Genomic DNA, 72,089 nt, shown 5'->3' on the forward strand with positions numbered 1-72,089 from the left:
AGAAAATTAGATTAGAATTTAAAAAATGCCAATGTGTAGTTTGACATTTTAGGAAATACGCTTATTTGCTTTCTTGCTGATAGTTAAATGTGAAGAGCCACCTGCTTATCTACATGGTACTGTAAATACTGTATGTAGCTGAAGCCAACAGCTGATTAGCTTAGCTTAGCACAAAGACTGGAAACAGGTAGTCTGTTTTTTGCCAGGCAACCAGCGGAGGCTCCAGCAAGTTATTGCTCCTGGCCAAGAAATTGTCAGGACCAAAACCCCCCCATTAAACTGTGAACTATCATTTGTACGTTTCATTTTTTGTACAGATATAACATGTTATTTAGTGAGCTTTTGTTAATGTTGGATAGAGCAAGGCTAGCTGTTTTTTCTCAGTTTCCAGTCTTTGTGCTAGGCCAAGCTAACTGACTGCTAGCTGTATATTTAACAGACACTAAATATGACAGAAGTACTGATCTTCATCTATCTTTCTACATTTTCTGTTTACTTTCTGGACATGTTTTCTGAGCTGTTCTGTTGCCATCAGTTTCTTTTTGTAGCTTGAACTCATCAACTTTGGATGCATTGGGACAAAATTTGAAAAGTTTTAATTGGTCTTTTTAAAGAAATGTGGGTATTTTTTTATGAAAAGTGGTAAAAAACCAAAAACGACGAGCCATATGACATAGTGCATATACATGACGGTGTCAAATGTGATATCTTTTTTCAGGTAAGCCTCTCCTTTCATTAGGTTACTCTGCCTCTATATGCTACAGTTCATGGGGTTTCTTACCAACAGGCCACGGACTATAAGAAGGACTAGTGTGTTTTTCAACCTGGAACACTCCGCACACAGAGCTCCACTGTGTCAGCCTGACTAGTGTGATGGATGCATTCAGTTAAAAAGTAGCCGTGTTGATGCTAACCACCTCAACACAGATAGCCATTCACACGGCGCTGAGCTTAACGGTTGTTCGTGAAACGTTCTAAAGACTTCCACTGTCCAGCGCAGGGCTCCAGAGAGCTCTAGGGTTGGTGAATGTAAATGCTCCGCCGAAGCAACGTGAACAAATTGCTTTTTCTTGGTGGATCTGTGTTCCTGACTTGGAGCTTTGAACAGAGTCCAGTAAAGGGGGATTTTGTGTTCTGGCATTTGTAGGATGCATCTTTTTGCTTTCAAAATGAAAAACACAATTTAAATTGAAGTGAGATATTTAAACTCCCTAATCTAATGAATCATCATGGTAAAGTTATTGGTTTAAAAGTCATGAACAGCAAGATCCTGTGGGCAGGAAGCATTAAGAAAATTTATCAAGCCTCTGAGGCAAAAAAAAAAACAGAACTCAGAGTACACAATTGTGTATGTGTATATTACTGAATGTGTACAATGCGCGTCTCTCCAACATAATAACACAGCTGGACTTTTGGGAGTGGGTGGCAGGTTTAAAAAAGACTCCTCACTGTTTCCTGTGTCACAAAAGTACAAGACTGGTTTGTGATAAACCTTGATAAACAGAAGAGCGAGGCGGAGTGTATATAATCAGTTGTCAGAGTGCCTTGCAGATGTGCTGCATTCCTGTGATAATGGCCCTGTCCACTTGTTCAGAAGGTCCTCTTACCGGGGAAAATAAGAAGTACACAATATATCATTCTTACTAAACCAAGAGAGAGTATTATCCACTCCTGATTTTAAAGAGCCTTCTTGATTAAAAATTTGATGGTTTCTGTTCACATGACAACATCCAACCTTAAGAAACTACCAGAAATGCTGAAGTCTTTTTTTATATATAGCAGGGCGGGCTCCGTGACTCTTTTTGTTTGACTGAAATAATGTGCAGATGGAGTGACAGTGTGTTAGCCTTACATCAAATTTACCACAAACTCAGTGCTCGACCAGTATTACTGAAACAGTTTAGAAAAACTTCTTTCAATTTAGTCACTCCCTAAAATCTGTGATGTTGGTAGGTATTTGGTTTTATTGTGTTTTTCTTTGATAAGTTTAAGATGCATATAACGTGTTTCAGGAATAAGCTAAACATGTTTTTAGGACTAACATAAAGACAAAACTAAAATCTTAATCATCTGCTCCAGGCTCTCGTTGGAAAGCCATGACCAACCAGGAGAAACAGCCGTATTATGAGGAGCAGGCTCGCTTAAGCAAGATCCATTTGGAGAAGTATCCCAACTACAAGTACAAGCCGCGGCCCAAGAGAACCTGCATCATTGACGGCAAGAAGCTGCGCATCGGGGAGTACAAGCAGATGATGCGGTCACGACGTCAGGAGATGAGGCAGTTCTTCGTGGGGTGAGTGCTTGTGCCAGCAGAGACGTTGCACCTCGGTGTTACAGTTAGCTTTCTTTATCTGGTTATTTTTAAAGCTGTGTAAAGCTACTTTGCATGTCAGCAGCTTTAAATGGTAGTGAAAGGTAAATGTAATTTAAAAACAGATTGTCAGATAGAGATTCAGCCATTGCTTCTGGCCCGAACATTTACTCAACTCTGTTCTGCAGATATGTTTGTATTTTTGAAGTTTAAAGAAGAATTGCTGAACGTAAGAGTTGCATGTGTAAATACCACATGAGTATACATTTTGTACATTTGTAGCCATGAGCTCTGGATCACACAAAAAGCTAAAGATACTTTGACAGACTGGCTGTTGTACCTGTGACCTGTGCAGTTATCTCTGTAATCAATGAGCCATACAACTATCTATCTAAGGATATTTCACCAAGTTGTGCCGTTTTCTTTTGCTCTTAGTGTGAGGTCTTTTTTCTTTTATGTGTCTCAGTATGAATATAAAGGAAACGTCCTTAACTACATCCATTTGTTAGAGGTTTGCGGAGGGACCATCAGGTTTTATGAACCTTTTATGCAGGGTTTCTTCTTGGAATCTCCTAAACTTGTATCTGCAAAACCCTTTAAACATTTGCTGAAAAGCATTATATTTTTGGTTGGACCGCAACAGCAGGGCCAGCCTTATAAACGTGAATATCTGTCACTGACTGACTGACTGACTTACTGACTGAGTGATTGACTGAGTGGTGAAATTACACCACTGGTCAGCTGACGTATCCCAGAATGCATTTTGCACCAAATAGCAGTGATGGCAAAAATTAAGCTGTTGTCATTTTTGCTGTAAGACTTAATATATCACTTAAATAAGTTTAAAAAATTTTTCAGACAAGAAAGTAACCATTTACATTCCAATATGTGGTCAGTTTATCCAAATACCGCCTATTTGGAAATTTGCTCCGATGTTTTTGGAGATGTGAGGAGCCGCCAGTTGAGACTGGCCAGTCATCTCAGCTGCTAGCAGCCCAACTGCTGAATGATTGGCCAGTCAACGTCTATTGTCATCCTGGGGAGAACATGATCCGATGAACTGATCCGTGCAGCTCTTTGATGATTTACAGCTGGCTCTAATGTACATATGATATAATTCCTTTTGGAAGATAAATGTTGGTCTCACCGATGAAATCTAACAATTGTAGCTGCCACATTAGTTTAAATGTAAAATGAAGCAGAACAACAGCGCTGCCTCTGGGGCTCTTTATGTACAGATATCACCACATTTACATAAATATAAATGTATTAAAATTAACAGATTAGTCTATATTAAATTTTGAACTTGCCAAGTCCGAACTAGCAAGTATGCAAGTCTGAACTTGGTGTATTTGGTATTGAGAAAAGCCCTATCTCAAATTGGCTTCAGTCAAAGCCCACCGCACTTCCTGCGGGCTTGGTCGCCACATGTCCCCACTTCCTGTATCTGTTTTCAAATTAAAAGCCCTCTTTTGTTTCATACACAATCCAGCCACATACTAGGTTTTGAGCTAGTCTTATTTAGAGTGAAGTCAGTGCAGCAAAAGGAAAAACAGTGGCATTGTCTTAATAGGAACCAGCCATGGATGTGTTTAAAGCCATCACAGTGGCCTGTGTTTCAGATGGATTTACCAGAGGCCACGGCTTTGAATAGGAGCGACTTTTAATAGCTTGTCATTTATTAAATTAGGACAATGCTGGGCGCTTGCGGGCAGTGAAATTGGACACAGACAGACATAGTGGAATATGAAATGTAAGCAGATGTTTGAGAGGGAATGAGAGCGGGGCAGACGTCACAGGCTGAATGCCACATTTACTGTGTGTGGTCAAGCAAATGCAGAAAGAAGCCTATGATTCCCCAGGCCTGGACTTTAAATCACAGCTAAGTCAAATAGCTACAGTACTAGGAGCCAGTCAATACAACCAGTTCCTGGCACATTCTGTATAACGAAACCAGTGTTGTTTTAAAGTGTTTAATGTGAAAATGAGTCTGTCAGAGTGTACAGCGGTAATTGTTTCAGGAGACAGAGGAGAGAAAACTGTTAGGTGAGAAAAGTGACAGCAATTTTCCTGCTTTATATGGCTCATTTGAGGAGCCAGAGGGCCTGTTTGAGTGATCTACGTTTACCCTCATTCCATCTATATCTTAACAGGTTATTAGGTGATTCTGCTGTGAGCTGGCAGGGAAAGCTGTGTGTTAGGACATGCCCGACCAGATGAGAAGCGTTGCTTTTTAACTTAAGTGGTCTCAGAATTAATGTTTTGTTCAAAGCAGTTTGTTCAAAGGAGATTATAATGAATACGTATCTGATCAAACACCAATCTGTCCACCCAGAACAGTAACCAGTAGTTATGTTAATTGTTACTGCAACCAAATTTTTCATCATTTAAAAAAAATTGTATTTTCATGCAGTTCATTGCTATTTTTATTTCTATATTCATTTCAATACTTTTAATAATCTTTTATTTATATTCATTCCATGTTATGTCACAGTGGTTTATTGTTTATAGATCCATTCAACTCCTCCCTTTCTTTCCTCGTTTCGTAGGCCTCAGCCGCCAATTCCTCTTGGCAACAGCGCAGGTGGTGTAGGAGTCTACCCGGGTGCCATAACCATGGCAACAACAGCCACACCGTCCCCACACCTGACCTCAGACTGCTCCAGCAACTCAGCCAGCCCTGAGCCAGCCATCCCCGTCATTCAGAGCACGTACGGGATGAAGTCTGAGCCTGGCGGCTGCGGAGGCAGCAATGGCGGTGGGGTCAGTGCCTTGGAACTGCCCAGCGACCCCACTAATGGAGACGACGACATGGACATGTACGAGGATTTTGAGGACGAGCCCAAGTCAGACTATAGCAGCGACCATGAGACACGGGAGGCCGTCAGTGCCAACTGAGTGTGCTCAGGGTGTCAGTTGTAAAAAATGAAAAATAAAAAAACCTCCCGTTATACTCAGAGACACTTTTTAAGAACACAGTTTATTACAGAGACCTTCAGGCATACTTTCTGGACATGTTGCGTCATGCATTGAGCATGCCCAGACAGGATTCAAACTCAGTGGACATGCTCAGAGAGAGGTTTTGAACTGTATGTTGACGGACGTCCATTTGAAGAAGAGGGCTGATGGGAAATTGTGACCCAAGAATGCAACCTGAACAGACATTTACAGAGGACATCCGGCCGACAATGAACTTCAGTTTCCGACACTTCGACAATCTTAACAGGAGCGAATAAGAGATAGACGAGAGAGAGAGAGAATGAGAGAATGGGACGAAGAACAAATGAGCGACGAACACATTGATGTGTGGTTTGTAAAGAGCATGCATGGATTTTGAAGCATCAGGAATTGGTCTTCAACAGCTATTTGGTCTTAAATGTTTAAGGAGTGATCTAGTTTTTATCATTATGTATTTACTTTTTGTGTTTTTTGTCTTTTTTTGTTTTTGTTCTATAGACTTTTTCTGACAGGTCACTGCCTGTACAAACTTTGGACTGTCAGAACTTGAAATTTGAGAAGTTTTAATATAAATCCTAGCTCTTGTAATCTTATAGTCTTACTTTCGTTTCTCACGAATACAGTGCATCTACATCTTTTTTTTCTGACAAACTGCTTACATTACATTACTGTTAGATTTTTTTTTTTAAATATCCCAGCTCAGGTATGATGTGCCAGCTTGTGAATGTGTTTTTTTTTTTGTTTTGTTTGTTTTCATACACAAAGAGTGGTAGGACTTTTCAGACTGTCAATGAAATAAAGGGAGGTATATCCCTTATATCACATTATTATTATTATTATTATTATTATTATTATTATTATTATTATTATTATTATTATCATTATTACAGATTTACTTCAAATGTGCCAAACCTACATTCACATTCACTTGGGATGTTGTAGTCTTAACTTCCAATGCTGCAAAAAAGTCTTATACAATCAGCTTTTTCTATCTGATGAGATGAGTTCCTACTCGCTAACTGCAGGCTTCCCACCTGGCCCAATCACAGGCAGAGCTCAGAGAGGATGTGTTTTCATTACACTAGCTCACTCACTCACTCACTCACTCACTCACACACACACACACACACACACACACAAACACACACACACTTTGTTTCACTCTCTGGCAGCCCCTCCGGCATTGAGACGTAGTTACAATAGCAGCAACGAAGGTGTCTGCTCTTCAATTCCACTGCACTGGTGCTTTCATGAACCACATTGCCCATAGTTCCTTAAGGCCAAACACTCTGAAGTCTGCACATATTGTGCCGTAAGTGCGGTGCAGTATGATGTACCAAACTGCAACATTTAGCATTTAAGTTTAAAATAGACATTTTTCTGGCTTAATATCTCCTCAGACACTTTAAGAATTCATAAGTCTTAAAAGTGTATCTTATGCTCTGTTCATTTAACGTCATAGGAAAGGGGATGGAGAAACCCCGGGATGACCCTACTGTAGGATAAGAGTTTCTAATATTCTGGATCCCTTCACTGTATTTTGCATTGTGTTTTGAATTGGTACAAAAAATGTACAAATGTTACTATTTTTATTAGCTTGTTGATATTTTTAAATGTCTTCTCAGCATCACTTGGGAAAGAGACACCAAACTTGTGTTTCAAAAAGAATTTATATAGTTGCAAAAAAAACATGGGTTTAATAGGTCTGTTATTTCAAAAAGGGTACCTTTTTCTACGTTGCATGTATATTTTGAAGACGAGTAAATTATTAACAGAAGAATGGAGGGAGAAAAAAAAAAAAGGCGTATAATTCTTAATCAGTTTCTTAGTCAACCACCCCAGTCAGAGCACAGTTTTTCCACAGTCTGAAGCGAGATGTTCCTCTTTTGGTGCAGGCCGGTGGTCAGCATCACGCTGGGTGTACACGCTTTTTCCTCTGTTTCACTCAAATGTCACATTCTTTTTCTGAAGACACATTATATTTTTTTCTTTGTCTCTTTTCACCACACTCTCTGTTTTCCATTTTCAACACCTGTGACCTCAGGTGATATCTGGGTGCTCTGTTTCGCTGTTTCACATGTCTTTTTACTCCATAGTTCTTTTCATGAACATATCGGGCAGTTTGTACTTGGAAAAGCTTCACAAGCTGGGACTGAACATTGGTTTTTGCTTGCATCACAGTAAAAAAAAGAGCCACTGCTCGCCTCATGCATAGATATTTCTGTTAGTGTCATACACATCCTAAGCACTGGATATAAATTCTATGTTTTGTTTTTTTTGTTTTTTTAGTATTGACTAATGTGAAGTTGTTGTTTGATTTTCAACATGATAAATTAGAACAGTCAAAAGTCACATGTTTGGACTCTGGAGGAAGCCTCGCACTTGCCAGGCACGAGTAAATTGCCATTTCTTTAGAAGCATTTCATTTATTTAAGCAAATTTTGTTGCCGCAGCTCTAGTGCCGCCTAAAGGGGTCACATCACCTCTGATCTCTTTAAAAAGGTAACCTCATGATCTTGTCAGTTGTGACCTGCAGAAGCAAAACACAAGTTTCCTGGTCACACACATTTTGTGATGAGTATTGTATTTGAAATTCAATTGTGCGTTTTAACATTTCATTGTATTTATTAGCCAGCTTTGGCTCTAAAAAGTGTCAGTACAACTTGGTGAGAAAGACAATCAAAAAAATAATAAATAAATAAAAAGTAAAGACTTGAGATTTTCCTTACAAATCTGTCACTTCATCATTGCTTTTCAAGTGAGTTTTTCTTGTGTAAAGATAAGACTTTGTGAAACTGATTTCCCCACTCAGACCTATTGTGTCCTGCATGTGAAAGCGTAGTGCACAAGTTACAGGTAGTACTGCATGTGAATTTTTATTTCCATTACTCTGAATAGTGCTCCTACTTTCCAGAGATCTAATAATTTCCAACACAAGGCTCTCTGTTTCCAAAGTTGAGCTATTCCACTTGGTCTTTATATTTTGGTGGCCCATTACAGTAAATGTGGCCTATTGTTCCATTGTGTATGTGTGTGTGTGTGTGTGCACATGTGTGTGTGTGTGTGTGTGTGTGTGTGTGTATGTGTGTGTGTGAGGTAACGCCACACATTCTGACTGTGCTGTGGTGTATACGCCACGGCGCCGGTGCTCACTGCAGCCAATCCCAGCATTTCAGAGAGGGAAACAGAGAACTCAGCCATATGCAGCCACATCATAAATCTAATTGTAATTCCCAAATCAACTGTAGCGTCACCCTGCGAGGGGCGCCGCAAAGTTTGTCACACACTCCTTTGTGTGTGCTTGTGTGTGTGCTGTGCTATTACTTTCAGTTGGGAGGGGAGTTTGAAATCATACTTGCGCTGTTGCCATGCTAATCTCGTTAAATAAGTCATCATAATTTACATTTCCTTTTTCCTTTCTGCAGGATGAACATTCAGCTGTTTGCAAGTTGACAGATTGTTTCTGTGTGTGCACGGCAGCACGAGTGTATGCAAAGCTTTCAGCACCTTAGCAAAGGATAGTGTAGTTCATTACAGTACACACATAGTTTCATAGCTAGATACATATACTCATATATACAAGCTGTATTTATCCCAGAAGGAAACTGACGTAATGCCCAGGTTTCCATTCGGTTTGTATGTTTTCTTGGTTGTTAAAGCTAGCTGAATGTGAAGACATTAGTGCTGAATAAAATGACAAAAATCTAGTGGACTCAAGTCAAATTTGTCAATAATTCTTAGAATGTGTGGTGTATAAGAGCTGGGCGAGGCTTGCTACAACTGTAAATTGTGTCATAAAAAATACAAATTGAAACTGTAGTTTTCTCTTCACTGGTAATTCATATGAAGCACTCATGAATTAAGTGTGGTAAAAACAAAACCAAAAACAAATATGTACTTATTACAATGGAAAATCCCTTATAGTGATCATGTCTGTCCGGCTGCAATTGATAATAATATTAATAACTTTATTTGTGTAGCACCTTTCATACAAGAAATGCAGCTCAAAGTGCTTTACAACAAAATAAATTACATGGACCAAGTGCTTCACATGAAAAGGACATTAAAAAGAACATAAAAAAACCATGTAAAAACATGTAGAAAAAACATTAATGTAACATAATTGATCACTATACAGTAAGTTGATGATTATTATAACTATAACTCTTTTTCTTTATTTCTCATGCAGATTACCATCTAATTGACATTTGTACATTTATTACATGGATATAAAGTAATGAAACAGACAGCTGAATGTTCAATTCTTCTAATTTTTCCCTGACCAAAGGCCTGCTCAAGGGGGCATTACGTGACTGGGCATTACCAACCACAACCACAGGTGCTTTCCCTGTGCACATTTGTTTTCTGTCTCCATGACTAGCAGCCACGACTGTTTCTCGTTGTTTGAGTAGACTTCACGAGGTAGCCTGAGGAACGCCAAGTTTTGCTGCTGCATCTTGTTGGCTCCTTTTGGTAGTTTTTTCATAGGCTCTGAGCAGACGATGTTTTTCACTGAGAGAAAATGACTTTGTTTTTCCCGTCATGATTTCAATATGCACGCAGCACCAGCCTCAGGTAGCCAGCCAGAAGCAGAGGAGTTTACAGCAAAGCAATAATGGTGCCACAGCTGCTAAATATCATGGAAGTAAAAAAAAAATAGTTAAAAAAAAAATTTCCATATGTTGTCATGTATGAAAAGACCCAAAATGAACACTGTAAGCTGACTACTTGATTACTACAAGCAAATTATTTAAACAGCATTTGTATAGGAATGATTCTGTCCCAACCTTTGTGATCCATATAAGCGATTGATCACTGTAACTGCGATCACTATACATGGTTTCTACTGTTTTACTGCCCCAGCTTTCATATTTTACAAGCTGGCTTTGCAGCAGCACTTTGTTGTAAAATGGATCAGTTGCTCTGATTATTATCTAGGAAATAGTTGAGCTTTTTAGGAAACCTGCAGTTACTGAACACACCTGATCGTCCCTTAGACCAGACAAACAAGCTTAACAGGTTACCCAGTTACTGTATTAATGGTAGTTATTCACTATGTCAGACATTGACATAGTGATCAACTGAGCAGTGATTACACAGGCTTTAAATTTACCTTTCTTTTCTCGTGGGTTTGGTGTGTTTGGATGATGAGGTATAATAGGGGTGTGCCCAAATACAAATACATTATTCGGCAAAGCACAAATAATGGGTTTTATACGAATACTTGTTTGATACAAATATTTTAAAAATTATTTGTTTTTGGGAAGAAAAAAAAAAACATGTCAAATACCAGCTTGCAGGTCGGTTATCTCAGTCTCTCTCCTCTGCTCTATCAGCAGGTCTCAACGAAGGGAGTCACATCCACCTGCTGCATGACGCACATTTCCTAATTTTGACATCACTCTCGGAGTTCGCCAGAGATAAAGCTGAGCTACCGACACACATGAAGTGCTCCCAAAGGGACTCTCCATAACCTGTCGTTCCCCTTCTCCTCTCCACAAAGTTAGGTTGTAAAAAATAGGCACTAAATGAAAAGTGCAAAGCAAGAACGAGTAAAGTTTGAGCTCAGTAGTCAGCGCAGTCGTCTGTGATCTAGGAGACTCCAGTTTGAGACCCGGTGTGGGGACCTCCTTCGTAAGGTAGCTTATTCATGAAAGCTTATAGTAACACTTTAAATTTCTAAAATTAAAAGCGTAATAATAACAAAAACAGGATTTTTGAGCCTCTTTCCACTTTTATTCAAATACAAATACAAATACAAATAATTTTGCTTCCTAAACAAATACAGATACAAATACAAATACTTGGCTCTCTGCACACCCCTAGTATAATGATACACTTTCTTCATGAAAGCCTGGTCTCGGCCAGGCCCTCTAGGCAAATTCACTTTTTGATTTTTAAAAACCATCTTGAAGAGTAGAAAGAACAAAATCCTTTCTTTTTTTTCTCCTCGCCAATCAAGCCTTCAGATCAAGAGAATTATAAATTGTTATTACAAAGGAGGAGCCCCCTTCAGACGTGTTGGAGAGGCTCTTTCAATGAGGCATCAAAGCCACCCTGTTTATGATCATGGAGGCTCCACTACTCATTAAAGCGCACAGAATGGCCACGGTGCTGCAACACGCTACCGTCCTCTTTGAGCTAAGAGTTTATGATGCTTAATCATTCAAATGATTTTGATTCAAAAGGGGAATAATTGACCCTCACACTTCCGTAGAGCTGATCATGTTTCACGATGAGCACAGGTTGTATGATTTTGCAGATGAGAAGTCATCCAGATGTCTGTATTTGTTTTAAGAGTGAGGGTTTTTTTTTTTAGATAATCAGAATACACATAACTTGCTTTAATTGGCTGAATTTCAGCATGAGGCAGGTTTAATCATGGACCTGCTTCATGAAATCAACACTCAGTTCATTGAAAGGTTTGGGTCAACTGGGGTCAGACACACTGTGGCTTTTAAAAAAATCTAATTATATACATATATATATATGAATTAATGCATGTTGATTTAAAACACTGGATTCATACTGTACCAAACATCTTCTCTCTGGTAAGTCTATGCTGAGAAAAATCCTCTGACATGCTTGAAGTGAGGCAGATTCAGAATAAAGACAAGTAGAAGAAGAACAGGGTAGTTAGAAATTGCTCCAAACATTTTTCAAGGAAAATGTTTTTTTGGTATTTTGCCATTATTTCAGTCACAGTGTAGAGAGACAAAAAAAAAGAGAAAAGAGGGCTATGACATGCAAACAAATGTACTCTGGACAGAGTCGCACTGTGCATATCAGGCTTACTGGGTGCTAAAGTTGCTCAAAATATTCTGAATAAATAACATCAGCACTGGCCATGATTAGATGTAAAGAAAAAAGAAAAGCTTTCAGGTTATCACAAATCAAAGGGTGAGTACAACTACACAATAGAAGAATAAACAGGATGTGTTTTAATAGGGTTTTCAATGAATCTGTGAAACAAATAAATAAAATTCTCTTACTTGTCTACTTCTCTCACTATACTTGTATTGACAAAACTAATAAATCTAATCTTAGAATATGCTGTGCATTAGTGCATTTTAAGACCTTTCCTTGAATATATTGTTGGACAGTTTTCATCAAATGAAAATTGATAACAACTGTAATTTGGAGGGGGGGTGGAGGGGGGAGGGGGGGTGTATATTAGAATTCCAAGGGTCAGCAGCCTTGGGAGGCCTTCAACAATAACTAGAAATCTAAATGCAATACCTGAATAACAGAAAATCATACAAAAAAGAGACATCCCTTTGAAAGGAGTTGCTTTAGCTGTGTCTGTATTTCAATGTCTTTGAAACATTGCATAAAGGCCTATACTTCGTTTTTAATGCAATTAGAAGTGAAAGAAAAAAATCTACAGCATTTTTTCAGAAAAATGGGCAATGGACAGAAGACCAATTTTTTCCTTTTTGAGGCAGAGTCCTTGAGTCTTTTTAAGTGCGTTAGTCCGCTAATTAAATATTATATGTTTAACGAAAAATGCCACTTTGAAAGAAGCTGGATTGTTTGACTCAAAGACATGGCTGCAGCCTTGATGAGTGGAACTGTGTGTGACCATGAGGAGGTAAAAAACGTCATTGTTACCAGAACTCCCCTCATTTGACCTGCCATAATCCTTTCAACTGAATGTACAATTACATTCCCTTTTGTGCTTCCCTCACAGATGAAGACACTAGAATACAGTTATGCAGAGAGGGGAGTAATGAGTGACATTTCCAAACATGTTGCATGCACAGTCTGATGTTTGTTTCATTGACTACACACAAACTTATCGTTCACTATTCAAAGCAGCGTGAAGCACTACAGGCTAGCAGTGTGTTTACGAGACCAACTCAACAGCCTTGCTTTAGATTAGACAGCTTTTTTAATACCCAATGGGGAAATTAATTTGCCACCAAATCAACTTATACAGACAACAAACAATATAGACATTGCATTCACAGTACACAACAACTATACAACACTATAAAAAAGCCATTTGAGACATGATTAACAGCTAAAATGTGCTATGATCTAGACCACATCTAAAAGTGTTAAAACAACAGCAGTTTTAACACTGGGGTTAAAACAACAGAGAGCGAATAATGTTAAATCAAACAGTGTTTACTGACAAAGTTTCCCATTCGAACTTATCTCAACTGCATGAGAGTAACAAACAAATATAATGTAACATTTTAAAAAATATTACAATTTCAATTTATATATGTCAAGTTTTAGTCTCAGTAGAGGTATTCACTTCCTCCTTTTCATTTCCCCAGCCAGTTTAGATGGTTTTAACCTCTAATACAGCCTATTATCTCAAGGAATTATGTAAGAATTGGACAGTTCAGCACTTTATGATTTATGTCCAATGCAGGGAGAGGTTTGCCCTTTATGTATCAAGGCAGACTGTAAGAGAGTGGATGTCGGGGTGGTGGATAATCAAATGACTTAAACGCAGGAGACCAGATTTTGTATCCCGTCACAGATTTTCTATTATGGCTCACTTTTTATTTATTCTTTTTTATGAACAATAACCTCAATATTTCCCTAACCTCAACCAAGTGTTTTAGTTGCCTAAACTTAACTGTAGTTTATTTGGCATCACCGCAGTCTTTCCCTAACCGTAAGCATAATATAGTTTCCATGCGCAAATATTGTAAAATGTGAGAATTTGAATGGGGTTTTGCAGATTCTTCCAATACTGAAGTTCTTGACTGGTGATGGATTTGAGCATCAACAAATGGGCAACAAAGTTCTTCTGCTGATGAAGATCATGTCATATGATCAAAAGCTCCTGAACCGCTACAAAAGCTTGGACCATGTGGTGAGATTATTGTGTCCGCTCCGCTCCTTCCGAGGTCAAGCACGAACTCTGAAGTTCGACTTTAATCTGAAAGTTTTTGATTTGTTTTTCCTTACAGTATCCACTCCTGGCAACTGAAGCATGATTAAGAGTTTTATGATTATGTTTAGGCGACTCAAAGCACTTGGTTAAGGTTTTGGAAACATTGTAGTAATGGCAAATACATCATAAGTTTGGCCAACTGAAGCGCTTGGTTGAAACTTTGAGAAAGGTCGTGGTCTTGGTTGAATATTGAAAAAAGTCAATGCTGATTTGAGGGATTAGACAGTTAAACTAATGGGCTTTCTATGCTTTGCTGTTCACCACGCTTTCTCTTCCCACAGATTTTTGCTGCACTATGGTCACACTACATACTGCTCTGGAACAAAACATCACCAGTGAACATAATCCAGGTGGTATTACATTTCCTTACAAATGTATTAGGTCATGCAAATAAACACCATTCAAAAGAAGCAGGGTTATGTTGCCAGCTTCATACTACCTCAAGTGTTATGTTATTATATTAGTGCTTCACCTGTGCTGCTGTCCCCTGCAGTTATGCCTCATAATAAATGAGGCACACCAATAGATTCAAGGTTGGAGTAGCCACATGAGAAAGGATTGTAACACCTATGATCACTGTGAGTCCCTTTCAAACAGGAATACAAAGAAACCCTTAATTTTAAAGATCTCGCACCCTTAGATCACCCAGTAAAAAGTTTACTTTGATGTGTGGAATCTATTATTTACTCTGCTCATCTCCGCTTCTTACTGTAGTATTGTGTGACTGAAGAATAAAAATGTGAAACCCAGTGAACTCATTTATAAGAACATTTTTTTTTATTTATAGAGGAGTGAAATAAAGTTCTGTTGCAGCGTCCATTTTGTTATTGTTTCTTATGAGGAGCACTTGAATTTCATGACAGATCATATGTTTGACTTCCGGATTTAAAGTGGAGCTCATGAGCAGCACTTTAAGTTGACATATTAATCCCAAGAAGAAGAAAAAAACACATTTGTGCTCTACTCTCTGTTGGTTAGCCAAGTCATAAATCCAAATTGTTAGAAGAAGTCTGACACTAAAGTAAACCTTTTGTTTATTCTGTCAATACTTGGAAATGACTGTTCTCCATACTGCCCGGAGCAGCTGATAATTTCTTTAATTTTACATGGTACATTAACACGCTGTACTGATAGCAGAAATCTACTGTAAACAGACAAATGAGTGTAACAAAGCTTTGACATGTGAGTTCCTGTCAGGTTAGAAACAGACAATAGAAGGGATTCAGGGACACACACACACGGAGTCTGGCCTCTTCTGTCATAAATCAAAACGTGTAGCCATTTTATTCAAAAGATAAATGACTTAATCATTAGTAATTGCATTTCAGTAACAAATGAATCATTGTATACATTCATTCGATTCAACATGAGTCATATGATATTTACTATATATTGGCATCAGCTGAACAAAATGTTGGTGTGCATTAATTAACTAATGTAAATCATCCCAGAGCACATCAGTAAAAATAAAAATCTGCAAAAATAAAAACTGACAGGATCCATCATTAATGTTATTATTATTATTTATTTATTTATATTTTACCATGACAAGTCAAACATGTCTTCCTAGTTTAGTACATTATAATTTACATTACTGTGTTCTACATATACACAGTGTCCATTACTGCATGATACGTTAATTTAAATTACAACAGGTTACTGATTCAATGAACATCTGGGACATTGACAAGTTAACCGACTACATCACACTTCCAAGGAGGCACATGATAATAACATCTTAAAAGGTTGTAGGTTGTAGTGTAAAAAGTCAGAAGTCAGAATGAACACTAAACTGCACAAACATTTTGATAAAGTATGTAACAGTAGTTACATTTGCTCCTAAGTGGAAACTTTTTCATAGAGGTGTGATGATGTGAAAAAAAACAACCACAGCTAATGAAATGAATAATGAGCTCGTATAATTTAGATGTGAAAGCGGTATTGTTGTGATGCTGGCAAGACACAAATTACCAATTAACACAGATCAAACTTTGCCATTATTAATTATATAAGTTGTTGCTTTCTTTTCCTTGTTATGACAATAAACAGAGTCTGTTGCAGACTCTTTTTACAATGATTTCTAGGCAGTACACTGCAACAACAGAGACTAATGGCTGACTCCATTTGCAGTTCTGATTGACTTTTTTACAATGTGTAACATCACCAAATTAAAGAAAAATCCTGAAATAATATAAAGTGACTGATTCATGATTGTACAGTGCTTAAATTAAAATTTAAATTGACATAAAATTTAAAATTTACAGTTCACTGTATGGCTAGTGAACATCTTGCAAGGTATATACAAAGCAACATAGTCCTACAAAGGGGCAAAGAATTGAAATAATGCACTACTTGGTACAGTAAATGAGTTGAAATGGGGACTTGTTTTCCATCAGAACTGTGGTGCACACTGAATAAGCCTGCAAGTAACCCTCTTATGGGTTTTATGATCAAGCTCAGTTTTTGTGGCTTCATGCGACTCGGCTAAATGTGGGAACAATTAATGTGTTTCTGGCATGAACTTCATCTCAATTTGCCAAATACGCTTATCGGCATACTGACTGTGGTAAAACAAATATTTTAAAAATCACAGTGATAGCAAAACACATTAACTCACACTACAGCCTGAAATAACAAACAATGGGGAACACATTTATAAGCTCATTCTATGCCCTCATTTCCACAGTGGGTTTATGTAGTGTTGTAAGATGCGACAAAAAAAAAGGACATGGCTCACATCGCTCTTGGGCTCACAGAGCAGGGTATGGCTAGTTTTCTCCATTTCTAGCTCATTGTTAGTGCAAAATATTCCTCTTTCTTCTCAAAGTAGTAGTTGAGTCGTGCCGTGGCGTATCTAGGAAGGGAGCAGAGGATAGAAAACATCAGACAACATGAGATTTTTCTGCAAAGCACCCAATAAATACTGTAATTTTTATCTAGAGTACAACCCAAATTGCTGTTAAAGAGTGCACTGTTTGCTGCATCCTAGTGGCCTGAATGTTTAGGGGGCATGATCACAATGTACTGTAATGAGTTCAAATCTGTCCCAAGACATTTGTTGCATATAAAATAACTTTCCTAGTCCTTCCTATGTCTTTTCTATTGGGTTTTAGACAAACAAACAATTAAGTGAATGTATTTTTAAAGTGTAATTTTCTGTCTCTGTGACTTCCTTTGAGCAGAGGGACATTTAAGGTTACTTTCATAGACATCTGTCCTCAGAAAATCTATATTTTATTAGAGCAGCCTGTACTTTTGTCATTATGTTTGTTGTGTTAAAAATAGCACACAAATGTGATGTCCGCAGATGTTTTGAAAATGGCTTCTTTGTCAGGTTGTTGTGTACAGGAGACACGGGCACCTGTGGAAGACACAAAAGTAAAATTGTTCGATCTGAGGCATGCGACTATGTGTATTCATCATATAAGAAGTACACAACAATGAATGAAAATATGATGTAACTCAATTACCACTTAGCTTGACCAGGTTTGGGCAAAATAAATGTAATTTGAGCAAAAGAGTTTCAGTCTGATAATTCAATAACCTTTCATCTTCTCTTGTGCGAGATTTGATTTTCAGACTTCTGCAGTGTAATTTCATTATATAATGTTATGAAAATGAACTGAGAACTTCCTCTGCATTGAACTAAAAACCTGTCCATGAATGTATAGGTGCATGGTAAAGATGGTGAACTGATGTTTACTAGTCTTTGTAAATTGCATAATGTCACACTATGATAACCTTGCATGCAAAATACATAGAAATAAATATATATATATACATATATATATATATCTGGTCTGTATTTAATGTTTGTTGCAAATATTTAAATTACTAGAAGACATTTCTAGTCAAGTCTTGTCTTTCTTATCAAGAGCTTCAATAGTTTCCAAACTATTCACTCTATATCTCACACTCATTGTGCATAATATAAAAGATGAAAGGCACAAATACCTTGAAATGATCTTAGAGATATAGACTCATCAGATGGAAGTTAATATATTGTACAATATTGTGTTTTTCTAGTGTTCCCTATAGGTCACGCTGCAGGCCTCCTTATAGCTAAAGGTGAGCACTATATTTTTGTTTGCAAAACTTGCATAACAATATAGCATCAAGTCTCTATTCACTGAGTCTGGAAGCTGTGCCAAAGCTTGAATGCATTTCAGAAATTAACTGCAAGTAAAGTGGTTTTGTATTTGTTCAAACCATATTATCAAACACTTCAGTAAATCTGATGTCTGAGTACACCGTTGCCCTTGTCCATTATACGATATTTGAAATTAAGTGAAATTTCAAAAGCACAGAAAATGGAGGCACAGAGAAGAGTTTGTCCTTTAATCAATGCTTTCACTGAACTCCTCAATGCCAAATCAGTTTTCTCTCTCTTATTGCCCGGTGGGACAAAAAGATAATTCAAACACATGCCTTTTAGTTACTTGTATTGCATCACTCTGTTCCCCCACCTGTATCTCCGGGTAAAACTGCTCTCTAATTACTGTGTCAGAGTTTGGCTTCGGTCGTCTGATCTTTTGCAATTCTTCTTTTTAGTTGTTCCTTTGCTTCGCTAAAGGGGCACTTTTAGATACAGAAATACACACCTGTAGCTTATTGCTGCTGATAGTCAGGTGGTGCAGCTGCAAAATCATTAATAAAAATTTGGAGGGATAAATGGGTTTTGCGTTAGCTTGGCAGAGCCAGCGGACAATCTTCACATCTCTCATTGTGGTTTGGCGAGGCTCAACAGGCGTTTTCTCTGGGCGGACAGAATCCTTTTGAGTTGCATGCTACTGTTAATGATTGACAGTTCTCTCATTCATTCAGACAGCAACATGAAGCCTGATTGGATGAAAGCAAAACCTGGTGGTCACTGAATGAAATATTTGAGTCTGATTTTCAAACTGGAAAAATATAGTGGCTGTCCAGCTGCAAACATCAAATTTCTCTATGACAATCCTCCAATCCTGCATGTTTCATTCTAAACCTATGGTATAGTTTAAGTAGAAGTAGATTTGAACCCTGGAGTTTGTGAGATATGGTCTAGATTTGCGACAGATAAATGTATGTATTTTCTTGTGTGGTGCTGGCTTGCAGGTTAACATCAAGGTAAGGTTTTTATCCTTAAAGGATAAGTTCACAATTTTTCAAGTCTGTCTTAAAACAACAGTCAGGTGCCCAAACAAATATTGACACATATTTTTCTTGCTGTAATCATTCCTCCTATTCATACTGGATATTAAGAGATCCCCTCATAATCTACTTTCAATGTATGTGATGAGGGACAAAATCCACAGCCAATGTATTTGAACGTTTATTTGAAGCTAATAACGAGCTTCAGCTGTTCAAATTATTCAAATCAAGTAGTAGAAGAGTTAAAGCCTCTTTAGTCTCTTTTTGTTGCTATCCTCCCACTGCAGCTGAAATTGAAAACACTGTCTGTCAAGATGCGAAGACAGAAATGATTACTAAAATAAACTGTAACTCTGGATATCCACATTGTTTTACTAACGCAGACAGATGAAGTCTCACATTAACTTAAGATAAACTACATTTTAAAACGAGGACTGTGGATTTTGTCTCTCATCACTTACATTATAAGCACATTCGGAAGGGATCTTCTGATTATAATTTGTCAGTATGAACAGGAGGAATGATTCATAGTGGGCATGTTTCTGTGTTCATATGGGCACCTGATTATTGTTTTAAGACAGACTTGAAAAACTGTGAAGGAGCTTAAGAAAGCAGAATGATCCCAAATGTTGATCCATAACATTTACAGTAAAAGATCACACTTTTAAAAATATAGATATACTTTTAAGCAGTATTGTACTATCAATGACATGCCTTCACACACAGTAAGTATAATGACACAAACACTACTTCTCAAAGCTCAAAGTATTTAAATGGACAATCAGTTTGTTAAAGTAATAAGTGAAAAGAGCTTCAGTGTCAAAAAACAAGAAACAATCAGTGGTTATTCCATTTTGTTCTGCTAATCTAATTATCCTTCACACCACACACACACACACACACACACAAACACCCTTCATGAGTAGAATTATATTTGAGTATACCCATTTAAAGGAACAGTAACCTTTACAGACGATCCCATTCATCCCTATTTTTATTAAGGCCGACACCTAAAACTAGCGTGCTTAACATTTATCATCATCAGAGATGAAACTGAGACGTTTTTCTATTTAGCAGAAGTAGGGGAAAATGAACTCCCTCCAAAGCAGGTATTCCATTTCACAATGTGCTTTTGTGCACAATTCCCTCAATTTTGCAGTCAGGCTATTCCAAACAGTGGGCCTCCTCCTTGTTCATTTCCTCATAATAATGTCTTTGTCAAATAATGGCTCGCCTTGCCAACACGTCCACAAATCTAAACCGCTGACTCGCAGACACTTTCAACACATGAATAAAATCATATAAGGAAAGTAAATATGGACGGTAGAGGGAGGGCGGGTTTGCATTCCCCTTGTGGCTCCCTATTGTCACATCTACATCTGGCCTTGGTTAAAGCACAAGGCCTGGGCGACGCCTGTCACTCGTTGGGAAGTCGGTGGAGATTTGGCTCAGGAGGATAACAGTGGGAGGAAACATACACACACACACACGCACACCCACACACACACCCACACACACACACATACACACATACACACTTTCTCTCTGGGTTTCACTGTAACTTCCTATCTCTTTCCTTAACAGAACTTGTTTATCATAAAGCAGCAGCGCGCTGTGTGTTTTTCTCTCATGTTTATGCAACTGAACCGGTTTTGTTAAGCTTAGGAAAAAGTTGGGTCATGATAAGTAAATTATGGTTAAAGCTGTGTTACTCATTATTTCTTAAATTAAAAGACTGTGTTTAATGTGAAAAGGTCTTGCGCCATGATTAAGCCACAGAGAATTATAAACCAGCTTTTTTAGTGTCTTTAAGATGATTTTTTGGGTTTTACAGTTCATTAACTATGTTTCAGTCTCACCGCTCTCAACCCAGTTTTCCAGCAGTAGCAAGCAGTTGTTTTTATTTTTTTATTTTAGCAGTTAGGCTTTGACAATCCCACCACGTGCTACCTGCCCAACAACAAATTGAAGACAGAAAACTGGCTAGATGAAGAAAGTTGAGTAGCTACTGTATCTGCCAGAGAGCCAGATATTTGTGTCCGGAGTTGTTGGGAAACCAAACAGAGAGTGAGTATTGGACTATGAGTAAGTAGGCAATTGTTTGCTAACACATTAGCTGCCACAATACCACCGTAGTGTTGTAATATCAGATGGCTTAACACACACCAGACATCAGATTACTATTAGGGATAGTTAGTGAACTACTGTTAGCACACTTGCTGAGACATGCTAGAACTAGTCAGTCACAATAGCTCCTCAAGCCATTTTCTAATTCCTCTGCACTGCTCCATTCACTCATCCTTGACATTTTGTTCTCAGCATTGAACATCATTTCACCTAACAATCAATTCCATTGAAGAGGGAAAAAGGTGTCCAACACCAACAAGCTTGCTAACTGCCATTTATCAATTTTCAATGCTGTTGTGAGGCCTTTATACATCCAATGCAACTTCCTCTGTGAGACCTTTCACAGCAAAATCAAAATATCACATTATTGCTTTACTATTGAATCTAAATGTTGGTTGCTTTAAGCTATTTAATGTCAAGGACAGCCTCATAAGGTTATCTGCTGTTACTGCTGCATGTGTTCGGTGTATTTAACTTAACAGATGAAAGCAAAGACAAGCTTGACCATCACCATCGACTCCTTCTTTATAGCATGGACAATCAAGAATCCTGAAAATAGTGGTGGCAGGGAGATTAAGGATATCTATGTGTGTGTCAAAGTGTGCATGTTGGGGCGACAGAGGTTAGCAAGGTAGCGATGCCTTCAAACATTAGACCTGGTTCCTCATCGTTACTGTTGCTCTCTGAGCTCATTCCAGTTCAACCCTCCAGTTAAAGAAAGGTAACCCGACCCTCATCATGCACTTTAGGACAACCTCAGCCGGCGGCTTAGAAGAGCAGACGTCTAGCAGGCGCATGTGGCCCAGCCAGGGATGAGAGACATATATGTAAGGGAGGACCGACGGCACTGGAACAATAGTGCCTCTGTGCCTCAGCACCCCTCTGGATCACATTTCCTCCGAGGTCCAGATCGAAATGAGGCGGGGGCCCTGTAGCTGATCTAGCAAGCGGGCACAGAAAGCCACACAGAGGGGAGGGTGCCGTATGTCAATAGTGATTAGGATCACGATCACAACTGTGGCGGGTGTGGGGCACACAGAGAAGGGAGAAAGGAGGAAAAAGTGGGGGTGGAGGGAAACATTTTGCCCTCCTGAACTTTATTGTCTGGTTGCTGGTAGTGAGGAATGTCTCCTGGACTTGTTTAAAGATAACTAGTCCTTACGTGGATCATAATACACTTAAAATGGAAAGAAATTACTTTTGAGCTTTTGGAGAGTCTTTGTGAAAGCTTTCATCTTTTCATGATGTGTGGTTTAAAAGTGAAGAAAGGCAAAGAATTTCATGTGTAAATATTTTGTCTGAGTTTAGAAGTGACAAGAGGAGTAGAAGAAGTGTCCCACCCATTTTATGCCAGATTCTGGATACACAAAGTCTTGAAGTACCGGTGGAAAAAAATGAAATATTTCCACACATTGGGTTCAACTTCACGGTCCTCTATTGCAGTTTCTTTGCCAACAAATTCTTTGTCAGGCAATCCTAATGAAGCTCCTGTTTGTCTAAACATTGCAATAAAATACTGAGTGCCTGAATTCAATGTGCTGAATATACTTTTCCATTTGTGTATATTGAAGTGATGTATGATGATGTTAAGTAATAAGGTGGTCCCATGAAAGTACACTGAAGTCATAATTTTCTTTGTGGTTTTCATGTGTTTTTACATTAAACAGCCCTTAAGATGTTGTTAATGTTAAGGCGGTGCTTAATGTCAGGAGCACGTCGATTTGAACCTCGAAAATTTTCAACCTGGCCAATTTTGTGTGGCATTCGACGGACAAAAAGTCACAACCACAGCGCTATGAGAAACTGAAACACTGTTTATACAAAGTGACACCCAGACACACACTTCCAACTGCGGACACAAGGTAATCACATGGAAAAGCCATTTTTCTTTCTTTTTTTCCTGGGACCTTTAAGTTGCCCTCATCAGAAACACAAACCTTTGGAAGTCAAAGTCAATCGAGGAGTATCGTGACTGCAGGATGGCCCAGAGACCCCAGAAGAAGTTTGAAGCCTGGCGGAGGAGGAGAAAAAAAAAAAAATAAGGAACATAACAGAAGTAATTTACTGCTGAATAGTTTTCAAAGCATGTTGTAGAATCTCAGATTTGACTATTTATTAGTTTCCAACCCTCCAGGCAGCCATTCATTTCCATCAATTTCGTTACGAAAGGAAAACTCTTGACCTTGAACGGACTTCAAACTTGCATGGGGTAATCCATAACAGTGGATGTCACGGCTGCTTTTATCGTAGTCAGAGTTGCAGACTAACGCGCTTACATAAGTAATAAATTTGAAAAACAAATTGAATTCTGCAGAACAATGGCGTAAAAGAAAACAACAGTGGACTTCATATCTGATGAATTGGATTACCTAACTCTAGTTACTCAAGTTCATTTCAACACGATGCGGTAAAGTACTGAAAACAGATGGAAAAACTGTTAGCAGTAATATAAACTCTTAGATTTGCAGAATGTAGTATGCATTTTATTGTGTATCTGTCTATATTTGGTTCTTTAAAACTACAGCAGTGTAACGTTATGGGCCTGCACGGTCAGTTCAATACTTAATGTTTTCTGTAGTTCAATTCAATTAAAAATTCTTAATTTATCCCTGAAGCACAATTCCTGGGGCAAGCATAGTAAAAAGAACATACAAACAGGACATATAAGACAATACATGATAGACAAACAGTGACGATGTGGCAGAGACGGTACAGTACGAAACAGTGACAAACAAACAAAACAAACAAACAAAAACAGCAGTCACCACGAAGCAGAGTCAACTGGTCAAATGTCAAGCAATAATAAAGTCAAGGATTGGCAGCAAGAATGTGTGACTACCGTGCAATACTATCTCATAATCTCAGACAGGCTTTTGATGATCCAACTAAAGCTTCAAAAGCACACTTCTCTTCTGGCCCCCCTGCAAGGAGGTCACAGCTGGGTCAGATGTCAGCATCTTGCTCAAGAACTCTACAGCAGGGCAGATGCTTGTTGACAGCGTCTGAATCGGAGCCATCCAATTGAATGACAGACTCATTAACTGCCTGCAGCCAGTACATGACACTCCTATGGGACCGGGATATGTTTTTTAAAAGCATAAGTATAAAAATCTGGATCATATTTGTGGTGTTTGTAAACTTGCTGATTTTTTTTTTCAATGAAATATCACAGGTGCTGTATGTTTTCACCAACTTTTTTTTAAAATGTTTTGCTACATTTCCCCATGGCATAGAGCAGAACTGTAAAAACACACTTCAGTGACCTCCAGTTGTCGTGTTATAACTGCTCCCATAACTGCTGCTGCTGCTGCTGCTGCTGCTGCTGCTGCTGCATGCCAGTTGCACGCTGCTCAGTCAGAATGACAAACCTCTGTATTGAATGGTTCCCTCCTTAATGGCTTTGCTCACTTAGGCTTGCAGACTTCCATGCCTCCATAAATTTCTGTTGTTCTCCACCCTTATTGTAAATCTTCATGGTAGGACCACTAATAGCAAGTCCTAATAAGATCCAGACAGGCCTCTGTTCTGTGGCCCAGTGATATAATCACATTTTTATTTGATAATCAAATAAAGGGTGGAATGAAATACTTGAAGAGCAATGTGCGGTTTTCTCTTGGCTTTTTCCCCCTCCCTGGTGGATTTTCATCTCTAATCTCTGTCTTTAGTTGGAGAGAGATTGAGCACATTTCCATTATGATTAATAATGGCTCTCCATTAAGAGAGCATTAGTTTAACACTAAGCAGAGACCCTCAGTGACAGGGAGCCATTGAGAAAAACGGAGATGAGAGACGTGTGGGGAGAGTGACATCACAGAGCCGCAGGCTTTAGCCTCGACATCACGGGGGATCCCTACGGAGGAGGGGACGAGTCGTAAAGACCCCACTGCGTCTTGGCACACTTTGCCAAGGATTAAGATTCAAAAGAGGCAGCTTCACGCCACAGAGCTCTGGCAACCGGCCAGACTTTGTCGATGCCACACAGCGGAGCCGCACAGCTTCCTTCAAGCGCAGACTGGTTTCCTCGCTTCCTGAGTTTCAACTATTCATCTGTATTCTTAAGTATAGTGTGAATTCAATGTAATTTGATTATTCCAAGCAATTACCAAGTGATACAAAAGGATCAAATTCAATTTCATTCCAATTCATAGAAATGAAAAAAAAAACTAAAATACACAAATATATTAATAGTGAAAAGGCACAGACTGAATTGATAATTATCATTTTGAAAATTTTCCAAAGCCAGTTGCACATAATCAACTATAACATCTGGTTTTAACAGATGTGATGTATGACAATTTACTTACTTTTACTTACTTATCGTCTTCATCCGACTGGAACATACATTTATATAATATCTTTAAATGGTCAGAAATTGTGCAGATCTTTCATTGTGCCAGTTCTGGTAGAACAGATAATAAATCGTTTGGTCTATAAAATTTCAGCCTATCAAAATTCAAGCAAATTGTTAGTTTTCTCCATCAAACGATTAACTTTCTGTCGATCGACTGATCAATTAATCGACTAACTGTTTCAGCGTAGAAGAGCGTAGAAGATCAACAAATAGGACAATCTTATTTTTTTGACTTTCTTGTCCCAGGGCTCCCACACATGACGGATGACAAGTAATGAAAATTGTCAGTATTAATTGGTGAATTGGGGGTTTTAATAGAAGATACAACTTAATTAAGTAAGTGAGATTAACACGTCATATAGTGGGCAAAATGTTTCTACTTGTGAATATTTTTAAACAGAAATGTGCTGGCTAACTTTCTCTGAATTAAGGGAAAGTAGACCCATTTCTGTGTGATTTTCTCAATTAACAGGCCCAGTATCCTTCAGTCCGACACACAGCTCGTCAAAATGAGTCGAGTTGGAAACTTGGCTTGTTAAGCGTCAGTGATCAATTTCTCCCACTTCCCTCGTGTCAAGAATCCTCCTCAGTTTGTCATAGAAAATCTGATTTCAATCAACATGATGTTATCACTTCTCTCACTCCATTCCAGGCTGTATTTCTTTTTCCCCCTCCGCTTCTCCCCCTCCGTTTTTTTGGCCCAGACACAAGTTATTTTAAAAAGTAATATGCTTCCTCATCATTTCTGGGCTATTTCAAGAGACATTCACACCAACCCCCAAAATTGGTAGGACAATTCTGCATATTGTGTTGAGCTATGAAAGCACTTTTAGACAGATAGCCCAGCACCACTTGAGCCACCAAAGAATGAAAATTGTGGTCATAAGAAAAATAATTTTGGCTGCTGTCTCTCATTTTTCTCTGCGGCAGTTTCTAATCAACTCAGATGGAGTCCATCAAACTTTGAACAGTGGTGGGTCAGCTGTGGATCGGGTTTGGTTTTCTTTGGGGAGAGGGTTCTTTTTTTTTTTTTCAGGGTGCTGGAAAAGTAAATTGTTAAAATGTGATGGTGAGGTGTTGCCTCCCTGCCATTTTAGAGGTCTGCACACATATGGATATTGTTGCAATGCCCACACTAATCTCATAATATTGAGATATTTGAGTCCTTCCAAGAGCAGAACTTAAAAAAAAGGAAATAACTGATGAGAGATTTGTCACTTTGTAGAGTCTTTCCAAAGTGTTGAGGCAGTACATAATGACATATTTCAACATTTCAACAAAGTCGGTGGGAGCAGACACTTACCAGTGAGAATTTGCAGACTTGTATGTAGAGTTGTGAAACTTCTGCCTCTGTAACAGTGACCTCACGTCCAGTGCTGTGCTTGTAACTCTCCAGATAGGCTGTCAGCCAGTCTCTCTGCAGCTCACGGCTGGGGTAGAGGCTGTAGTCAACATCATTCACACCTTGAACACACAATACACACACGCATGTGAGTCTACTGTCAACTAAATTGACTAGCTGACTAACTGTTAGTATTGAACAATTGCCTCAGAGCCACATCTGTTGTGAGTGGAGAAACAACTCTTTAGTCAAATCTCCTGCACTCAAAAATGTGTTTTGCTTATTGTTACTTCACTTGGATGTTTGAGCTTTCACAGTTTGACACTAGAATTACGTTTTCACATTCATCTGCTTAAGAAGGAAAAGTTTCTCTGTGCTCACCCTGAAGGATAAGTTCACAATTTTCCAAGTCTGTCTTAAAACAATTATCAGGTCTCCATATGAGCACTGACAGAGGTTTTGCTCACTGTAATCATTCTTCCTGTTCGTTCTGGCTACTATAAGATTAATTCCCGTTGTGCTTTCAATGTAAGTGATGGCAGACGAAATCCACAGTCCTCGTTTTGACTTTGATTGGTCAATGTTTATCTTCCAAGTTTATGTCTTTTTAGTACAAAATTCCCTCATTGTGTTTCCCTGTTGAGCTGCGGTGAAAGGATAGCAACAAAAGGAGGGAAAATTGTACTAAAAAGGCTGTAACCATATATCCACTTTATTTGAACCATTTTGACAGCTGAAGCCTTATATTTGCCTCAGATTAATTTTGGAACACATTTTCACACAGAACGAGGACTCTGCATTTTGTCCCCCATCACTTATATTGAAAGCACAATAGGAAGGGGCCTTTTAATGGTCAGTATGAAAAGGAGGAATGATTACAGCGAGCGAAAACCTCTTTTGGCGTTCACATGGGCACCTGTCAATTACTTAAAGACAGACTTGAAAAATTGTGAACCTATCCTTTAAATCTGAGTTTAACATGTGTATGTGTGACTAGTTTGGAAGCCAATCGTTGTCCAGTGTGCAACTTGCACAAGTGTGATGTGGAAACTTGAAACATCCAGTGCACATATATTGAGAATGGACTTTTCAGTGTCCAGCAGTTAAACTTAATAGTTAAATTTTTCAATGAGGGAGAATGAGTGGATGTCATCTGAAGAATTCTTAATTAGTTAAATTTACCTTTTTTGTGGAAAAAACATATCAGACACAAATTATTATTTCACACAGATTTTTTTTTTAAATGTTTGACTGGAAGGAATATTTAATTGTTTCCCCCTGTATGATGTTGCAAACAGATATATTCAAACACTCACAATAAGAGATGCAAGAAGCATGCAAAAGGATGACAGTGTGAAGTGCACACATGTCAAAATTCTAATTAGCTTTGAAGCTCACAGCTTAATTTGAATTTTTAAAAAAATCCAAAGCGTACAGTCTTTTGCTTCAGAGCAAAATGAGAAAATGGAACAAGAGATTAAAATCTTGTCACTCAGAAAAAAGTTAACACATAAACATTTTTGTTCATGACATTTAGGCTCATTCCAGCCATAATTTGGCATCATGATCAATTTTCTGGGGTTGGACCAGATTTGCACAACATAGCTAATTTTTACAGATTACTTCTGTTACAATCGTTTGGTGTTGCCACGTTTTGACTTGAAAGCTGACATGATATGGTTCTTCAAAACAATCTGAAAGTGTTAAATTGATGATTGTTCCACAAATGCTCAAATTAACCCTGTCAGGCCTTGCTGTGACACAGCTGGTACATCAAAGGCACTTTTATTACCGAGCAGAATACTGTATACAGCAATTTGTCTTGGCAGCATCAGTAGAAGTACATAGTTTCATGGTACATAATGGCAGAAAGATAAAACAATATCATAGTCAAAGAGACAGCACAAAACTGGACAATGATTCTGCATATCACATGCTGTATTGTATATACGGTGCACCATTTACTACATTCAATATTCTACATTAGACAACCTTAAATGTTCTGGCCGTGAAAAAGATTTGAAAGCAAATTGAACTTCTTTTCATCACAACACGGACCTACCAGCAAATTCGTTGAAGTGATTGCCAATATCGAAGGCCTGGTAGTTGTAATCGGCGTACTCATAGTCAATGAATTTCACCATTCCTGACGGACGAGAGGGAAAGCAGCAACAGTTACCAAGACAACATGACGGACACATCATATAGGCGTATAACTGACAATGCTCCCTCCTTTATTGGAAGTGCAGAACCTTGTGGGAGTCAAAGGAACAATGAGTTTCTTTAGACTGAGTCACTGGACATCCTTGTGAAATATGTGAAATTTTTTATCAAATACAGATGAGCTAAGATGTTTAATAAAGCGAGGAAGCATTTTCAGTAGAACAAAGATTGTAACTTGCATTTCATACTATTGAAAAGAAACAAATGTATTTATTGTAACATTAGCTTCAGTCATTTTATTGCTTCTGATTGATGGAAATCTGCTAAATGCCCACGTAAAAAAGAATTCATAAACCAACTTATTTCATTATTACATCCACTATGTTTTCCAGAATAGGTGATGTGAAGCCTGTGCAGGATATTCCTCACCCTCTTTGTGGTTGTAGATGATGTTTTTTGTGAGAAGGTCATTGTGACAGAGGACAGTTGGCGAGTCAATCTGCGAGAGGTGTCGTTTCAGTGACTCTATTTCCACTGACAAAGTCTCAAAGCTCGGCAACTCTTGTAGAGACACAGAACTGCAAGAGGCAAAAACCACTTAAATCACTTTTTTTTTTATTTGGTGATGAAGAAGACAAGATTTACACTCTAACATTTGGAGGAATGTCTCATGAAAGATGAGTGTCTTTGATTTATACTGTAGCTGCACAAATGAATTGGACACATTGGTGGCCCAAGTTCAGCACCCTATAGTCATCAATAAATCGCTCACACCACATTAATGATGAAGCCGACACAGACACCATAATGATACTGTGGTTTCATTTAAGTAAAGAGTCGATCTACGGGGGAGAAATGGATAAACTGCTTTCATCTCATTACCAATTTTATAATCATAAAATATCTAAGACAGTGTATCATGTCCTTCAGTTCTAATATGATGCAGTTTAATTGTTATTGGTGCAACTTTGCAACAAAAGGCACACTTTACAATAAGGAAGTAATTAATTAAATGCATCTAATAAAAAAAGAGTTTTAGGTTTCCACATTTAACTGAATTATTCCTTTGGTTGGTGCACACCCTCTGCCAACTTTAGCTTTTTTTTGTATATGAAGCTTTTATGCTTTAAAAAAGTATTGTTTTGTATGATCTACAGTCTTTCTCCCACAGTATGGGACATCCTTACTGATTAATGACACGCTAGCCAGTCTTATTTATGCATTAAAACTTGTTCCTATTCATTTATTAAGCATTACTGTAAGATTTAACCATTAATAGAAACAAATAAACACACAATTTGTAAGTATGCATCAATGTTAAGTGTTTTTTTGCTACAAATGTTCTTTGAAAGGCTCCACCTATGCCAGAATTTCCTCTTACACATGATGACTCACCTGCCTTTAAGAACTGGTAACACAAAAAGAATTTTATTTGTCTGCATTTCAGCAGTGTTAGTGCCCTGCTGTCTACTATAAATGCTGTGTCACAGGCTCGTCCACCATGTGGAAAAAACAGTAAAAAAGAAAAAACACAGACTTATTACGATTAATTCAGAGGATGATGTGCATAAGTTAGAATTTCTGGCTATGAAAAATAGCTTTGTCTTTTTAGCTTTTGAGCCTTTTTGAACCTTTCACAAAAAAGATAAACATTTCATGCCTGTGGGACAGCTAAGAGAAAAAAAAAAAATCTAAATTCGATCTAAGTAAACGAAAGGAGAATACGACTTTTATTGCACACAGACGTTGTCAGAAAGAGTACAGATATGGAAGATTTATGGACAACTTTGTTATGAACTCCACACTTTTCTTCTCTTGGAACAACATGTTTGTAAACTGAAGCCTTTCTGAGAGCCTCGTCGAGAGGTTACATGCCTTGTTTTCACTCTGTTGATTACTCGATCTATCAAAGAAGGCACTAATGTCCTTGGACATCAGTGCAAAATGCACCTGGAAGAAATGCTGCGCAAGCATCTGTCTCCTAATTAATTTTCGTGTTCTCTTTTCAGTCTTCAGGCCACGACAAGAGGGTAATTTAAACAGTGTAATTTAAACTCTACCTATTTATTCGAAGGGGAACAAACAGATGCTCCGGTATTATACACACTTGTAGACATAATTTAGTGAGGCCTGTTTGGAACGCACAATAAAAGCAGAAGAGCAGAGCCTTGTTTATAGTCGTGACACAGAGGCTCTGCTGCCTTATACAAGTACTCCTACACATCCTCAACAACATGCCAAGTCATTTTTGTATATTATCTTCCTCTAGTCCATTCACTTAGTCCCCCTTCCTGCTGTGGAAAGGCAGATTGAGGAAGGATAAATTGATCGTTTACATGAAGATGTCAACTTGCTTTTATTCAATCAGTGTACCTGAGAAATAAAAAATTAGTTTTTTCCTGCTTGACTTTTAATATTTGTTAAATTAACTACGAAAAGTTATTCCACTCATGTTGTAAACTGAAAATTGTGAAAATATTGTACATTTTAATTTCAAACTAGGCCTATATAGTTGAATGTACTTGAATATTTGAAATCTTTGTCATTTAAAATCGACCCTGACATGCTAAATTTATCTGTCTCCTCTCCTAATATGAATTAAAATACATAGTTGAATGGTGAATCACCCTGATTCCTTTTCAACCCATCCGTTTCTTTAACTTAACAAACTGACTTTATCATAGAAACCAACGATTACTCTGAGTCAAAAGCTAAATGAAAGACTTCCATTGACTTTAAATGGAAACCTGTCGTCTTGCCATCAGATCTTTTCCTCTCTTTTCTATCCTTTTCATGAAAAACAGTACGTCAAGTACTGTCGCCTCCTGCTCCCTGTCAAGTCTCTGTAAGGTAATTAGTGGAATTTCCTCCTCTGGCGCTTCATTATCAATGTGCCTTATTTACATATGATTTCAAACACCAGCCGAGCACTGCTGATCTTTTCTTTTTTTTTTTCTTTTTCCTTTTTGCAGTTTTATGCGATTCGTTGGAGTGCATATGGGAGACGTAGCAGGGGGCCTTTGGGAGAAGAGGAGGTTGCACTCTTGCTTTCCATTGCTTTTCTTTCCCATCTCTAACTTCTACTGTGGACTGTCTCTCTCTCTCTCTCTCTCTCTCTCTCTCTCTCTCTGCGAACCTTGCAGCTGCTGCAGCCCCTTTTTCGCTCCCTCTTTCCCCCTTTCTCTCTCTCTCTCTCTCTTCTTCCTCTCTCTATCTGTCTCTCTCTCTGTGCACAGCGGGTGGCTTGAGAGCTGAAGACCTCCTCTGCAGGTGCAGCCTCTTCCTGCTCTCTCTGCCTTTCTTTTACCATTTCCTCTGAAGATCACATTCATACCACCACTCATACATTCTCAAGTACAAAAGTTTCTCTGATGCCTGTTTTTTTTTTTTTTTTTTCATTCTTGGTCTGCTCTGTCTCTGCTTCTCAGTGTGTGTGTGTGTGTTTATGTGTGTGTGTGTGTTTGTGTGTGTGTGTATACATGCACATGCAACATCCAGAGACCAGCGAATATGCAAACAGACATGCACTAGACATAAGGTGCATCACTTTATAGTGCTTTTCCAGCACTCTTTATTATCATTATATCCTTATTATTATTATTTTTCCACCCATATTATTTATAGTTGTTCTTTCTGTATTTGAGCAGCAGTGGACTGTGTTAAACGGCTCACACAAATGTCTCACAGTATAGCACCATCTATTGGGCCTCTAAATGTGGTGCAGTTTGCTCCTGTAGATGCATATGACAATATGTATCCCAAATAAATATTCCAGATTCATTCATTTACTTGTATCACATCAGATCGGTGTCACATTGTGTGCAAAATAGCACATTGTACAAATTGAGAGTTTATAATATTTATACATTGTTCTGAAAGTTCAGTGTTAATCTGAAGCTGAAAAAGAATCCCTGATTAATAAAATAAATCTCTTCATCTCTTTCTAATCTATCTGAGACACTGAACATTTACTTCCCTGTGCTCCACTTTGTGTTTGACTTCCAACAAATCAAATGTTGGACATGAAATGAAAATTAAATTGAATGAAGGAAGGAAGTTTAAAATGTCAAAACCAAAGATGAAACTAAACTGATATGGCTGTGGTTTTACTCAATTATGGTTATACTTGCTAAAAACACAAAATTATCTTTAATTGATATTGTCTATCATATAACCAACAAAAAAAAGCTTTGCTTAGTTCCACAGAAAACACACACACAAAAGATCCTGTCTATAATAAAAATAGATGAAGTAGAAAATACTGACTGAGGATGACAATAGCTGCCTGTGTGTTGCCCTCCTGAGGATAAAGACATTTAGCTGCACTGGTTTTATCTTAGATCTCTGAGAGACTTTTGTCTCTCTGAATCCAGGAAGCTGAACTACTTCTTATCATAAAAGACCCGCTCCTCCACAGTCCACCTCTTTTATGGATGACTCACTCCAGTACTAATTGCCTCACTCACTTGCTAAAACTCAAAAAGAAGAAACTCCAGTTTGTTCAAAAAAAAGAAACTCAGGACCTTCCAGCTTTCAGTTTGCTTGGACTTCCGACCCCTTCGCTGCAAACATAAACAAGCTTGAACGTTTGACCGATAAGGGAGAGCTCTGCAGGAAGCTCGTGGCAGAGTGTCTGTTTCTTTGTAGTGTCTGGAAGGCCCCTCTCACCTCTCATTCTGTGACCCCTGTCATAGATAATACAACGTCATTGCCACGGAGGCCACTCCTCCGCCTCGTCCCTCTGACCAATGACGGCTCACAGTGACAACCTCCATCCACACGGTGAGAGAGGTGAATGTGGCAACGCAAATCAAGCACGGAGACGGTTATTTTAAAGGCAATGTGTGTGAGAGGAGGAGCGCTGTGAGCAGGTTTGAGAAATGTACATTTGGCATGTGAGAAAATGATAAGGCATCAGTGGAAGTGCTGCTGCCTAAAAGATAAAGGAGTGAAAAATGCTGCTGTTTTCTATCAAAGGGCTGACTGCAAAAATCTACCTTGCAACACCGGCTCAGTGGGAATTTGTTTATAACAGATTTAATTTTCAGTACAGTAGATGATTGACAGCACTCCTCTCTTACTCTAACATTAACCTTTCTACACATGTCAGGTTGTTGATATTTGCTTGTCAAACTGATTGTAAAACTGAAAAAAACATGGGAAAAAAATTCCAGACAAGTGCTGATTGGCCCAAGTTCCCATAAAATGCCCCTTTGGTTGACTGATGTGCCTTTCTGGTTAACTCAAGTGCCAACAGCCAGTTAGCGTAGCTTAGCGTAGCTTAGCATAGCTTAGCGAGAGTCTTGTTTTCACTACAGCCTATGGTTGTCACAGTGAGGTTGGCAGGCAACCAGCAGAGTAATGTATTGCTCCCAGCCAAGAAATAGTCAGACACATAACCCCCCTGTAAAACTGCAACTTGTCATTTTTACACTGCTGTTCTTGTACGGATTAAATAAACAACGTATAACATATTTATTCATGAGTTTTAGAGAGTTATGGCAGGCAGATTTTGGTACCTTTTAACAGGGCCAAGCTAGCTGTTTCCCCCTGTTTCCAGGCTTTATGCTAAGCTAAGCTAACCAGCTGCTGGCTGTAGCCTTACATTTAACAGAAATACAAGAGAATAGAATAGATGTTCTCATCTAACTTTTAGCAAGACAGTGAATTAGCATAGTTCTGAAAATGTTGAACTATTCCTTTAACCTACAAAATCAGACACTGAATAAATCTGAGGTGATAAATAAGCAGTACAGTTGCAGGATTATGCTCAAGTCAGATCATAAACTAAACACTTGTCTATCATGCACTATTTTGTTGATTGGTTGTTAGTGTTTTAAATCACATTAAAAAATAACTGAGCTCACAACATGTAATCTGGCTTAATGAGTCTACTACTGAGGTGCTCTTGAGCAAGACAAATAGTCCCAGCTTGCTTGTAGCCAACTGTTAAAGGCTAAAGGGTTGTAATGTGAATGTATTAATGAATGTGGTGGTATTCAGACAGCAAATGTGCTTGTGACGTTACTGCATGAAATCTAAATAAAACATCACATTGAGATGATTTTTTCATTTGTACCTTTTTGTGCACCGCTGCTCGACCGGGCTGCTGTTGATATCGTTCTGCACCAGTTTGAGAAAGTGAGACATTTTTGTCCAGAGCAGAGGTTCAACAGGCTGACCACATTTTGGCTGGATCGAGTGGATTCTCCCCATTTCTGCTGCGATCAATCTGCAGAGAAAAAACATTTTCTCAGATGAGCCTGGCTGACGCTGTTATTACACAAACAACCATTATCAGAGAAGAAACATGACTCCCTTTCCATTTACCGCTGTTATCTTGTTCTTCTTTTCAAAAAATGAGCCTTGTTGCATTTGTGACCTTTTGACCACCTGAGTGCTCACTCTTGAGGCATCTTAGTGATGACATAAAGTTTTCTGGGTATTCCCCACAGAGGGTATCAGGGAGAGCAAGGTGATTGATGTCCTTTGTTGCCTTTGCTGTTCGGCCTTAGCTGGCTGTGTAGTGTCCTACTGTCCTGTGGTGAGAATAATGGTGATGGCCTGTTATCATGAGAATGATAGATGGAACAGGGGGCATGACTACCTAACATTTCTCAAAATGAAACATGACTCATCTGAAATTATTGACAAGAAAGTCTGCATCAGCCCAGTTGAAATGCTTAAATAACACACATCTTTATATGACCTCAAACATAACTGTTTTCTGAGAAAACAAAGAAAAAAAAAGAATTCAAGGTTCATGCTGAACTGATACAGTTTGTCTACTGAGTATCCAGAAAAAATAGTCACAGGAAGTATTTGGCTACTTTTGTAAGATATTGATGGCATTGTATGACGTTTATGCTCAATGCAATCTATATGAGGCCTGTGGTAATTTAACTGCTATATTAGGGTTTAACTAATATTTCAAATAAATACACCTAATAATGTAATGAATTCCACAATGTTATATCACATACTTACATTCACTATCCATACTGTATCTCTCACTAAACATATTGTTTTTATATACTGTAATGATGTAATAATAACAGCATTTGCTGCTCTTAATATTACATCATCATGTGGTGTCATCAGTTTCACTTTGTTTAGTTCAACAATTAAGATTTAAAATTGAGGATTATCCCTCAACTAATTTGCTAATTTGAACAACAATAAAACGTGTTTTGTATTTTTGTGCTTGATACACTGTAAACACTACAAAGATGGTATAAATGCACTTTGTTATAGTAACTGGTAAACATAATAATTACAATAGATTCAATATGATTTACATTTGTCTGACTGCAATAGCTGTTACTGTTAATGTTTGTTTATATCTACAGTAAAGCCAATATTTACCTGTTCATGTGAGAATAATTTGGCAGACAAAGGACACGTGTTAGATGTCATGAATTTATCTTAACATTTGAAATTTTGGTAATTTTTTGAATTTTGCAGTTTACCACAGTAATTAATGGGAAGTTAAATTCTTTATTATTATTATTATTATTATTATTATTATTATTATTATTATTGTTATTATTATTATTATTATTATTATTATTATTATTATTACTATTCACACAACAGTTACTTAAAGAAATAGTATAAATGAATTTTTTGGGTTTGTGATAACTGATTTCTTTTTTTTATTTCAGCAAAAAAGTGGTTTCCTAAATATATAAAAATGAATATAAAATATGATCCCAGAGTGACTCAGACAGTTCTTGAAAAGTTTCAGATGTTACCATGACTTGTGTCAGATTTAACTCTTTAACGATGCACTCTGAGAATTTGCTTTAACTTTGGTATGACTTGTTCATGACTAGATAATTAGACTGGAGTTCAGCTTTTCTTGGCTGGTTGTTGCACTGGTTAGTTTCCAGCTGTGAACGTGTAACTGTGGGAATGTGAACCAGGACATTCCCTAAAAAGCATACACATGCTCATCACAGCTTCCCTGAGTAAAATCAACTTTACAAAATAAATTTAAACAAATCAAACTGCAACAGTTGTTCTAGCAGAGACCTGTATATGGAGGGTTGTCGGAGGAGCTCATCATCCAGCACTGTTCCTCTGACAAACTCATAACAGATGCCATTCTGGAAGCTGCAGTATATCTCCGGACCACAGCTGTGGGCGTGGAAGACCTGGAACATCTCCACCTCCCGGTCCCGGTTCACATAAAGCTCCGTCATTCTTCCATACAGTCGCACCAGAACACAGCCAGGCTCCTGAAGAGAGCCTACATAACAGCCAAGCAGCTGGTTGGTGATGCCTTCTGTGAATGTCTGGAAGTGAATACAGAAAAATACTTACAGCCTGGATTTTGCAGGTAAAACCACTGTTCCTTATTAATACTGCACTGCAAAGCCAAAACAAGGGAATTTCAGATTTGGCAAAAACTGAATCTGACTTTTTGATATATAAAAATGATTATGCCATAGAATTGTGTAATTTTCTGAGGTAAAAACCAAACAGCACTGAATGCACGCCAGCTAGTTACCGCTAGTTGTTTTTGATGCTCCAACATCTTAGTAATTGGGTTTGTCATGCCTCGTAAATAAAGCAGTAGTTAAATCAAATCATTATGAAGAAAAAATGTAAAATTAGTCCTGCTGAACGCTAAGTAGCCTAGCTTAGATTGCCCAAATGTATCTGATTTTCTTGTTGTTTTGTTGGGGAGGTTAATACATAGCTGTTACACCTTCAAACATCAAAACCTTTTTTCTTTTTTTTTTTTAGTATACATAAACTTTCAACATACTTTAGTATTAGTCTTCATCGAGTCTATAATATGTACACTAATGCTGAATTTCTAAGAACATTGTGATTACAGATATGAATGATAACACTGTGACGACAAAAACCTCTTGTAAATAAGGGGAATTTTTTTTATGATAGTGTTTATGAGTTTTCTGATACATGGACAGTGGAATTACAGATTGTTTTAGCCATTTTAGTTTGTATAACAGGTTAAATTTAACACTCCTTGAGTTACTGTTTATCCATAACAATCTTGGACATTTCACACTAAACATGGCTGCACTCTGGGCTTTAGAAGGTAAATAAAGGCAATGGCAATATGCCATATGTTTGGTTTCAGCACTCTGGATTACAACTTTTGCTACCATATCAATTTACAGGCCACTAATTTACCGCTGTTATGGCTCATTTACTGAAAATGTTTCACCAACCACCCATTAAAGACACAGCATTGTGCAAAAAGTGAAAACTACAAACACAGAGAGATCATTAACCAGCAATTACTGATTTGTATACTTGAAAAGAAACAGAAGAACTTTGCATAAGCATCCGGTTTTAATCCTTTGTAGCGTCAGAAATCCCCTTTGACTGGATAATCTGACATCAAAGTGAACAGACATAAAGGATTAACACTTCATGAACAGGACTGCAGATGTTATATAAATAAAACTGGACTGAAAGCACAGAAAAGAATAACAGTGATAAGACTCTATTGCTCCGCATACAATATAATTATGATCTCAAACTGTTGCAATAAACAAAACATTGATGAAAGCACAATAAAAACAGCCAGACAGAGAAACAGACAATATGCATACAGTACATGAAGCAGTAGATAAATGACAGATATGCTGCTGAACATCTGTAGAGCTACAACCTGAACTTGTTGACATTAAAGATCACACTTCCAGCACAGGCTGAACTGCGTGTACTGCATGTGTACACAACAATACCACAGCGACCACTGTTTGCCTGCAAAGGCCTCATCGGACATTTGTTGTCATTCAGTGGTTTCTCAAAGTCTCTCATTCACTGCCACAGTCTCCAAGGCATTTTCTGAGCGTCAGATGGGATCTGCACAGAACACAGTTTTTTCATCTAGATGGAAAGTGAACAAACATGCCCACCTTGACATCTGATGAAGTATTTATACAGTGGACGGGAATGTTCCTCTGCCTTGGACATTGTCATCAAAAGCCTTTTGTCTCCGATATGTATTATATTAGCCTTACATGACAGCTGGTCAAGTTTTCTTGTGTTTTAGTCGATGTAGTTTATTCATTGTCATTTAAAAACATAAAAAGTCACCATGAACAGCACTTCCTAAACAAGTGATTCATGCTAATACATGCTTTTGATTTTATTTACTTCTATCATCCTTAAACCCAAACATGTGTGTATCATAGTACTCAAACTGCCTCTGTGTATGAACTTCTATTCATTTTGTTTCATTTGTCATGAAACAGAATTAAAAGACACACAGGAAATCATATAAACAAATAGATACAGTCGAGATGAGTATAAGTGAAAGCAGCTTTAAAGGAAAACTCTCTTTACATACAAGTTAAATAGGATGTGACAACCTTCCTGCGCAGGTGTGACAGGAGGAATCTGTCCTTCGCCTGCACACTCTGTATATTCCAAAAAGATGAACTCAATACATCATTAAAGGGGCTGTTGGGATCTGAGGGCTGAGAGGAAACATCTACTCCTTTGTGTACATTACTGGACCTGGTGTAGATTGAGAGGTCACCCACCCAACGTGCTGTCACCTAACAAACATAAACCCTATTTCTCTGAAAGATTGGACCTTGTGTTTGCACATGGGACCAAAACGGGATTATCTTGTTCAGACTTGATGTTCAGCCAACACTACGCATCTGTTCCCAGGGTTAAAAAAATAAATAAGTCTACTTTTGTTGTCTGGTTACCTTGGCTTTTTCTGCTGGTTTTTGTCTGTATAATTCTGTCTCTGTTCTCAGAGTTCTTTTAAGTTGAAATTTAGCAGACCTGTGCTGAGAATTTATTAAAATCTTCAGTCCTCTTTCCCTAAAGTGGGTACAACCTTGCTTGGCTGAGCCTACATGAAAATTGGTCTTGTATTAGTTTAGTTTTAAGTTTGTCTTGAATGCACAGACTGCATAGATCCTAACCTACAGTGATTCAACATGTTCAGTATGTTGACCTACACTTTTTTTCTGGTATGCCATGGTACAATTTATTCTCCACAAGCTCCTACATCTACCGCATGCTACTGTTTTAACATAACTAATATGCATCAAACCTGCTACTTGTTGCCTCTTTTCAATTTAAACATTTTCCCCTGGCCTTGCTGCGACGCAACAGGGCAAGTGAATTTGTGCACAGCCAATCATAAAGGAGTAATTTGTGCTAATAGGTGCAAAGAGAGTTAGAAAGATGTCAATCAAACGGGGTCTGTGCATGCTCCCACACAGTCCTGAAAAGAGGTTCACTCAATCTGTCACCATAAACACTTGTGGTGAGTCAACACCTGCAGGTCACTACCTCAAGAGTCTGTTCACAAATCAGTAATCAGCAAATAAATTATAGGTGACAATTTTCTATATTTTTCTTATTGCCAACAAATCTCATGTGCAGAGTGAAACCATAGATGAATGTATCTACTTTCAGGTATTGTGTGTGTGTACAAAGTCTAATATATCTTATACCTATGTTGGCTCTGCATGAGGTTTGTTGACAATAAGAAAAATATAGAACGAGTGGTCATTGAACTGCGCAGCTGTAACACAATGAGTGAAACAGTGTCTGTTTTATATCACCTATGAACACAACTGCCACATCATAATACTACATTTAAACAACTTGGATGCCTTATGGAAGTGAATGTAGGGCAAAATCTTTTATCTTCCGTCCTTACAGCTGCCATTTTTGTCTGAAGATACAAAACTGTCAGGTCACACTCAAAAGCTTCCAAGCACATTAATATTGAGTAACCATGATTGTCAAAGTGACATTCATGAAGCAGCGATGTTATTGTCATGTCCACTGATTTTCATGCAACTCAATAATGCGACATTCAATATCTAAGTTAGAGCTAGCGTTACACAGTCTGTAGAGATGCAGCAAATGAAAGTGACACTTTTCATGAACTTATTATAACCTCATATGTATAAGTATGTCTAAAGATATTGGATGATCCAAATGAAGTATTACTAATGGATCCCAACCGTTCCACGTGTCTCCGTATGTCTAAAATTTGCCAGAAAACTGTTGTATTTGGACACAACCATCCCGTCAATTTTCTTTACAAGCTCCCAACAAAATTTTTTATGTCTAGAATCATCACACATGCCCACTCGTTGTTCATTATGCATTCACATGAACGGAGGGGTTAAGGTACGTTCACGTTACATCTCTAGTGTACGAACATTCATTCCGTTTCTCATTCACCTCTATTAAAGCCTGTCAAGTTTCCTGTTTCAGTGCGATGTCCTGCCGGCTTGTGTGGTTTCATAAGTCACTTTTGTTCAGATTTGATCGAATGTGCTCTGTCGGCCAATAGAAACACTGCTGCACTGTATTTGGAAATGAAGAAGTTATTATTGTAGGCTGTTTCATCACCATTTTTAGTACATCACACTACCAAACTACAAACTGTAGCATCATTTTTATATACGCTGTTCATAGTTTGTGATCACTATGATCAATATTTATTTATTACCTGCATCAGAAACGTGACATCACATCCTTTTTTTTTTTCAGGGTAAGTGCACATACTGATAACCCTGCATTGAGACATTCACTTGCCTTCATCTGAATGTCCTGCGCCTTCCAGTGAGGACGGAGTCTGCTGAGGAGGTCCAGGATGCCTCTTTGAGGTTCATTTTCATCTATATGGATATCGATGTGGAGAAGCTTATCCCTAGCACACACAGAATTACTGTCCATCTTTAACAAAGCAGATCTAATGTCTCGGAGATGTCACAATCAAAAACTTCAAAGCTCCGGAACGAGTTGAGAAACTCTCAAACTAAAGTCTTACTCTGCTCTAAGACAAGTTGAGTTGTGTCCAGACTCATCAAATCATTAAAAACATCATCCAAACATGGAGCTCTTTGATCAAAAATTTAGACAGTCCAATGTGGGTTCAATCTTGGAACAATGCAAAAATGAGCAAAACAAACTGACATGAGGTGGACAGAATAGTCTTGATGACGGTGATATAATCCACAACAGAGCTCTCAACTGACGTTTCAGATCTAATGTTTCAGCACTGTCACACTGAATCAAGAGTCAGCGGTTGTGCTTGCATGTCACTGAAGTCGTCCACTTGTGTGTCCAGTGACTCAACAACCAGTTTTCTTATCAGGGGCCAATGTTCCTGTGGGCATCTTCATCCCCACTGCTGTGAAGTTTACACATTAACCACCGGTGGTTAGAGCTGTGCAGCAGGCACGTGTAGTGTTAACAAGCCTTTAATGAGAAAAAGTTATTGGGTGAAACATTGATTTTGAAGCTCTGCAATGAAGTATGATGATTGCAATTTTGTTTCAATAGACCATACACTCTTACTTTTATTTACTTACTCATTTATGTATTATGCTGCATAAGAAAAGTTCTGGATTGCAGCTAAAAGAAAAACGCCTGTAAATAGAATTTAGATGATGTGAAATAAAGACTTAAATTTACAGACTTAAGATGTCAAGTCGTTGAAAAGGGAAAAAATCACCGTGTACTTGAAATTACAAAAAATCTTAGGACTGCAATTAATTAACTTTTCATCATGGGAAGTCTCTATTCCATTCAAACAGATGGAAGTCTGTGCTGTCAGCTGCAAAGAGGTGACACTCTCCCTGCAGTCAATTTCCGCACATATGACTCCCTGATACTTGATGCCCCTTCGCGCTGTTGTAACATTAAAACTGCCGCAGATGCATCCATCACTGCAAGTTCCCACAGAATTTAGGTTACAGAGTACTTCATTGAACTTTATTCAAGCTAAAAAGTAAACATACGCCAAAAATCAGGCCAATAAGGCGACTTTTGATTCTCTAAATAATTTTCAGATGCATTACATTTGGCTCGTGTGCACCAGCAAAGACTTTAAAAGGGTGGAGTCTATTGTCTGACCTGAGTCATAGTAATCTAGAGGACCCATTTAAATATCATGCAATTAGTTCATTCAAACATGACCTTTCATGCTAGCTCAATGCCATGGAACATTTCAACATGATCATTCTGTAAACAAAACGAATTTCATAAACATTGGAGCAGCATGTTTTCAGTCTTAAATTATTTAGATGTTGGGCCAATGTTTATCATTTTGCATCATTACAGTAATTGCCTAGAAGTCACGAATGTGGTGATCGTCTTGAACCGAACACTTTACAAGCTTTTAGACGCAAATGAAATTCACTTGCCATCAAAGAGCGTCTCATCATCAAAGATGTTGTGTATTGAAAGAGAGATGAGTGTCTCGATTAAAAATGTAAGGGTCAGACTGTAGAATAGACTAGTGGAGTCAGTGTTTGTGTTACTGCATGTACCTCTCAAGTACAGCTGAACAAGAGGACTGGTTATAGAAGAGATGACACACATACAATAACCCATGCATGCACATACTTACTGTTAGAGCACTTTTCCAACAAAGTCACTTATTTTATGTCTGGCTTCTCTTTTTTTGTCTTGTTTCTAATGATTGTTAATATGGATAATTCAGACATTAACATTTGGGCCTTTGAGCCTTGAAAATTAATCATTTATGAAAGGATCAACAAAGTACCAGCTGTGTTGAAGACAGCATGAAAGAGTACTAAAACTGACTTAATGTTGCTGGAGTTTCTCTTGACTTGTCATTAACTAGAATCAATCATTAAAGCTATAGATCAATCATCTATATATATTCAGGATATAATAAAAAAAAAAGTAGAAAAGTACAGTAGGAACAGACTTTCTTGTTAGCAGGTTATAAAAAATCAGAATCATTTCCAACATCAGACATGGGCACAATTTTAACAGATACGGCTGGTGATATTCTTTATGTTTGTTATTGTCAATGAAAAGACTGAAAGCAAAAATGTATTAGTCCACCTCTCAGTACTCTCTTACTTCACTACCCTGTTTATGGTCTTAGCCTGAAGCCCATTGTTTCCTATTGAAGACAGTTTTAAAAACATCTCACGAATCTATAAACCAGCAAGGCATTGTCGTTTTAACTTTAACAGGAGGAAATAGTGTATATGTTGAGGATTATGTTTAACTATTTGTTTGTAGCAGCATTTTTTATGAGTTACTACATCCACACTTACCCAACATAGATATGATAAAGAAAATCCATAAATGAGAGAGACAAAACTACACTCTTTACAGATACACAGATGTACAACGTGCATATACAAATAATAATACTTCTTGTTGTAAAGGTCTTTATAAATAAGTTCTGATCAGTTCATTTGGGTTGTTTTTTTTTGTTTGATAGTTTTTAAGTGTATCCACAAACCTATATGGAAATACCAAATTTTGTAAAATTACTGGAGCTTCTCTTTTATGTTATAATAAGATACATCAAGCCTCAAATAATTTAAAAGCTCAAACCACCACTGTGAAGAAGTTGGCAAAACAGTGAATCTCCAGTGGACAGCAATGCATTTCCTTGCTGCCAATAGTGCAAAGTCAATAAATACTTATTTATATGTGAACTAATGAACTAGTACCTAATAAAGTCTAAGATTTAGTGACATATTAAACTGATGTGTTTGTAATGGTGGATGGAGATCTATGGTACAGAGCAATAATCTATATTATTATTATTATTATTATTATTATTATTATTATTAGGCTTTAGCTTCACAGGCAAAATTCATTAGCAGATTAAATTCATAGTTGGTTTTAATCTTTTCATGGAATTTATTGATGATAAGAGAAATATGGAATATTTCCAGACTTATCCTTTAAAAAATATAGAACATTTTTCAATATTTAAAGTTACCACAAGGAACTTTTAACTGGTTATTTAACAGTCTCCTGATACCTCTGATTTCTCTATACATACATAAGCAAATGAGACCATCAGCGAGAAGATCGGCTATTTCTATATAGTTATAACTACTAACTAAATGTTTGCCACCGGGTCGGATTCCACAAGAAATCAGATGAAACGATTTGACGCACATAGACTGGAAGAGCCTTTGTTTACATTACATCATCATGTTACAATTATTAATCTTACATAGCCACAAATAGATACATTACCTCATAGCTATGCATCCTGCAAACAGCTGTGTTTAAAAGTAGCTCTTTCTTTCACTTGCTTCCAAAACAAATACATGTGCTAGCCAAAATCTTTATGACATGAGGCGTTGGTGCTCATGGGAAATGCAGTCCTCATTTGGGGAAAACACAGGGGTTTGTCCACAAGGGCCGCTTTCCTGTCAGTGCCTAAACATAACTATACAAAGGGTTTATAATGCTTTAGCTGCACAGCTGTTGTATTGAAAGAGCAGATGTTGTTGGGGAAAAAAGAAACATGTTGTCTGTCAACATATTGCTAATATGTTCAGTATCAGTACTTTGTGACTTTGCAAATACATTCATCCATCAAGAAAACTCTTAATTCTTGTTCAAGGAAAGGCCATTCATTCATTAACATCAACAAAGACTCGTTCTTATGGAATAATGAGTATTAGAAGAGTGTGCATGTAGGAGTAGGTTGTTTGTTGGTGTCAGTTAACGGATGAACTTGTATCATTCAAATACAAAATACATGTTTTGTAAAGTTTATGTGTAGTGTATGTTACACTTAGTATGTTTTGCCAGTGTTGTAAATGTTGAATTTTTTTATATTTATTGTTGTTGTTAGAGGTGGAGTGCGCCATTCAAATTACCTTCACATACACAAGGAAAGTTTTATGAATGTAATTAAGGTGCAGTTTTATTTCATTGATATCAGCCTCATTTTTTTATTGTTTTTCTTTTCACACGTATCAATGCATAACAGCATTTTACACTGCTGCTTCACATTAAAATGATTCAACTGACAAACACATGGTGGATTTTTATTGTGAAGGCGCCACAGGAAACACAATGTCGTCATTCATCGAAAATGAGTTTACAAAACATGACTACTGCATTTTTTCTGCATTTCTGACAGCAGAACAGTTTTAAATATTGCAGGGAGTATAAGGAAACCAGAGCAGACATAGTGAGCTGTAGAGCAACAGGCTGCACACCTCCAACTCTTCAGCAAGGGAACCAACTTTTGCCAGTAAGGTGCACTCGCTAGAATGTTTTTATGTATTAAATACACCAAAATAACCATGGGTGTCACCAAATCAACCAGGACTGAAATCTGAAGGATTACAACTTTAATACAATAGTTAGCATAGTATTTTTGGTCATTAAGATCAACTTTTTAAGACCATTTTGTCAAAGGTTTAACATGTATCCTCCATTCTGTTCTGATACATTGGCATAATGTATTGGCATAAATAAGTCATTTTTCAGGTAATTTCTAGTTTATTATACAGAGCACTTCTCTCCTCAAAAAGATAACTTTCCTCTGAGTCTTGGAGAATATTTTAATTTGTTTTTAAAAATGTGGATAAATTTGTTAGTATGTTCATGAGCTAACTGAGAAAACAATAATTGGAAATAATAATTGCAATTGAAATGTTTCCAAAATGGCAAAAAAAGGGGATTGTATCTAGCACCAATAGAGCATTTTGATAAATGTATATATCAAACCACTTAATCAACTGTCCTAACAATTTCAAATGAATTTGTCCTTCACAGTACAACACTTTATGCAACATAAAATACCTTGGCACCTTTTTTCCCTGGGCTTCTTGCTGTCTTTCAGAAGTTTTTGAAAAGAGAAAATTCCCTTTTATTACAAGGCAAACAGTTGTTGGTGCCCTTTATCAAACAGCTCTTTGGAGAGAAAGAAAGAGAGAGAGCTATGCAGACATTTAACCTTTTTATATAGTCTTACAATTGGGGCTCTCAAGGCCTTTCATTTGTGAAGTTCCTGTGGAAAAATCAGGGAGCTTGGACTCATTTCATCTACCGGTACAGTATATTTATATTTCAGCTCCAATCAAAGCTAGCCAATATGCCATCCCTATGTATTTTCCCCTCTGAGCCCTGCCTCCCCACTATAATTTCCACCGACATTTTGTGTGCAAATGCAGTAATAGACACATTTATCACATCAAAAGGGATTCAATTTTCTTTTCAATCATCCACCGGTATGAATAGCGCCACATCCTCTGCGGCCAACAATGAGGGGCCATTACTGTGAGCCAAAGGATGGCTTCGCCTTCTCTATGCATTCAAGGGGAAAGTGTGTCAAACTGTTTGCCGACGCCAACATTTGTTCTAGGCAAATGGAGACAGCTTTCAGACAGGTTAGTATCCAATTTTATTGTCAGACAAATGTCATTTTTGTTTGGGGCCGCGGTAATCATTGGGCTCAGACACCGGTGTTCCTCGACGGTAAAGCCGGCAGTTAGTCCATTTAATACTCTAACTCTCATGTCAGTAGCAGATTGCCAAGTCCAGACATGACACCCGCTGTCTCTTCATTATGTGGAGAGGGTGACATACAGGATTCAGGCCTCAGCCCTCAGGGACGGGTGGGGGCCTACAATAATTGCCTGAGACATTGTTGATATACATGTGGAAAGAAAATACTTTGCAACTGCAATTAATTGTTCGCTTATGCTGACAGATCAGTGATGTGGATGGGATTTTTTTCTGTCAGATTTTCATTGCAGTGACATGTTTGTCATATCTTGGAGTGGCTGCAGGATTGTTGTGTTTGCAATTAACTGATGTTTACTGCTGCACTTTGGGACTGCTCTGTACATATCTTAAATCCAACATGGGGAATTTTCCAATTAATTCCAAAGTTAAAACATGATTTTTCATTCAACTACATATTTCATAATACTACCTTTTTACAAAAGTAACCTAAAAGATCAGCTGAAGGATATTAGAGGATGTAATTGTAAAAGTCACTGATTGATAAAATTTTGTTTTATCTATTTTTGATCAATTTGTTCTGGTTTCTTTTTCTTTTCTTTAAATTGTGCAGTGGTTTGAGTTTCCTGCTTTGTTTTTCACTCTTCATATTTCGTACTCTTAAATTAACCCTTCAACAAGCCTGTCAGTGGTCGTCTAGCCAAACATTGTTCAAACCCACAGAACTTTATTTTAAATTATAGTACAGATACAGATCCTCATGTTTCCAAAGATACCAAATATGCCAGGATGAATTTTGAGGAAATTTGCCTTTTTGGATACAAAAGACTTAAATTTCTTCCTGTGATTGAATGGTGCATTCTTGGGTTTGAATATTTCAGTCAGTCTAAACATCATAGCTTCAACAAAGGGTTGGAACAAGCTGATAAAGAATATATATGATAAAGTGACAACTTTATAGCTACTTAATGGGAAGCAAAAGAGAATTATTTTGGTGGAATATACATGTCATTGATTGCCTAAAACCGTACAGTAGTTTGTAGGTCACTTTGTCTTCTGCTACACAAGTAAAACATTACTGAAGACTGGACTACAGTATGTCATCAATACTGAACAATGACATTCAGGTAGTGCATCTAATCTCAATGTACAAAGCTTTCACACACTGCAGTAAACAAGTTAGGAGAATAAAATATCACATGTCACTGATCCTATGAAAGATGCAGCATTTAAACACTCGAATGCTTCCAAAGCATTATTCTTGTTGACTTAATTCTATCAAATAAAGCATTTAAGGATCAAACCATTGCCAGTGTCTGCACCAACACGCTCTTTTTTGTAGAAAACGTCTCTGCTGTGTTTTCTGTCATCTCCTGCCACAGCTTATACACGGTCCCTCGCTGCCAAACCACCCGAGCCACATGATGAGGTCATCCCCAGCTAGAACTATGTAGCCAGCACCGGACGGGCCCTGAAAGCCCTGCTTAATCTGATATCATTGGCAGAGAGACGCTTAACCAGCTCCATCTCTCACCACACTATTTGGGGGTGTTCGCCATCCAACAATGCTGTCTTGTCTTACCCGGTATAGATTCGTAGGGGCCCGCTTGTAAAGCTGAATCGTTCTCAGTTTTATATGTTTGAAGTGCAGAGAGAGCTTGTTCTTGTGATGCAGTTTTCAAGGAGCAGTGCGGTGGTTGGAACAGCGTTTATGGAGCATGGCGGTACGGCGGTAACGCTGAAACGATCTAGAAATGAAGAATGAGCCACGAAACCACGTCAGCACATGAAGCAGAGGTAGCCCATTTACTTTTATGTTAAGTGGAGTGTGTTCTCGTTGTGGTCTGGCTACTGAATTCAGTTAGAAGTGGAGGAAATGAACAATCATTCTCTGGATTTAGACTCTGCAAGCTGAAAAACATCTCTTATTAATGACACATTGAAAATGATAAATAATGCAGTATTAAGATGCTATGTAGTGATTTATTTGACTGCCTAATTTATTTCACAGGCCAAAATGAGCAACAGCAGCGACTGTGGATGATGTTTAACAGTATAGCTGAAGTACCCAGCCACATACGTTCATATTCTGTCTTTCTCTATTAAATATGTATTGAATAGGCTTGGGCCTCTGACCTTGGCTTGGGAGAGTGCTCGCATCATTTCATCTTGAAATAAAAAGAGAGACTGCCAGCAATTATAGCATGTTAATTACATATTCACTTTCATCTGCTGGAAAAGCACACAGATCTGCCCTCAATGCTGCTGTTGGGTCTCTTTTGATGGGGGGAAAAAAGCGCTGTACTGTATTTGAAAAACATCTGTCAAGTGTCCTGTCTAGTTAATATCTACTTGTCCTTACCTGTTTTTGTTACAAGTGCTGCTCTTGTTTAATCTTTGAGAGAGTGGGTGCGAATGGGAGGGAAGGGAGGGGGGGGGATCTTGAAGTTTAATGACATACCTAAAGAAAGTGGTGGATACTTGAAGGAATCGCTAACACGCTAAGGATAGTCTATTGTGCAAACATATTTAAGACAGCAGCATCTGTGAGGAAACATTAGTCACTTGGAAAACACACACACACACACACACTTAAACACACAGAGTCAATCGCTTCCCCTCTTAATGAAAGACTCTTTATTCTGTCCACAAGTGTCTCTAATAGAGAAGGCCAGAACAGTGCTCGGTTCAGCGGCTGTTGTAATTTCCCCTGTCAGGTTACGTGAGGAGGGGGTGGAGGGGTTTGACAAACACTCTGCACCCCCCCCTCCATCCCACGTACCCCCCCCCCCCCCTCGTCTCTGCGTCGGAGAGCGATTTACACAGAGATGGTAATGTTGTTGCCATGTTAGATCGAAGGGCAGCGGCGCGGAATGGCCCGGCGGAGGAGACAGCAGCTACTACGCTGCTCTGTGTCGAGCAGCTGAGGTCAAGAACAAGGGCTGGTTATGGAATTGAGTCTGCATGTAGCTATTTTACAGAGCAAGAGAGAGGAAGACTGCAAAAAAAAAAAAAAAAATGTAATAACCATCAGGGATTTGAAGTCAAATGGACCCAATAAAAGATGTCAAACATTAGATGGGAATGTTGTCTGGTTTGTGCTGGGAGTTTATGGCAACAGGAGAACATGAAAGAGGCTTTTTGTGTGTGTGTGTGAGATGAAAATGGCATGTTTAAGGATGTGCAGTTTTTGGATAGAAGGCAATTTCACTTATTATGACTCTTGATATGTGTATTAATACAGAGATGAGGAGGCAAAGTGAAGTATTTTATGTAATCCTCAACTGCCATCTCACAAACTGAGCCTGCTACTTTAATTGATTTGATAAAACGACGACTCTGTAAGTGACATGCTCACTGAACAATAAAAACATGATTCATTTTAAGTCTGAGTGCTGCTTTTTTTAAAAATTTTTTAAAGCTTATTTAGTCTCATATTTCATCTGAAACACTGTCTGCCAGAAATGTTGTTTACAGTATTTTACATTTACAGCTGTCTAAGAAGAGTAATGCCATCTGAAATAGCTTTTTTTTTTTTATTAATATAGAGCAATAGAGAGATGTTTTTGATGAATATATCTACAAAGTCACAAAATGTTGATACTGAACATAAATGCAAAATGTTATCTGACAAAATATGTCATTTGTTTTCCAACAATATCTGTTCATGCAATACAAACTTGCAAAAAGCTGTTTTTTAGGGTTATGTTCAGGCACTCAAAGCACTCCGTTAGGGTCAGGGAAAGATTGTGGTAATTGGTTAAATACTGAAAAAAAAAATCAACAATGATTTGAAACACACGACAGGATGTGTTTACTTTATTAAATTAAACTGTGAAACCATGATTGTTCCCTGAGCTCAACCAAAGCGCTTTTGTTACATAAAACTAGTCACATTTTCCTCAAAACTTATTCAGCAAAAGAAAGCAATTTCTAAAAGTGTCAGAGTTGACTTCTAAAATGTTGTGATAAGAGATACAAATGTGTTTCAAAAGATTGAATAAAAGCAATACAAGGGTCAGTCTGAGTCTGATCCTGATATAACGACAAATGTCTGTTTCATCAGTTACTTATTATGACAGCGGTTACGCAGGATTGGGTGTCACAACCTCACAAACACAACAACTCTGTTTCATCCACGTGTGTTCTTCAAGTAAAAAAATACCTGCACAGACAGACAGAGAGAGAGAGAGAGAGAGACACAGAGTCGTACATGCTCCAATCAGCCACTGTCTTAATGGTTAAACAGGAGTGTCACTTCAGGACACGGGAGGTTACATACATGTCGATCTCTTCCTGCGCCTGGAAAAGTTGCAGCAATCATCTGTGGACTTAAAGGACTAGTGTGTAAGATTTAGTGGCATCTGGCAGAAATGGAATATAATATTCATGTTTTAATTAATGTATTATCACCTGAAAATAAGAAGTGTTGTGTTTTCACTACCTTACAATGAGCCCTTTATATCTACGTAGGGAGCGGGTCCTCTTCCACAGAGCCCGCCATGTTGCACCGCCATGTTTCTACATTAGCCCAGAATGGACAAACCAAACACTGGCTCTAAAGTACATTTTTCGCGAGTTTCATGGCCACCGTAGGTTCTTCTTCTTGTTTGGGAGGGGAGAGGGAAGGGGAGGGGTGTTCAGTTGGTTGCAATCTGCAACCTCACTGCTAGATGTCACTAAATCCCCCACACTGGTCCTTTAATTTCATTTGCTTTAATAGCGTCTATTTTAAAAAGTGGATATAAAACGTCTTGTCTTGAAATTCTGTGTGCGACTTACAATTTGTCAGTGTTAATAAATTTAATAAAAATTCAAATTACAACACTAAAATGAAAACAAAAAACTCCCAAAAATCTGTATGAGGGAAGAAAAAAGCCACTATAACACTCATATAACATAGGGCAAATTTTTAGCAACTGGCATTTCCTCACATCTACCACAGTTTTAGAAAAAACATCACACAACATGTCACTCAAATCAGAAATGCCCAAGAGACCGAAAACTGCTGCTGCCAATCCAAAAGAGTGTCAAACATACTCAGGCTTGTTAGACATATAAAACCTAAAGGTTACGGATACCCGGGCTGTTACATGATATACTCCGTCATAACTGTGGACACAGATAGTTAACACACACAGTCCAGCGGTTTTCTACTGTCTGCAGTCAGGGGCAGCGCTACAGAAAAAAAACAAATACAATTCTGCAGCCCGGTCGTCTGCAGCAGAAACAATCTCTCCACAAATCCTCTGAGATGCTGGATGGAGAGAGGAGAAAGAGGAGTCTGTGTGTGTGTGTGTGTGTGTGTGTGTGTATGAACGGGGGGTTTGGGTGGACCTAAATGGAGAAGGCGTGCTGCGGTGGCCTGTTAATGGTGAGGGGGGCTCAGAGGACCAGAGAGGGGGAAAGTGTGTGTGTGTGTGTGTGTTTGTGTGTGTGTGTGAGTGTGTGTTGTGGATTATTATGGGTGCTAGATGATTTGCAGATGAACAGATGGGTGTGTTAACAGTCGTGGGGAACAGAGGTTAAGTAAGGCTGGTCTGTTTCGGCTTGATGGCTTTTCAAGGAGACAATGGAAAACATTCGATTTAAATCATCTAAACAGATTTCATCTGTGTGTTGGCGTGTGTGTAATAGTGTATTTAGCATGTGTGAATGAAAGCAGGAGAGGATGTGAGGTTGTGTGAATGTCCTGATTTGTCTATGTTTAAGTTCTTATATCTATATTTGTATGTGTGGGCGTGAGTGTGTACTCTTGTACTTGTGTCTTTGTGAGGACCAACTCAAGACCTTGAGAATGAAATGAGTGAGGATATTCTGGTCATCCTTTACTTGTCTGTTTGCAGGTTGGACTTGGTTAAGATAGGAATTAGGTTTAGTTTAAAGTCACCCCGTGAAGTTTTCAACCACTGGTGGCACCATGGAGCAGTGTTTTGATGAGCAGGTCTCTGTTTTGTTTGTACTTTACTACAATGTGTACAAGGATGCACATGTTTGGCTTCATACTAATGGTAACATGACATGAAACCGTTTTTGTTGTGTACATGAGATGTGTTCAAGTTTTCCTCTGCTGGAATTCCTCTGGTCCCTACAGAGCAGCGGTCTCTCTTGCGCGCATGCACACACACACACACACACACACACACACACATACAAACACACACACATACACATGCAAAAACGCAAAAATACAGACTTAATAAAAACACCCTTTGAAACTGACAAGACTGTGGCTGCTTAAATTTTAATCACCACATTTCACGAATCCATTCCTTTTTCCACAAGCACGCTGCTCTTTGCCCAATGAGCTACTGTACACCGCACTCAAGAGTTACATTAGTGAGAGAAAAAGACTCAAAATGTTCATTTTCTTTCACCGAAAATTAATCGCCTTTTGTTTATCTTTTACTTCTTAACATGAAAAATAAATTACAGCTCTGAATATGCTGAACAATTGATCAAGGCCACACGGCTTGAGACAAAAAAGAGCTGTTGGAGCCTCGGTGCGGTGCATTTATTTGAGAGTCAATTCTGACCCACACGGAGCGACCTCCCGCCGTCCTGCCTGGCACAATCAAATTCAGGTGCACTCAGGCAACGAATGAACACATTCATGGCTGTCCACCAGGAATTCTGTTGAACACAAAGAAAAAAACGGGTTTTGTTTTACCTCGAAGGTCTGTGAAAGTAAAGTTTGCAGTACAGTTCATACTGCTTGACTTGCTTTAGTGGTAGTTTTAGCACAAATCAACATGCAAATGCCTCTGCTGTACTGTGTGTTGTAAGTTCTTGCATGTTTCATCATGCTGACTTTTTAAATGGTTGAGTGGGCAGTTTCTTTTCCTACAAAATGAGCTGTACTAAAATTACCAGGAAAATGTAATGTTGCCTAGGTTTTATTGAGTAGATAAATACAGAAAGTCTGCTCTTAATTCAAAAGGAATAATGCTGTTTATGATGGAAAACAGTTAGTGGGTTATGCTACTCTCCAAGGTGTCCTGATGTAAGAAGATGACAGACGATACAATGGCAAAACTGGCAAAACTGATTTCATTATTTTCTATAACAGAACACCTTTTCTCAAAAAGAGAAAATATATTCAGATCATTATCTGCTTTTGCCAAACTGAAATATAAGTAGAGATGTTAACCATCAATCTCAGGGTGCATTTCATCAAACATCCAGTTACTGAGATTCAAATTGTGTTGCATGAAACCCAAACAGTGAATAGAAGCTAAAGATTACGATTTGATTTGTAAAAACATTCAGTCGCTGAAGTCACTTCTCGTTCTGAGTGACTTTTGGTTTGTGCTGTTTTGATCCGAATGTACAAAACTCTTGTATTGTTCCTCTGACTGGCTTTTTCTCCATAGCAATGGTGTCCGAGCCTCATGAGCATCAAAGTATTTAGAGACATCCAGGCCAAACAGACAGACATGAACCTGATTTTTCAGAAACAAAGCTAAAATATTTAAAACTAAGGGTTATAAGATAAACCTATAATACCTAAGTGCTGATAGTAATTCACATTGGGGAAAAATACCTCTGGAAACACAGATTTTTCCACTTTACACCTCGATGTCCCTGACTGACCAACCAACATTTTTTCCATGTGCATCTAAATCTGTCAGCTCCATATCCTGAGTGAGAAGAATCAGGATCAGTATTAGATCTTGTATTCCATGTGTCATTTCTTTATTGGACTTTTTTCTTTCTTTTTTTTGCTTTTGCTGCTCCTGTAACTCATTAAGCTAGCTCTGTGCCCTTTTTCTTGCTGTATTCTGTTATGAATCTGTTTGCAAAAATAATCCACAATCTTGTGGCGAAAGGCAAATTTCCATCTGTCATCAGACTTGTGAATAACTCCTTCATACATTGCTCCCCTCCTAAAACTCTGACTGAACGTTTGCCATCATTTCACTGTCATCTGTATTCCAAATTATGCATAGTGCATTTTGTTATGACCAATATCCACACTGTTGTTTGCAATATTTGCAATATTGCACAGTGCATCTCATGACCAATATCCACACTATTATTTGCAATATTTGCAATAATGTAGTATACTTTTATGTTGCTCGGTCAAGTCAGGATCACTGCTTTTTTTGCACAATACTGTGCTGTGAAATACTGTAATTTACACACTGTGTACTGTGTATTGTGCTGTGCAACACTTTAACTTATATGTAACTTATATAATTTGTCATTTTAATTTTTAAATATTTAAAATTTTAATTTAATTTAACTTTTTTCTTTTTTGTGAAGGGTGGACTAGCAAAGTTAGACTTTCATTTTATGGTGTAACTGCCTGTGTTTGCTGTGCAGATAATAATAAACTTCTTGAATCTTGGACAATACATCTCTGTCCTGTTGATCATTTTCCTCAAAAATGGTTTAAGCAACTTTTACCTGTTCACTCATTGAATGAGAATAACAGTTCAATTCAATTCAGTCATTAAAGGTTTACGATCTAAGTAAATGATTAGATAAATTACTTTTCACTTTATCTAAGCAGTTGCTACTGAGTGAGGGCTTCTCCAGCATTGATATGCTGTTTATCAATGCTTCCTGTCACCTGTGTTTTTAGCCACTGACAGTACTCCAAAAATTACACAGTGGCATTTGAAGTTCATTCAAAGTTATTTTTAGTAAATGTTTAATGAACTACTGCTGCATTATAACCAACAGGAAGAGGTTTAGAAAATTCAAGTTATGCCCCTAATTCAGATAGAAATGATTTGTCTTTATTACATAGCATGTTACTTTTTCGGGAAACAGAATACATTTTGAATGGAGTATTTCTAGACCACAGTGGTTTAAGGCTTTATGATGTACTAATGCACAGCAGTTACAGGATGAAGCCTGCACTGTACAAAAAAACCCCAGAATTTTTTTGGCATTAAGCTTTTACCCTCCAGTGACTTTGGTCAAAAGTTGGAACCGCAAAGTGCTGATATTAATTTATACTCAATATTGTGGTTGTATTTCAGCAATTAAAATCCCACTGGGTCCTCTAATGGGGGCCAGCTGGGGACTGGACTAGAGATATCAGTAAACAAGAATATTACTCTCTTAATTGGCTGTCGGACAGGTGATGGAACTTAAGTCATAATTAGTCCGAAAACTGTATGTGCTGCAGCAGGGTGCTAATGTGAGATTGGTGTTAGTGAGTGCTTTTGAATCTGTATTTGCATCTTCAATCTTTTTTAAGCCTTTCAGTTTTAATAGCCGGTCACAAGAAATGTCGATATTTCAAGAGCAGCCTTGTTATCAAGTAATTATCTACAAAAACTTAAAGTTACCCTCCAGTCAAAAATGTGTTTTTCTTTTTGTTTGATGTTTAAGCTTCACTGTGCAGGATGAGGTATGTGCAAAGTTTGACACTAAATGGCTGTTTTTGCATTTGAAAGTGGAAAGTTTCTCTGTGCTCACCAAAAATCTGAGTTTAAGGGATGGGCCTGTGAGCATGATGTGTGACATCACAACTAGTTTAGAGTCCATCGTGGTCAAGTATGCAACTGACGCCTGTGACACACAGCCTGCGTGAGTAGTGCGTGTACGTCGCAGAACCTCTTGCTTTTCATTTTGGCACCCATGTTAACAGATTATCATCTGTTACACACAGCTCGCTTGTTGCAGTGCCTAATCTAGAGATTCAGGGTCTCGCCTATTTTTTGCACGTGATACATGCAGTTCTCAGCAAAAATAGAAAGGGAAAATGATCTGTTGACAGTCATATTGACATCATACCAGCAACATTACACCTTTCACTATAGTTTCAATGTCTCTATCTGTAGAATATGTCACAGACATGAAGTGTCACACTGGGGCAGGAAGCCTCTCTGGCCGGGAACTCCAGCACGGAGAGCCAGTGACACTCCTCAACTCCTTTCTCAACTCCTGTTGCTTTCTGTGATATTAGTTAAAACCAGGACTCCTGCCTGTTGTTTTCCCTGCTTTCAGGCAGAGATTTGGTGTTGTTACTTTCCTTATTTGTTGTCACTCCTGACACTGAGTTTGGAGATTTGTTTGTTGGAGTGTGTTTCACTTGTTTGGGAAACTTGGTGTGTCTGGAGGGATTTTCTTCACTTGGAGCAGTGACAGCGGGGGTTTAACTGGCAGAATAATCAGTATAATCAATAAAAAAAACCCGTCCTGTATGCGGAGTGTATGTGGCTGACACAGATGTATCCCCAACCAGACCCCACCATGGCCATCAGAAAGAAAGCCGTTTCCACCTCCCATATTATTTATTTATTTTTCACAATTGAGCACACACTTCTCAACCTTTTACTGTCTAAACTAAATATAAATGAAATTTATAATGAAATTATTAAATTATTAATGGCCATTATCAAAGTCAAACTCTATGTAGAAAGATAGAGCTGGCTGTCTGTGTGGACACTGCAGGCCTGCGAGCTGCAGCAGTTCAGCGACGCACACGTGCTGCTCAGGTAGAGATAGGCAGTGTGTCCCAGGCGTTACACAAGTATGATGTGGAAACCTGAAGCCTCCAGTGCACAAACACTGAGAATAGACTTTATAGTGAAGAAGTCACCTTGTGTCCAGCAGTAAGTAATGGAAATTTCATAGATTCTGGATTCCTCAGTGAGGGAGAAGGAGTCAATGTCATTTTAAGGTTTTTTAACAAAGCAATTGAACTTTTTTATGTGAAAACCATATCAGACACAATTTATTATTCCAAGCAGATGATTTCTAGATGTCTGGAAGGGATCATAAACCAAATAGCAAAAAGCTGTTGCTACCTTGGCTAGAAAGGGGTGGATTGCACTGGTTCCACACCAGTCCAACAGCAGATAGTTGTTAAATTGAAGAGATAGTTGCTAAATTGGAACTTGTATTTTGTATTCAATGTTTAACTCACAAGTTATCAAGCGAGCTAACTAGCTAGCAAGCTAACAAGCAGATTTCAGCCACCCAAAGTGAGATTGTCTTCCTTTCATGGGGTATGTGTAGTTCATGATGTCTGGAAACTGTGGCAGGCTAGCCTACACCACTGCTTTGTTGATTAGGTCAAATAAAGTCATATGAGGAACTCTCTTCACCTTACATTTCCCAAAGAACTTTTTAAAAAATGTCAGATCCGAAATAATTTTACTTTATTTATTCAATAAGTACATTTATTGTATACCTTACCAACATTTCTTGGGCTTAAATTTCTCAGATCCAGTTATTTTCGGTATGTGGTGTCAACCAACCAGGGTCCACCTGTAAAAGCCGAATATATTACACACATACTACTGTCAGGTCATGGATGTATTATAAGAGCTGAGTAGGGCACCGCCGCTCAGCCTCTCAGCCTTTCAGCCTTTCTTTCTCCCATTGGTCACTCGCAGCATTGCAGTGAAAAACTTCCCTGCGGCCCAAAAGGCATTTCCCCCATAGACCACCATTGTAAAAGATATGTCTGTAAAACTGTTGACAGGACACCTCAAACTGCAAAATTAATCAGTCAATTATGACTCTTTTTATAATGAATTTTTGATCCATGGAGGTTTAATATTTGTAAAACTTTGAGCTGAGACAACCAATAAAAATCAGTGACGTCATGACAAGGTAAAGTCTCTGGGCTGAGCAGGAACTCACAGGCGGGGCCAGCGGGGGAAACACTACTGCACATATTCAGTGGGCCACAAGCAAACCCAGAAGCTAGAAACTTTTTTGCCGTATGCACCAGGTGAGCAATTCTTATTGGACTGAATGGGCGCCATTTTTGGTCTGGTATCCAGCTCTAATACATCGATGCATCAGGTGGAGAAAAGTGCACCCTTCAGCACACAAAGACTGTAGGAAGCACTTTTTCATAAGGCATCACACGTTTCTGTAATTATGTACGATTTATAGTGAGAGTAACAACTGAGATTTATACACACACACAACACAACAAGAACAAAAATTATTTTACATTAAAATATGTATTTCACAATTGTAGTTGCAGGAGGGGCGGCGTCCCAGCGCCGTAAATGGACCACATGCCCCTGGTCTCTTCACAGAGAGCCATTCCTTGAAAATAGCCTTCCCCTCTTTGTTCATGATGGCGTTGTTGCGCCTCAGATCAACTGCGTCTGAAGTGCAGCTCATTAATAGAGTAACAGTGGAAACAAGGGTCCACAGTTCTTTGTGGGCATCTTGAAAACATGTGAGGACTTTTAATCTCTGGCAAAAGGAATTTGACTTCTAAGTTTGGCCAAATTATTTCACAACAAATTTGTGAGTTAGTAAAATCTAATCTATCAACTTCTTAAAGCAATTTCAAAGGAAGGAAGAAATTTCATTTTCGTCTCTCTGAAATAAAAAGAGTAAGACAGAGAGAAACTTTTCCGGGTCAAAAGCAAAAGATATGACACATAAAATATTAAAGTCTCAGGAGAGTCACAGAGAAGTGTCTCCTTGAATTAGACTACAAGTCCTCAGATCCTTTTCTTACTCAAAATGTCTGTGATTTATGATTTGGGACATTGAGGATGAAATAAAAATAACTCTGGAGTGCAGCTCTCCCTTTTATTATGGAGTAATGAGTTTTATTTGTAATCTGAATTTCCCATATTAAATGTTTTATTGCTAATACCACTAGAACCTGTATATGGGAGACCTTTTTTTTGATAGAATTATTGGATAAAACTTGGTTGGTTGGTTGGTTTTTCACCATTTATCCCGTGCTTTGAAACTTTGTGAAACTAGGAACTGAAAACAACAAGGACTGGAGCAACATATGTGCTGTACAAGATGGAGAAGGAGGAAAGTGAAAGTTCAAGAGCTGAGAAAAACTGAAAAACTCTGAACTACAATACTTGGTCTCATGGTCATGGTTGAACCAAAACAATATCAAAGAACCTGTGTTTTTAGGCCGTCTGTTTAGTTCTCCTCTATGTCGATGCATATTTCATTGGGTCTCAACAAAGCAAGGCAGGAGCATATTCTATCACAAAGGCCTCTGAACACAGTCCCACGTGTATGCTGGACAACACACACGCACACACACACACAAAGCAACTGTCTCAACACTGGGTTATAGTGTAACAAGTCCAGGCTCAGCAGTAAGTGCCCTTAGGTGAAAAAGAAGCTACAGATAAAGCAAGAAGACCCTCAATTGTCTCTCCAAGGAGAGGAAGGCTTATGGAAAGAAAAAAAAAACCTAAGTTTTTATCAAAGAGATCACAATACAAAGGACAAGTTTTGCAGATAAGCCCTTACATATTTATTTGCTGTCACTTGCTGCATCATGTCCCAATCACTTTTGAGCTGTGAAGTTCTTGGGCTTATGAACCCTTTTAAAATCCATTTTAAATTAATTAATGAATTTTCTAGTTGTGAAAAGGGGACATTTCAATGACAAGGTTTTGAAAGTGTGCACAATTAGATTCTGCTCTTGGGTTCCTCCTTGCAAGACTTGATGTTTTGGAAAGTTTGAGGCTTAAATAGCAAATGTTCCTCCTGGTTTTTAGGTAGGCTACCAACAGGTAGACCTTTGGGCTCTCCTGCTCTTTAGTCTCTTTGCCTCTTTCTCTCTGTGAGCCTCATTCAAAGGCTTAGTTCATCCTTGTGCCTTTGCATTTCTGACAAGACAGAATATGTGTGTGTTGTTCCTCAGAGATAGCTGGAGGTCAGGGAAGGCTTCCAGGGAACCTTAGCTGCATGGACGCTGAATGTACCGCATTAAGACGGCACTGTCTGATGACTATTTTGAATGTGCCTGCTGTACCTGTGATTAGAGTGACCGCAATAAAGACGCACAAAAGTTGAAAAGCAGCCTGTTTTTCAGTGGAGCTAAGTTGTCTTTATTCAAAGATGCTTCAAATGCTGACAAGCACATCTTAACACCGGTCAAGGGGATGTAGGTAAGTGTGCATGTCACCTTAAAGTGGCTGTAACTGATATTTTTTAAAATAACGATGTATCAAATGACAGTGTGTAATGTGAGAAGCGCCACTCATGGTGATGAAGCTACAGAGAATCAGTGACTCTGCAGCTTTATGAGGCTTTATAGTGAGTTTCAGCTCATTGTTAAGCTGTCCAGCTGCAATTTTACTGTTTTGGTTTACTCGCATCACTCTCATAGCATCGTCTTTGCCACAGCAGGCAGCTGTTTTCAGACTAAAAGTTCTAAAAAAAACCACTGTACACTACCTACTCAGCACCAAATGGCAAACAGACACGGTTACTGACTAGCTGGTGAATATAGTGGAGCCTTTAGAAGTTAAAGAGCCAAATATTTCCCTTATGAGATAATAAGAGACCAGAACAGAGCTAAAGGAGAGTGAATATTGGACTTACATTCACCAGGTGAACAGAAACATGACTCCAAGTTTGCTCTGAAGGACAAAACTTACAGGAGAATTTGATCCTTCTTCATTGCTTTTTTAAGAACACACCAGTTTGAATGATAACTCTCACTCTTTGTCAGACAATTCTTCGAGGATCGGTCTGCAGTGGCTGTCGGGTAGCATCTAATGGTTTTCTTTTTGCTCTCTCTGTAGTCATATAATTATGTACTTTTCCTCTGATTATCTATTTGTTTTGTCAGCATGTACATTCATCACTATTTTAATGTTCTTGTGCATGCACCATATTTCATGGAAAACTGAGGCATACAACTGCCCCAGCTTTGTCACAGAGCTCCAATAACGAAACATATGAGAGAAATTCACTTCACGATCATAAAATACACTGAACATTAGACTGATGATTGCCTTTATTCCATGCATGGCAAGCAATAATGGTAATTCTCTTTTAATAAAAAGCATTTTACCAAATCCAAGACCATTTTTAAAGATCCATTTTCCAGTAGCAAATATAATACTTAAGATTGATGGCAAAAAAGTTGAAGGGAGTAACTCTACATGCCATGTCATTTGAAGTACTCAAATACACAAAAATACAGAAAACATATAATAATTAACCTAATTGTAATAATTTAGTTGTACTTGGTTATCCAAATAAAGTGGCTGCAGACTGAAAACATTAACAAAACGCATTTTTTTGATCAAATGAACATAATAAGAGACACAAAAAAGGATTTAACTAGATATACATAATCATACATAATCCATTATATTGTCTTATCTTCTCATATGAAGCTTCTGTCTTTGTTCTAAAATAGCCAAAATGCTTTGGATACAATATAAATACTCAGCCTATAACAAAAAAATTGCACAGTGGTAGCATATAAAGTGTTTAATTTCAGATCAGGTTATACTTTTACTCTTAAAAAGTAGCACCTACTCTTATAAAATCATTACTGATATGAAATTCTATGTGGAATAAAATGAGCTAATGACCTTTTTCCATAGAACAGCACACCATATTCATTTTAATGTGAACACTGAGTTGCACAACACACCACGTTTATCTACAATTACATATCAATGTCTTTTCCATCCGTCCAAACTGACATGATGCAGTTTCACTCCATTCACTGTGCATCCAGTATAAAGTCTGGAAAGTCCTGGGGAAAAAAAAATCCTTCTCAGATACTTTGTTCTGAAGTGAAACTGCTCATTAGTTCCTTTCTGTGTCATGAAACAGAACATGATCTTGTACATGAGTTCAGTTTTCCCCCACCAAGTGCTTGGTGTGCAGGCCGTCATACGAAGCTCTCCTCCATGTTGGAACACAGCAGGAAAGAGTCGACTAGCCGCGGTTTGATCAGCTGCTGGTGGTCGGCTGCCTCAATGCTGTCTGGACACCCTGCTGCCAGCCTCCTCAAGGCAGCCTGGAGACACAAACACACACACACACATATCAGTATGCATGTGCACAAAAGACACACAGACATATATACATCTCAGATGAAGATCATGCAGTAATGTTTTATGCAAATGCACACATAAAAATCAATCATGTGTATATGCACATGCAATCTCACATATTGTAACTGTACAAGTTTTATATGGTTAGATATTTCTGCAGGTTTACTGCAAAACAACAACAAACTGTAGTAATACTGTACAAACTGATGAAACTAGAGGAAACTCAGTTCAGTCCTACCAGACCAGGAGCTGGCTCAATAACACGCCATAATTTCTTTTTTTTTTTTTTTCCACATCTCATGTGATCTCGAGAGTGCATGAGCGATATGTGTGACGTCTCAAACCCATTCAGCCAGGAGAGCCTCCAGCATTTACATTTAAGATTACAAATGATCTGTGAAAGCTCCGCGTTCTTTGAAGGTAAAAATTCAACACCTACAAATGCACTACTTAACCCTTGGCTAAAATGATAAAATAGAATCACATTAATTTGAATAGACTGACAAGTGGGGTTACAGTGAAGAAGAGGGCATTTCTCAGCGCAGCGGAGCAGCCCAATTAAGCTCCTGACCATTATGCGCTTCAAATCCCCTCATCGGCCCTAAGATCTGGTCTTAATAAAATATGATCAGAATGGGAGAATGATAAAGTACAAGCAGGGATATTATTCATGATATGTACATATTTAAACATACAATGTTTGAGATGATGTGAACCGGTCAGCTATCTCAACATGGCTTAAAGATACTGAGGTTGTGATATATTTTCAATTTTCAAATATTGGCCTGTGGATGTAATTAAATTGGACAGTCATTTGGTGCACTGATGTTGTACATGCAGGCCTGTGGTATGATGCCCCCAATTCATACTATTGAAGTACTAGTAAGTCCAGCTAAAAATGTATAGTATTTTCAGGGCACGACTGAAATAGGCAGTTTGAGTGTTTGAATGACATATTTGTATTCATAGCTGGCACATAGCTAAGTGACTGTACACACACACACACACACATATAGATACACACTTTATACTTACCAGGCAAGCAACCAGCACTGAGTCGCTGTTATTTCTCTCAGTAGGGGAGCGGCACAGTTCAATAAGACGAGGAACAGCTAAAGACAGCAGAGGAGAAATTCAGTTACCAGCTTGTCCAATTCATAGACATTGATATCAAAATGAGGTGCAGAGCAGCTCTACTCGTGTGCAGAAGACATTCAGGGTAAAAGTACTTTTTGTAATCATAAGAACATCAGAATGGTTCGATCTGAGCATACTTTAAATGAAATCAGACAGAAATAGTGTCACCCTTTTAGGAGAGAAAAAGAAAAGAATTTTTTTTAAAAAACACTCTTTCCATGTCAGACTTCTGCTATGGAGTATAAAATATGTTAATTTCCATTGATCAAATGATGGGTTTTCATAAAGCATTCATGGAGAACTGCCACCCATGAGACAACAAGGTCTGTGAGGGAAAGCACGTGCAGCACATTTGTGTATTAATGTTTTGTTTTTTTTCTGTCAAGTGATAGAAGGAAAACCTCTAGTCTGTGAAATCACATCGGGAGCCGTGACTTTTCCCCCCTGTTAATTAAATAAATATTCAAGGTCATGTACAGTTAGTTATTTTCATGTCTTTGCCTTTTTAATTAAAAATGGAGTATCTCAAGGCTCAATTCAAGGCCCAGCTTTATTTGTAATTATGCATAAAAATCCACTTCCCTTTAATTTAGCCAATTAATTCAAGACCAAATATGCCCTCCCAACATTTAAACTACACGTTTTATACTCCTCTCTCATAACATAAGCCAGTCTAAGTCAGCTATACAAAACAAAGCATAGGATAGGACAACTTAAATATATAGTGGTAAATTGTGATTGAGTTGGGTTTTTTTTCTTGTTTTGGAGCCCTCTGGTGGTTGTGGTGAACTAAGCAGCCACACATTTATGTCTTGAGTCGTCTCATTAGGAAGTATTTATTCTGTTCTGCTGTTGCTGTTAACCTTGTTTCTTTTCACCACTTCTTTTTTAGCACTTTTTTTTCTTTTAACTTACTGCATTTGTCACCTGTTTAATAAAAAAAAGAAATACCTTTTAGCTGGATGGCTGTTTGGGCCACATCAGGGTCTCTGCTCAGTCGGGCCAGAGTGACAGCAGCTTTCTGCTGGACACGCTCGCAGGCTGCGCCCTCTGATGGACTGGAGGAGGACGGCTTTTCTCCCAGCAGCAGCAGCAGTCGCTCTATGCCTGATGGACATAAAAATAAACATACAGATCAGCCGGACAAGAAACTAAAGAATCAAAGCTGTCTGGAGGAATGATAGAGATACAACAAAGAGCACAGTCAGAAAGAAACACAGAACCGAAGCAACACCTCTAAGACTCACAACATAAAACAAATGAACACATAAACAGTCGGAGAGATAGGAGCCAAACACAACAAACACATGAGCCTGAAACCTCCCAGACATAAAGTTACACAAGACTCAAGAACAGTCACAAAGTGTTCAGGTAAACCAAGCACTACAATTAGACAGGACCCAGACAGTAAATACAACACTGCCAGAAACGATTCAGATAAAAAGTGTAGTCAGAAAGCCAAGTCAATAGTCCAAATACACTCAAAACACAAAAGAAAGAGATGAGATAAACTGCACAGTCGGTACTGAGTAGGCGTAAATAGCAGAGAAAAAGAAAACAAACGGACTGATTTAAAAAACTGACTTTAAAATACTTTGTGCACATTGTACAAGAAGAATTAGTTTTGGCTACTCATTCTAGGATCTAATTTTGTAAATCACCAACCAGCTTTCACCAAAGAAGGCAAGAACAAACCATGAAATATATTTGGAAAATACTAAATGACTGAGGTTCTTTCATGCAAATACACAGAATGATACTGATAGTGCCTCAATCAGAGGTTGAAACTATGGCCAAGACCCATAATGACAACATATGTATCCTTCCATGTATTTTATAACACATGAATGTAAACATAACACCAACAGAATATGTTATATCTAGATTGACTCTACAAGGGCTGGTCCAGTAGGACAGAAATGACCGACACACAACAAAGCCACATATATGAGCAGATCATATAAAATGTGAAACTGAAGAGTGAAAAACATGAATAAAAAGGATATTAATATGTTTTATAGTTTGGTTAAAATATTTGCAAAATGCTCAGCGGCTGTTTTATTTCAGCTCTTCCAAGCTACTTCACAGATATTACCTGATGCTGCCATCTTGAGGATTAAAGAAGAATTACTAATTTTCTTGCTTTTGAATGTAAGTGGTTCATTTCATGCAACCAACAACAGTTTTACTTTAAAACCCAAACGATAATATATGGCATTCAATTTAAAATTATAGTTGGAAAATAGATTACCTTGTTCTTGCAGCACTTCAGGAGCACACTGCTCTAAGACTGAGAGGTTTGCTAAGATTGTCACCACCTGAAATGTAAATAACAAATAACATGATTTAATGTTTGACACATATGCTCTTATGTACTTATCCAGAGAGGTTCATGCACACTGTTTTCTTTACCTGCTGACATTTCTGTAGTTAAATTAAATACCTACAGAGCAATATTGGCATTTTAACAGTAGCCTCTGATGGACAAAGCATGTTAATTCTCCACTCTCTCTTCTCTTTCTCTTCGTTTTATTCTTTAGGATGAATGCAGATGTCTACCTGGTCTTTGGAGTAAGGTGTGTCGACTCTCTGACGGTCTTTACAGGCCTGCAGGAGGATCTGGATGGCATTAAGCTGCAGGAGAATCTCACAGGCCATGCTGTCAAAGAAGGTGATGTTGGCTAAGGCTGCAGACGCCAGGAGGAACACTTCACCACAGGAGGCGCTCTCGCACAACTCTGAGAGAAAGACAGATCAGTAAATACACACAGTGGTTCCAATATAACACAATAACACACCTGAAAATAAAACTTTAAATGAAGTGCACAAGTTGACTACCACATTATTTGCACCAGTTTGAGGTGGTTGACTTGCAGCAACAAGATAAGTCATTTACAGAATTTAACTGTTATTTATATTTTTTTGCATGCAGAGTTTTCAGTTTCATATAAATTTAAAGGTCAGATGCAAGGGCGAATTTTATCAGGGAGGCTGTTCCGGTGTTTGAGGACACCCATCTTTAATTTGGACAGGGTACTGCAGGAAGCAGACCAAGGGATGTACTTTTTGTATTATACGATATGTGTTTCAAACATTAAAAGGAAATTAAAAATGCCTGCCAAAAATATCCATCATTGCATACTAAATTAAAATAAACCCACAGAATTCCTTACAAATGTTACCAAGTAAAATATGTTGTAACTTTACCTTCCTCTACAATTTAAAAAACTCACTGACTTTGATAAAGAATCAAAAAATAAATACAAAAATAAACAAATCCTGCTTCACACACACATTCAGTATATTAACAAATCATAAGCAATCCGCAGTCAGGCCCTATTGTGAGTCAAAGGTCAAGGTGACATGATCAACGCCAAGTCCACTCACTGATGAGCGCAGTGACGATGTCGTGCATGCTCTCCAGGAAGCTGGCGAGGTGCTGTGTGGATGTGTGGTGAGGCGAGGTGATCTGAGCCACCACCGCCGCTGCCTCGGCCCTGGCTGCCTCCACGCTGCTTTCATCAGTCAAGATGTCCGCCAGGCACAGGATCCCATCCACCTACACATTACACAACATACAGTTGACATTATAATATTATGATATAGATACGTAATAGTAACAATTTATTATAATCGATTAATTAGGGTATATGAACAGCCGTTAGTTTTAAGTAGACAAGCCACCACAAATACTCTTCAACAACAAGAGCAGTGTGTTCTTCATATGTGAAATACCTGGCTTATATTACTGTATATGTATGTACTGTATCTGAACATTGAGAAAGGTGCATGTCAGCTGTAACACTTGATTTTTCATATGACAGCAAATTGAACAGAAACCGTATGCTGTCTAAAAATGTGTTCTATGCTTTGGAAAACAGTCAGGGATAATCTAAAGCTTATAGTTCATGAGTTAATACATGCAGAACCATAAGGATGGTTACCAGGATGTAGTTTCCCTGAATGCAAAATAGTAGAGTTACAAATCACTTCCAGTGGAACTGTTGAAGTAAACTCTCATTTAATTTCAATGCAGGGTTGACTAAACCTCAGCAGCATCACCGGCCATCCAGACAGACAGTTAAGTGTCAGTTTGGCTAAAACTCGCAGCTCTGCCCGTAAAGCCATCTCAATTAAAACACACCACTTTGATTTAATGGCTACATCCAGGGTGAATGTGCCACTGAGAAACTCTTGTATATCTGGCTGGCAGCGACCCAGGGTGTGTGCATCATCAGGTTTGACGAGGAGCTCCAAGTTATAGAACTACTGGGAGTAGGAAATCTTTTTTTGTTTGAAGAGAAGTTTTCTTAGGGGCATGAGGTCATATTGAAGTCATCGTTGTGTTTGTGTTGGCGTGTGTAGGTGTGATACGGAATCAGACAGCGTACAGATGCTTTAGGAAATAATGGAGATGTAGAACAGATCTTCATCCACTTGGGGGCAGTGGTGCACAGTTCATACACACTTTGCTACAGCTGCTGTTTGTTACTGTGGATCATTCAGCAATAGTTCTTTTCAAGCTTTCATATGTCTAAGTGTTGAAAATCGGCATACTCTGGAAGTACCAATTAACTTCTAGTTTCATAGACAAAAGCTGCAGAATGATTGTTTCCAGGAAGGTGATAATGGACACCATACTTCTTTGAAAAAATGTCATAAACTGATACATCAGAAACATTTTCTTTATTACTGTCACTTTTAAATCACAGTCATTATTGCTACGAGTTGAGAAATGAGCAAATCAAGTGTTTTTGAGGCTCAGCTACTGCCAGCCATCACTCTGGAAAACAAAAGTTTAGAGACAAGCATCCAGAGTGAGGCAAACCGTCAGCTCTCAGCCAGCCACACCTGTCAGTCTTATCTGCTGACGAGCATCAGTGCGCCGAGCTTCACAGGGCAATTCCCTATTTTTGTCTCCGTGGACGTCAGCAGCACTGTGCCAGCACGACCCACTGACGTGGAACAATCTACTCTCCACACCCCCGTTCATCTAGCCCCCCCTCGTCCCTTCTTGTACCTCCTCCGCCTCCTCCTCCCTAAAATAGGATGTTCCCCAACTCCTAAAATGAGGAGTTGTACTCCTTATTTACCGACACCTCACGGAAAGTTTTTGCTTGATGCCATCCTGTTGTTTCCAAGTATTTTAGCTGATGACTGAACTGTAGTTTCTTGGTTGCAGTGACACAAGTGCAGAATACTGAACTCTGACACCAAATGAAAACACAGGGAGGCTGCAGTAATACATTATTAAAGGGTATGTTTTAACAAAATAAAGTGTTTTTAGTTTTTGACCCCAGAAATGGTCTCTCTCTTTCTGAAGCATGGCACCCTGGAGAGACTGGAGAAGCCCTGCTAAAAATAGAAAAGGCAACACACACAAACATGCATGACTGCAGATTGATACATGTCAGCATGTTAGGATACGACATTGACATGCATAGATGCTCAAGAAAAGCAGCATTCTTATCACGTTCACTGCCACATCCTGGCCAGTATATGTTGCACATAATCATGCCGTAAAATTTTATTTTACATTTTGGCACTGTTTATTTTTTCAGCGTAAAGCCTGACACCTCAAAACAGGTTTAATCTATCACGTTGAGTCAAATAAAATAAGAACCATCCATCCATCCTCCATATGCACTTTAAGTTTTTTTTTTCTTTGTACGGCTCAAGCAGCTTTGCTCTCAATCAATACTTCCCCCATTCACCATGTTATGATTTCATAATGTTCCAGTTGGGGATAAAACTCAGTAGTATACAGTGCATCTACCAACGAGCGGTGCGGGTGCATACCGGCCCCTTTTTTCTCGATCACCCCTCAACAGTGACAGTTGTGTTTCTCAAGCCTGAGCGATCACCAGTGAGCGGTTGGTAGCGTAGACTTGCCTGACAGCCCCTCTCCCGGGACGAGGCTGCTAATCTGGGGCGGACTTTGGTTCCTGTTAAAGAGTTTTCACACTTGGATGATTCATGCTGTCCCAGCTGCTCTATATGTGAACACAGACACCGTTGTGGCATCATTATTTGCCAGAATCAGGTTATATTTGTCTTGCTGTAAATGCGCGCTTGACACAGGTGCGTCTGTTGTTTATTTTGGTTGAATTCTCGATAGAGAACACACAAGGACACACAAAGATAGGTGTATCATTAGCTTTCTCTCTCTCTTTCACATGCACACCCACACACACTGAGTACACAGATATAAGTTGTGCACGTCTAAATGTTTGACCTGTCAGCTCTGCGGTCAGGAGGCCTGATATAATGATCTCATCTCTGAGCACCAGGGAGGCTCACTGTAAACCATGAGTCATCTGTTTGTGAGTTTACTGTATACTTCTGTCATCATCAGACAAAAAAAAACTCCAAACGTACTCAACCTATACACATAATGATGCTTATTTCCTCACTGTCTCCTATCCTAAATTTATACAGCAGAATTTAATGGCAGCTCCGCAGCCTTGGGGTAACTGAACTATGTGAACTCATTCATGAAAATTTAATCAAGTAAATAGAAAGCTGGAAAACTCGACTTATGTAGTCAAAAGTTTCCCAAAAAGTGATAATACAGTCAACAATGCCTCCTAAACATGTAAAGGTGATACATGTAACATAAATTATTCATTATGAGACATAAACAAAAACATTGCTGCTGTTAAAATTAGCTCTCCCTGCCAGTTCCTACATTGCATTTTACAATCGAGTCTGCTGGTAGTAGAGGGTAAAATCATCTGCAACATAATTATTTTCTTCAGTAACGTATAAATGACCCAAAGAAGATCCTCCTGCTGACAGTAATCAACAGGGTTTTTAGGAAATGTAATCTTAATTTAGTTAGATTCTAGCACCAGCAGCACCAGCTCAAGGTTGTTTAAATGTTAATTATACCAACGTATATAAGATACAAGATATTTTAAATTTGTTTACAATATCGTATAGGACAACCTGCCATAAGGAAGTGAAGAAATATATTCTGTTTTCTGGTAACCCTCCATTTAACTTTTCATCCTTCAATTCTTTGATCACAGACTTTGTTTCTGTGCAGCCAAGCTTCCTTCTCCTGCCACTGTTGGCAAATATTCCCCTGTGAAAATAAAGTAGCCTCCCAGTCATAACATTGAGAGTGAGAGCTTTGCTGCATGCGTACCAGACAGAATATACCGTGCTGCTGGGAAGAGGAACAACTGCACCGCCTGAGCTACAACTTCAGCTGATCAGTGTAAACGTAATCCGTCTGGACTGGAGGTAGCCAAGGTATTTTACTGGAAAGACTGTACGTCATCTCTCTTTTTCTGTCTCACACACACACAAACACACACACACACACACACACACACACGCACACACTTTCCATTATGATTTCTTCCCCAGTGTGGTCTGCATAAGGTTGATTGTACAGATCAGACTTCCACACTTCCAGGGAAGGTCAATAAGTTGTCCTCACACGATTGTTTGTATGAGAGAGAGATACCTTGTCCAGCTGGTTGATGCCCTCCTCCACACAGCAGATGGAAGCCACTGTTCTCAGAGCATGAGCGTAGAGGTCTTTGAAGCGGTCCTGCCTGCAGATCTTAAACAGGGCCACCACAGCTCCTTCCTGTAGAAGAAGACCAGGGCTTCATTAATCTTTAATGGTGAAAATACTAATG

The 72,089-nt window shown here is 38.4% G+C and overlaps 3 protein-coding genes across 9 annotated transcripts in view; 1 reads left to right on the top strand and 2 right to left on the bottom strand.

Annotated features, from left to right (window-relative positions):
- The window catches only part of LOC137183450 (transcription factor SOX-6-like), a 115,058-nt gene extending 107,072 nt beyond the window's left edge, over nucleotides 1-7,986 (top strand). For all 4 annotated transcript variants that reach the window (XM_067590520.1, XM_067590523.1, XM_067590522.1 and 1 more), the window contains 2 exons: nucleotides 2,080-2,293; nucleotides 4,861-7,986. In XM_067590520.1, coding sequence (XP_067446621.1) covers nucleotides 2,080-2,293; nucleotides 4,861-5,209 — 563 coding nt within the window. In that variant the 3' untranslated portion in view covers nucleotides 5,210-7,986. The remainder of the gene's footprint in view (nucleotides 1-2,079; nucleotides 2,294-4,860) is intronic.
- A 7,578-nt stretch (nucleotides 7,987-15,564) lies between these two features.
- LOC137183452 (ethanolamine kinase 1-like) lies at nucleotides 15,565-42,419 on the bottom strand. Its single transcript, XM_067590524.1, has 8 exons — nucleotides 41,858-42,419; nucleotides 37,331-37,593; nucleotides 35,376-35,528; nucleotides 29,726-29,874; nucleotides 29,196-29,279; nucleotides 27,095-27,255; nucleotides 23,378-23,451; nucleotides 15,565-17,037 (listed from the first exon to the last, which is right to left on the bottom strand). Exons 1-8 carry the CDS (start codon nucleotides 41,996-41,998, stop codon nucleotides 16,968-16,970), a joined length of 1,095 nt encoding a protein of 364 aa, XP_067446625.1. The 5' UTR covers nucleotides 41,999-42,419; the 3' UTR covers nucleotides 15,565-16,967.
- A 19,806-nt stretch (nucleotides 42,420-62,225) lies between these two features.
- The window catches only part of LOC137183453 (protein inscuteable homolog), a 55,863-nt gene continuing 45,999 nt past the window's right edge, over nucleotides 62,226-72,089 (bottom strand). For all 4 annotated transcript variants that reach the window (XM_067590527.1, XM_067590525.1, XM_067590528.1 and 1 more), the window contains 7 exons: nucleotides 71,912-72,037; nucleotides 67,825-67,996; nucleotides 66,997-67,175; nucleotides 66,689-66,755; nucleotides 65,389-65,544; nucleotides 64,336-64,412; nucleotides 62,226-63,263 (listed from right to left, as the gene is read on the bottom strand). In XM_067590527.1, coding sequence (XP_067446628.1) covers nucleotides 63,135-63,263; nucleotides 64,336-64,412; nucleotides 65,389-65,544; nucleotides 66,689-66,755; nucleotides 66,997-67,175; nucleotides 67,825-67,996; nucleotides 71,912-72,037 — 906 coding nt within the window. In that variant the 3' untranslated portion in view covers nucleotides 62,226-63,134. The remainder of the gene's footprint in view (nucleotides 63,264-64,335; nucleotides 64,413-65,388; nucleotides 65,545-66,688; nucleotides 66,756-66,996; nucleotides 67,176-67,824; nucleotides 67,997-71,911; nucleotides 72,038-72,089) is intronic.

The sequence above is a fragment of the Thunnus thynnus genome, chromosome 5 (assembly GCF_963924715.1).
Source record: "Thunnus thynnus chromosome 5, fThuThy2.1, whole genome shotgun sequence".
NCBI lineage: Eukaryota > Metazoa > Chordata > Actinopteri > Scombriformes > Scombridae > Thunnus > Thunnus thynnus.

Coding starts and splice junctions, on each gene's coding strand:
- LOC137183452 (XM_067590524.1), bottom strand. CDS start 41,998: ATGGACAGTAATTCTGTGTGTGCTAGGGATAAGCTTCTCCACATCGAT. Junction 35,529..37,330: donor CGACAACCCTCCATATACAG/GTCTCTGCTAGA, acceptor TTTTCTCTGCAG/ATTGATCGCAGCAGAAATGG. Junction 23,452..27,094: donor AAGTCTGCAAATTCTCACTG/GTAAGTGTCTGC, acceptor CTCCTCCGCCAG/GCTTCAAACTTCTTCTGGGG.